The sequence below is a fragment of the Oncorhynchus mykiss genome, chromosome 4 (assembly GCF_013265735.2).
Source record: "Oncorhynchus mykiss isolate Arlee chromosome 4, USDA_OmykA_1.1, whole genome shotgun sequence".
NCBI lineage: Eukaryota > Metazoa > Chordata > Actinopteri > Salmoniformes > Salmonidae > Oncorhynchus > Oncorhynchus mykiss.
In genome coordinates this window covers 34420524-34491239 of record NC_048568.1, presented here as the reverse complement: position 1 = coordinate 34491239, position 70716 = coordinate 34420524, and the positions used below count along the sequence as shown (strand labels likewise).

Genomic DNA, 70716 nt, shown 5'->3' with positions numbered 1-70716 from the left:
GTAGATATGCATAGTGTAATTGTTGTGTATTGATGTGTTCATTTATGTCTCATCACGCTGCTTCAATAAAAGTGAAATAAATATATAATGTGATGGTGTGGAGGTCCACCTGTTCCAGGAGGAGTAGCTAGGCTCCTTAAGCAAAGCTACTACACTTGGTCAGTGTTCATGCATGTTGGGTCAGCATAAAACAATGTTCTAGGATTTGATTTGCCCATTCTTATCCAGAACTTATAAGGTTAAAAGTGATGAAGAGCACAATGGAAAGGAAGCGTTCAGTGATCACCCTGGTCACATGACCAGCCAGCGGTCACTTAGTGTTTAACCTCTGTGACCGTGACTGGGCAAGGGTTCAAGCCAAACCCTGCTCCAGAGAGTGGCCGCTGTGTTGAGCAACCTTGGCTGAACTTGCTGAACCGTTTGCGGTCGGAGTGGAATTCTCCTCTCCTGTGGTCATCACACACTACCACTGCAGAGCACCCTGGGTAATGGCAGCACCCCCCCCCTCTCTCGCTCTCTCTCACTCATTCTCTCTCTCTCTCATTCTCTCTCACTCTCTGTTTCTCTCTCTCTGTCTCTCTCTCGCACTCTCTCTCTCTCTCTCACTCCCTCTCTCTCTCTCTCTCTCTCTCTCTCACTCTCTCACTCATTCTCTCTCTCTATTTATCTATCTGTCTCTCTTTCCCTCTCAGGTCTGGGGGGAGGTAGTGGAGGGAGAGAGAGACTGAGAGACTGGGAGGTCTGGTCTCGCGGTCAGTGGCTGGACCTCTGTGCCTTGGCAGCCGTCATGTCTTTAGCAAAGCCAACATGTTTGTTTTAGGATATCATCAGGCTTCTCATTTACAGGAACCCAGCCTGTGGTCCGATAGCGTTCCCAAATCCCTACCCCCTCACTGATGCCAGACTTGAGAAATTCTATAATTGTATGCAACACTGTAGGATAGATATGTTTACTTGCATATCTATTTTGGGGTAGGGAGATAGCAGAGGTGGGCTGGATGGATAGACATACAGACTACCCCAGTGCCCTCTTAAGTAAGAAAGTAGAGGTGGGCTGGATGGATAGACATACAGACTACCCCAGTGCCCTCTTAAGTAAGAAAGCAAACAGAAAATACATCAGAGGAATACTGTTCTGACAGAAAACAAATTCTGTTTTTTTCCCAGATTCAAATTCATGTTCATACCTTAGTAAAGCTTAACATAGTCCTATATTCAGCATTGTCATGTAAAGAGACTGAGACCTACTAATACTGGAACTGGAAGCATACTTAGCATAAAATATGTAAATACCAGTCATTTTGGCCAGGAAAAGCCCTAGTTTTCCATTCAGAGACACGGTTTGTGGGTTATTCTCTCCCCTACTTAGCATAGCACAGCGTAATTACATAACCACATGTAGTTATTGCAATGGAACAACATGCCTCTCGTCCACGCGCGCGCACACACACACACACACACACACACACACACACACACACACACACACACACACACACACACACACACACACACACACACACACACACACACACACACACACACACACACACACACACACACACACACACACACACACTCAGTTGGATGACCTAGTATGGAGGAGGAGGGTGCACCAGGTTATCTTGGGTAAATAATAGTATTTAGTATTTGTTAGGATCACCATGCCAAGGCAGCAGCTACTTTTCCTGGGGTCCAAACAGTATTAAAACAATTACATCACAGCAAAACACAACAAACAGCCTACATCATCAAATGCATTATTACAAATTTGGTGCTTTCAACATGTCAATACTTCTCACAAAGACAAGTAGTGATGCAGTCAATCTGTCCTCTTCTTTGAGCCAGGAGAGATTGACATGCATGTTATTGATGTTAGCTCTCCGTGTACATTTAAGGGCCAGCCGTGCTGCCCTGTCCTGGGACAACTGGAATTTGACTGTGTTCTACTTCATGGCTCTTAACCATAATACTGGGCAGTAGTCCAGGTGTGATGAAACTAGGGCCTGTAGGACTTGTTTAGTTGATTGTGATGTCAAGATGGCAGAGTAGCGCTTTATTATGGACAGACTTCTCCCCATCTTAGCTACTGTGGTATCAGTGTGTTTTGACCATGTCAGTTTACAATCCAGGGTTACACCAAGCAGTTTAGTCATCGCAACTTGCTCAATAACACATTATTCAGTGTAAGATTTAAATGAAGTGTAGGCGTGTAGTGAATGATTTGTCCCAAATACAATACTTTTAGTTTTTTCTATACACTGAGTATATAAAACATTAGGAACACCTTACTAATATTGAGTTGCACCATCACTTCCTCCCTCAGAACAGCCTCAATGTCACGTTCTGACCTTTATTTCCGTTGTTTTGTATTTATTTAGTATGGTCAGGGCGTGAGTTGGGTGGGCAGTCTATGTTTGTTTTTCTATGTTTTGGGGCATTTCTATGTTTTCGGCCTAGTATGGTTCTCAATCAGAGGCAGGTGTCATTAGTTGTCTCTGATTGAGAATCATACTTAGGTAGCCTGGGTTGCACTGTTTGTTTGTGGGTGATTGTCTATGTTAGTGGCTTGTGTCAGCACAGGTCTCATTTTGTAGCTTCACGGTCGTATTTGGTTTATTGTTTTCGTTACTCTTTTGCATAGTGTTCAGTCTTTCTTTATTAAAGATTCACCATGGACACTTACCACGCCGCATATTGGTCCTCTGATCCTTCTCGCCTCTCCTCTTCAGACGAAGAGGAGGACGATCGTGACAGAATCACCCACCAACCAAGGACCAAGCGGCGTGGTAGAAAACAGCGACGACAGCAGCAGCAGCAGCAACAACAACAGCGGCCGGTATCACAGGACTCCTGGACATGGGAGGAGATACTGAACGGAGAGGGACCCTGGGCACAGGCTGGGGAATATCTCCGCCCCAAAGCAGAGCTGGAGGCAGCGAAAGCTGAGCGGCGGCGATATGAGGAGGCAGCACGGCAGTGCGACAGGTACGAGAGACAGCCCCAAATTTTTTTTGGGGGGGGGCACACGAGGGGTGGAGCTAAGCCAGGTAGCAGACCTGCGCTCACCCCTCGTGCTTATTATAAGCAGCGCGATACTGGGCAGGCACTGTGTTATGCGGTTAAGCGCACGGTGTCGCCAGTACGTGTCCATAGCCCGGTGCGCTATAGGACAGCCCCCCGAGAGTGTCATGCGAGTGCGGGCATCGAGCCAGGGCGTATGGTGCCTGCTCAGCGGGTCTGGTCGCCGGTACGCAGTTTTGGCCCAGGGTATCCTGCGCCGGCTCTGCGTGCTGTGTCTCCGGGGCGCTGGGAGGGTGCAGTGCGTCCTCTGCCCGCGCTCCGCTCGTACCGGGCGACTGTGGGAATGGAGCCGAAGGGAGAGGTGCGTGTAGTAAGCACTAGATCTCCAGTGCTCCCCCACAGCCCGGTCTTTCAGGTGCCTCCTCTTAACCCCAAGCCTCCTGAAGGTCTTCCCAGCCTGGTGGTTCCTGTGGCAGCCCCACGCACCAGGCTGTCTCTCTGTCTCCTCCCTGCAGGTGGTCCTGTCTGTCCGGCGCCGCTGCCGGAGTCTCCCGCCTGTCCGGCGCCGCTGCCGGAGTCTCCCGCCTGTCCGGCGCCGCTGCCGGAGTCTCCCGCCTGTCCGGCGCCGCTGCCGGAGTCTCCCGCCTGTCCGGCGCCGCTGCCGGAGTCTCCCGCCTGTCCGGCGCCGCTGCCGGAGTCTCCCGCCTGTCCGGCGCCGCTGCCGGAGTCTCCCGCCTGTCCGGCGCCGCTGCCGCAGTCTCCCGCCTGTCCGGCGCCGCTGCCGGAGTCTCCCGCCTGTCCGGCGCCTCTGCCGGAGTCTCCCGCCTGTCCGGCGCCTCTGCCGGAGTCTCCCGCCTGTCCGGCGCCTCTGCCGGAGTCTCCCGCCTGTCCGGCGCCTCTGCCGGAGCCTCCCGCCTGTCCGGCGCCTCTGCCGGAGCCTCCCGCCTGTCCGGCGCCTCCCGCCTGTCCGGCGCCTCTGCCGGAGCCTCCCGCCTGTCCGGCGCCGCTGCCGGAGCCTCCCGCCTGTCCGGCGCCGCTGCCGGAGCCTCCCGCCTGTCCGGCGCCGCTGCCGGAGCCTCCCGCCTGTCCGGCGCCGGAGCCCCCCGCCTGTCCGGCGCCGCTGCCGGAGCCTCCCGCCTGTCCGGCGCCGGAGCCCCCCGCCTGTCCGGCGCCGCTGCCGGAGCCCCCCGCCTGTCCGGCGCCGCTGCCGGAGCCCCTCTGCCCAGAGCAGCTGTCTCTCTGTCCCGAGCAGCTGTCCCTCTGTCCCGAGCTGCCCCTCTGTCCAGTGGGGTCATTGAGAGGGGTGGTCATACTGAGAGAGCCACGGAGGCGGACAATAAGGCGGACTAAGACAATGATGAGGTGGGGTCCGCGTCCCGCGCCAGAGCCGCCACCGCGGACAGACGCCCACCCAGACCCTCCCCTATAGGTCAAGGTTTTGCGGCCGGAGTCCGCACCTTTGGGGGGGGGTACTGTCACGTTCTGACCTTTATTTCCGTTGTTTTGTATTTATTTAGTATGGTCAGGGCGTGAGTTGGGTGGGCAGTCTATGTTTGTTTTTCTATGTTTTGGGGCATTTCTATGTTTTCGGCCTAGTATGGTTCTCAATCAGAGGCAGGTGTCATTAGTTGTCTCTGATTGAGAATCATACTTAGGTAGCCTGGGTTGCACTGTTTGTTTGTGGGTGATTGTCTATGTTAGTGGCTTGTGTCAGCACAGGTCTCATTTTGTAGCTTCACGGTCGTATTTGGTTTATTGTTTTCGTTACTCTTTTGCATAGTGTTCAGTCTTTCTTTATTAAAGATTCACCATGGACACTTACCACGCCGCATATTGGTCCTCTGATCCTTCTCGCCTCTCCTCTTCAGACGAAGAGGAGGACGATCGTGACACTCAATTTGCCGTGACACACACACACACACAACCTCTGAATGGCACACACACACACAACCTCTGAATGGCACACATACACACAACCTCTGAATGGCACACACACACACAACCTCTGAATGGCACACACACACACACAACCTCTGAATGGCACACACACACACACAACCTCTGAATGGCACACACACACAACCTCTGGATGGCACACACACACACAACCTCTGGATGGCACACACACACACACAACCTCTGGATGGCACACACACACACACAACCTCTGGATGGCACACACACACACACAACCTCTGAATGGCACACACACACACACAACCTCTGAATGGCGCACATACACACAACCTCTGAATGGCACACACATACACACAACCTCTGAATGGCACACACACACACACAACCTCTGAATGGCGCACATACACACAACCTCTGAATGGCACACACATACACACAACCTCTGAATGGCACACACACACACACAACCTCTGAATGGCACACACAACCTCTGAATGGCACACACACACACACAACCTCTGATTGGCACACACACACACACAACCTCTGAATGGCACACATACACAATCCATGTCTCAATTATTTCAAGGCTTAAACATCCTTCTTTAACCTGTCTACACCCCTTCATCTACAATGATTGAAGTGGATTTAATAGGTGACATCAATAAGGGATCATAGCATTCACCTGGATTCACCTGGTCAGTCTGTGTCATGGAAAGAGCATGTTTTGAACACTCAGTATATGTATGACTAGCGTATTACTAGTCAGCCATTCTAAGACTGACTGCAGCTCTTTGTCAAGGGCTGCAGTGGTTTCACTTGCTGTGGTAGCTGACGTGTATAAAGTTGAGTCATCAATGTAGAAAAAAGCTACCTTGAGGTATGCCAAACTCTACCTGGTTTACGTTAGAGAGGCTTCCATTAAAGAACACCCTCTGTGTTCTCTTAGTAACTCTCAATCTATGATATAGCAGAGGACGTGAAGCCAGAACACCTACGTTTCTTTCAGTAGTAGACTATTATCGATAATGTCTTAAACCGCACTTACATCTAACAAAACAGCTGCCACAGTCTTCTAATTATTCCTTTTATTTCAGCCAATCATCAGTCATTTGTGTAAGTGCTGTGCTTGTTGAGTGTCCTTCCCTAGAAGCATGCTGAACATCAGTTGTTAATTTGTTTACTGTGAAATAGCATTGTAGGCTAAGATTGAAGAGGTGACAAATAAGAGTGTCAATATAGTCCACTACAATCCTCAGACATTTTCCAGCCAAGTTGTCAGTACGAGGTGGTTTATCATTGTTGATAGACCCCCCCCCAAAAAAAAATCACCTCTTCCACTCACTTCATGGAATTCAACATTTCAATCCTTGTCTTTCATCATTTGGTCTGTTATGCTTGGATATGGATGTTCAGAATTTGTTGTTGCCATGTCATGCCTACATTTGCTAATCTTGCCAATGAAAAACAAATTAAAGCAGCTGGCAATATGAGATGTTTTTGTAATTACTGAGCCATCTCATTCAATGAAGGATGGAGCTGAGTTTGCGTTTTTGGCCAATTTTTATTTAAATGCTCCAATTATTTGTACTTTTTACTAAGATTTTTACTATGCAATACAGTATATGCTACTTGTTCATGTTCCCACTCAGTTGTCCCCAGTTACACTCACAGGTAATCCAACACCCCCCCATTGAAAACCTCAAACCTGGTCACATGTGTTTGTATATGCAAGCGGAAAAGAGAGAGAGAGAGACTGTTTAAGGCCACGGTGTGTGTGAAGGAGAATTTTGTATTTCTCAAACACCTGAAACAGCTTTTTCCTGCAATCTAGAGCCATAATCATTATGCTGAATTCTATGTATATTTTTGATTCTGTGTATATTTCTCTGCATATCTAAGCATACCTCTTGAGCTGTCTGTATCCTCCTGACTGATGGGTAAAAATTGAAAGCAATGTGAGTCTTATTCAGCATATTTACAGTTTTTTACAATCACTTTGGCACAAATTTCAGAACCTTGATGTCATTTTTCAGAACTCTCGACACAAAATTCACAACCGATGATCAAAATGCACATTTTTCAAAATTCTAACACTTTTTCCAATTGCTTGGATGCAACACACATAAAGCTAAGATCATTTGTTCATTGAACTAAAATCACCTGTTCAAAATGACAAAATAGCAAAACGCAATTCAGACATTGCATCTGAGATGACTGTCTATTCATTTCATTACAATGATCTAACTAGCCATTGATACAACTGATCAAAATGATAAGTAACTGTTGCATTGCTCTTAATGCATAGTTTTACGGAAACTGACAAACAATATTCCATGTTTAGATCATGAAAGTTTCAGGATAACGAGATCTATTGACACCAATTACTTTGGAACATGAACACATTGGACTACATTATCTATGAATGTAATATTTCATCATCATTCTTTATCAGACACTGATTCTATGGTCGCATGTACCACTTTTCCAGACCATGTTTTCAGATTTGACATTACTGTACACCTACTTTATTAGGTACACCTATCTAGTACTGGGTAGGACCCCCTTTTGCCTCCACAACAGCCTGAATTATTCATGGTGTTGTACGTTAAGAGAAGCCATTCTGCACACCACTGTTTTAAACAGCTGTTATTTGAGCATTTGTGGCCTTTCTGTTAGCTTCAATGAGTCTGGACATTCTCCTCTGACCTCTCTCACTTACCAAGATATTTTTGCCCACAGAACTTTCCCTCACTGAATGTGTTTTGTGTATTGCACTGTTCTCTGTAAACTCTAGAGGCTGTAGTCTGTAAAAATCCCAGGAGGGCAGCATGTGTGACACCAACAATCGTACCACGGTCAAAGTTGCTTAGATTACTCATCTTGCCTGTTCTAATGTTTGGTTGAACAACATCTTAAGCTCTCTACTCTATTTACTCTATATATTGAGTTGCAGGCAGCCACATGATTCGCTGTTTGAAGGAGCAGGCTATTAGCGTTAACACGCAGGTGTACCTAATAAAGTGGCCGGTGAGTGTATGTATGCAGGCCCTTGTAATTGCTTTTCCAATACTGCCAACTCGTTACTGATGATTGATTTCACATTGTGGTAGGAGTAAATAGTGAAATGAGTGGTATCCACCTACAACAACATAGTGATAACGTGGAGCCTGCAGGTGATCCAGGTCACAATAGAGGCCAAGCAGTGGGAGGAGGAAGACGAGGAAGACGTGGTGGTCAAAGGAATGGCAGGGGACAAACAATCCTTCTGAGAGGTGGTCGTGGGCCTCGTTTGAGAGGTGTGGGGGAATGTGGTAGAGGACATGCTTCTCCAACTGCATTGCTTGCTGTTTGGGGTTTTAGGCTGGGTTTCTGTACAGCACTTTGAGATATCAGCTGATGTAAGAAGGGATTTCTAAATACATTTGATTTGATTTGATTTGACAAGGCCACGGACCAAGACAGCGGCAGCAAGAGCAAAGAGCGGGCTGTAGTCAATTTGGTTTGGGCCAGAAATGATATTCGCCTTACAGAAATTCGGCAGCTCATCTTGGACAATAACGACATGTTCAACAATGTGGAAGCCATCAGTTTGCTGACTGTTGCACGCATGCTGAAAAGTCACCAGGTGTCTCTAAAACAGCTATACCATGTGCCTTTTGAAAGAAATGAGGACAGATTGAAACAACTGAGGACTGAGTATGTTAAAGTATGTTCAGGTATGTTTAGTTTCAAGATGCCTGTTGTGAAAAATTGCCCAAAATTCTACATCATTGTAATCAGTAATTCTCTTTCCAAAATGTATTTTTAGAGGGTGATGGAGCTGGATGCTGACGAAAACCATTGCAAATTCCTCTTTTTTGGATGAGGTAGGCTTCAACCTGGCCAAGACAAGGAGGAGAGGTCAGAATTTCATTGGCCAGCGGGCAACCATCCAAGTACCTGGACAATGTGGGGCCAACATCACCATGTGTGGCTATATCAGAAGATGGTGTGGTGGGATGCAGACCTCATATTGGATCATATAATGCAGCTCTCCTTGTAACCTTTCTTGATGAGCTTAATCAGGTCTGTAGAGCTGATGGCGTGACCTATGTCATTGTGTGGGATAATGTCATGTTCCACCCACCAGGCTCAAATGGTGCAAGCATGGTTTCAGGCCCATCCACAATTTACCACCCTGTACTTACCCCCATACTCTCCTTTCCTTAACCCGATTGAGGATTTTATTGAGGAGGTGGAAGGTATATGATAGGCGCCCTCACGAACAAGCCACCCTTCTCCAGGCCATGGATGACGCATGCAATGACATCACAGCAGACCAGTGTCAGGCCTGGATTCGCCCGAAGATTCTTCCCAAGATGTTTGGCTAATGAAAACATCCATTGTGATGTGGATGACAACCTGTGGCCAAATCCACAAGACAGGGTTGTTGGAAATATAGAAGTACAGTAATCAACCCTTTGTTCTGCTTTTTACAGTAAGACAGGTGAGGAACACTACAGTGATGTTTTACAGTAAGACAGGTGAGGAACACTACAGTGATGTTTTACAGTAAGACAGGTGAGGAACACTACAGTGATGTTTTACAGTAAGACAGGTGAGGAACACTACAGTGATGTTTTACAGTAAGACAGGTGAGGAACACTGCAGTGATGTTTTACAGTAAGACAGGTGAGGAACACTACAGTGATGTTTTACAGTAAGACAGGTGAGGAACACTACAGTGATGTTTTACAGTAAGACAGGTGAGGAACACTACAGTGATGTTTTACAGTAAGACAGGTGAGGAACACTGCAGTGATGTTTTACAGTAAGACAGGTGAGGAACACTACAGTGATGTTTTACAGTAAGACAGGTGAGGAACACTACAGTGATGTTTTACAGTAAGACAGGTGAGGAACACTACAGTGATGTTTTACAGTAAGACAGGTGAGGAACACTACAGTGATGTTTTACAGTAAGACAGGTGAGGAACACTACAGTGATGTTTTACAGTAAGACAGGTGAGGAACACTACAGTTGACCTTTTATTGTTTTCTTTTTTGTAGCTAATTATTTCTGCTTCGATTCAAAGAAACCTATGTTGTGATTTTATTGTATTTCAAAATACATTTCAGATTTTGTTCAATGATTCCACTGTGTCTGTGGTATTCTCTCTACTAGTCCTTTTACAGTGATGTATTACAATATTTAATGATTGTACAAACAACTACACAGGGAAACTATCGGTATCTTGTGTGTGTGTGACCTAAATGAATGTTCCTATGGTATTTCATGATAAATTAGTTATTTGAACCAATGATTCTGCAAGTGCAAGGTTTCCTTAAAGATATGAATGCACAATGCAATGTTTTGAACATTGGACAGCCTGTGTTACATGTCACGGCTGGCTGAAGGACTGGACCAAGGTGCAGCATGGTAAGCGTACATTTTCTTTTTATTAAAAATGACGCAGACAAAACAAAGACCAAAACCAAACCGTGAAGCTTTGGGCTATGTGCCCTGAACAAAGTTAACTTCCCACAAAACAGGTGGGGGAAAAGGGTACCTAAGTATGGTTCTCAATCAGAGACAACGATAGACAGCTGTCCCTGATTGAGAACCATACCAGGCCAAGACATAGAAATACAAAACATAGAAAAAAGGACATAGAATGCCCACCCTAGTCACACTCTGGCCTAACCAAAATAGAGAATAAAAAGCCTCTCTATGGCCAGGGCGTGACAGTTACAAGTGATGACCGCTTTGAGTTTTGTGTCTAGTTTTGAAAATGACCACAAGGTTCTGAAATTACTGCCAAAGTGAATGTAAAAAAACATAGTTATCGCTTGCTTTTCTAAAGTCCACCAACCCTGCCAGTTAAGTGGCTAGTAGTATTACGTGTGTGCGTGTGTGTGTGTCATGCATGTGTCGTACCCATTTACACCTCTCTTTCAAGGCCGAGAGAGAGAGAGACTCCTTCCCCTCTCTCTCTCCCTCCCTCCTCTCCCACTGTGGTTCTTTAATTTCTTGGAATTATGCGTCTTCTGTTTCTGGGCGAGTGAGAAAGCACTTAGAGAGAGATCTGAATGAAAGGTAGTTATTAAATGCTACCATGTTTATTGTATGTCTCATAGTCTCAGTCAGGTAGTCAACATGTCCCATTGGTTCATCACACCAACTGAGGGAAGAGGTATGAATATACTGTAACGTTTTACATCATCTTCCAACAGAGGCCTTGGACTCAATGGAACTCCCTGCCTAAATAATAAAGAATAAATACAAATAAAGAAATCCAATGACCATGACTAAGGTCAAAGAGGGTTCAATCCCTGATCCATAGTGATACTCTCACACAAAACACATTTAATATAACCCTGTAGCACTGCAAGACCATTTTGGAGGCTATATCAATATCCAATGAAGTATAACCTTTCTTATCTCAGTTATCCAAGGTATTTTTATGTTTTTACTGTTTGTTGTCTTGTGTAAACTCAAGATGAACAGCCATTAGCGTTTCTCGAAGTAGACAGTAGACCCTACTAAGACCGCCATCTAGTGGAGAGAGTCTAGAACAACAGTCAACTGCTGAGCTGAATTCTGCCCTTGGGATAAATTATTCATGCATCATAGATTTAGTCCCTAAAAACAGGCCTCAGATATATTTTAACTATCTGGACCTGTATTCATAATGTGTCTTAGAACTGATCTTAGATTAGCACTTGATACAAACGGCCCCAGATCAATTCACTTGTATGGATCTCCTACAATATCTTCTACCTTATATTCTACCTTTTCTCCTACAATATACTCTACCTTATCTTCTACAATATCTTCTACCTTAGCTCCTATAATATCTTCTACCTTATCTTCTACAATATATTCTACCTTATCTCCTACAATAACTTCTACCTTATCTTCTACAATAACTTCTACCTTATCTTCTACAATATCTTCTACCTTATCTTTTACTTTATCTTCAACAAGAAATATCACTCACAAAACAGAATAAATATCTGATAAAACTACAGTTCCTCACAATAAAATGACAGCTCTTAATAAAGACAGCTCTGTTTAAAAAGAAAGAACAGCTTTATACGATATGAAAACAAATCATTTTGAGCTGATAGGAACTCCAGGTTCAATTCATTAAGGTAAGCCTTTGAAGGCCTGAGAAGTCACTAGTTGTGGATCTCAAGGAGTTAGTCCAAAGTGTCCCAGTGTGGCTTTGTATAAATAAAAATAAATAAAATACATGATTTTCTTCCTTATTTTCCACAATATCTTTGTACAATATCTTTATTCATCAGAAGTCACGACAAGCACATCCCTGAAAGAAGAGGAGACTGGTGAGGGGATGTCGGCTCATAGTAATGGCTAGAATGGGATACGTGCAATGGTATGAAACACATGGAAATGATTTGTTTGATGTTGGATACAGTTCCATAAATTATTTCCATGTGTTTCTATTAGCCCCTGCCATCAGCCACCACTCTCGACCTGTAGACCTATACAAAAGAAGGCTACATATTAAAGTGGAATTTATCAGGCAGACTTATAACAGTAGGCCTAAACAGAAACTGAAAACAAATTAAATCCGAGGGTAAGTAATACAACCTTCAAAAATAAATGAATAGTGGGTAGTGCGCACTTCTCCACCTGAGCAGGCTGACAGTAGTCATATGCCGTGGTCAAAACAACTGGGAACACCGAAGTCGGAAGTCGAAGAATTGCGAATTCTGAGTTCCGAGCTCCCAGTTGTTTTGAACACGGCATTAGTTTATACCTATCCATGCGTTGTAAGATCTGAAATGCGTCAGCAACGCCTGGGCAGAGGAACCCGCACAGTGTGGGCTCACACTACACTCTCAGCACACGGAACCACATGGTTGCGTGTGTGGGTGGTGGGTGGTGGGTGGGACTGAAAAGAAATCCGAGTTTTTGTTGACACGAGATGAGCCGCTTTTCTTATGTCAGTTGGATGCGGACGTTGTTCTTTTGTGTGAACTGATCTGTGTAACAGTATAACATAAAAGTCACATTGATCAGGCCATGCGCTTACCGCTTAGTGGAGTAGGTTACTTCTTTTTTTATGGATTACAAAGCTAAATTAACCTGCGGTGACAGAGACAATGTCTCGTCCGGAAATCTCTATATGTCCGCGGCAATGTTCTCGGCGGGAGTTCTCGGAAATGTAATCGCCTTGGTCCTTTTGGAGATGCGGCGCCGGAGGCAAAGTCCATCCCTTTTCCAGGTGCTGGTGACCGCGCTGGTGATTACGGACCTACTGGGTACCTTCTCCGTCAGTCCTCTCGTACTAGCCTCCTATACACAAAACAGGACCTTGATGGGTATGGGTGAAAACGGAGCAGTATGCAACTATTTTGGGTTCAGCATGACTTTTTTCAGCCTCGCCACTTTGGCCATTCTGTGTGCCATGGCTTTGGAGCGCTACCTCTCCTTTGGACACCCGTATTTTTACGAACGGCACTTGAGAAAACGCTGCGGATACATCACCATTACACTCATCTACCTGATCTGCATCCTTTTCTGCCTAGCACCTTTCGTGGGCTTTGGAAAATACGTTCAATATTGCCCGGGGACTTGGTGCTTCTTTGACATGGTCCCATTAGAAACCAAACCAAAAGTACACGTCGGTGTGTATGCGTCATTGACTCTCCTCATGATTTCTACCACAGTGGTCTGTAACTTATCTGTCGTCTACCACTTAATTATGATGTATAGGAGGTGCAAAGCGCGTGTTTTAACGCGACGGATACGGTTCTACCAAAGATCCCTCTCTATGACAGAGGAAGTGGAGCATCTTCTGCTTTTGGTGTTCATAACGGTGACCTTTGTCATCTGTTCGTTTCCTTTAGTGGTAAGAGCATTCGTTTCGATGTTGCAGGTCAAAGTGTTGAAAATATTGAGACACTGTCTAATGTGCAGTGTGTGTGTGTGTGTGTGTGTGTGTGTGTGTGTCCTCCCTTCTCTCAACCCAAGCATCTCTTCTTCACATATGTTACAGTTCAAAATGGTGCTCTTTAACATAACCATGTCCCAAGCCATGTCCTGTTACATCATCATAAACAACAACAACCCAATTTAAACATTTAACATGTCAATAATGAAAGGCTTACAAGGAGCAAGACCATTGACATATTGTGATTGTTTATGTATTGTATTTCCATGTACTTATTGCAGTGTTCTTGCACCTGTTATTGCTCAAGCCTACTAGCTGCAACCAATACTTCCTAGCCTTTAATAGATCATAAGGATACTGTCTTACTTGATAACCATATTTTGTTGATATTGAAATTCCGAATAACTGACTGTGATGCATTTTCTCTTTGTGTGTGTGTCTGTCTGTGTGTGTGTCCCCCATAGCTCCGTGTGTTCATCAACTTCATGGGCAGGTCAAATGAGAGCTATGGCACTGATCTCGCTGCTCTCCGCCTGCTGTCCTTCAACTCCATCATCGACCCCTGGCTCTTCATCATCCTCAGCCCCTCGGTGCTGCGCTTCCTCTGGAGGAAGCTGACACTGTGTAAGCCCCAGAGGCCCCCTGAGGCCCCCACATTCTCACGGGAAAAGCCTTTCCCCGTTGGGCCAAAACTCTCACTGCCAAACCCACCCATGGAGCTCCAGAATGAGGAAGTGCAGAGAGTGGACAAGACATAATTTCATGCATATGGAATCAGGGGCCAATGACCCACTCTAGAAGGATTACAGTAACAGGACCATTTGATATCAGCAGGAGCCTAAGTGGACACAGGAAGTGATTTGACAGACTAGACATCCACTGGTTGAAGGGACCCCCTTACACAGTGTGTACTTGCAACTAAACATTTAGTGAGGTGCAGCATTTTCACTTACTGACCTCATGACAGGAGGTTGGAATAGATTGAGGAAGATATCAGAGATGTGGAAGGCTGTGGTGCTGACATGTTATACCCACACAATATGGATTTGGGATTTGGAACCGGACTTATTTCATTGCTTCATTATATTTATATACAAACTTTATGATCAGAAATGTATAGGACTGAAATGTTCATTTGACCGAACTCCTCCTGGACGAATGGGTCCAGTATTTACTATATTAATAAAAGTCAATAAACATGATCTAATCTTTAACCATTTTATGATTGGAAAACCAAATATAATGTCCTTGTAATATATTGAATGTTTACATTAAATGTTTCAGTATCAGAACCCAAACCCAGCTGTCGTTGGAGCCCGTATTAATATGATGTCTCACAGCAAAGAAGGAATTAGATCATAATGAATAAGATTACATAGACAAGACGGCCAGGTCACCTACATGGGACTCGAAATAAGCCGACAGACCAACTGTTAAGGCTGAAAGCTACACAGTCCCAATCCTGAGAAGGTAAACATAGCTGCCTGTTCAGCACGGTACAACATGTTTAGACATTTGGTGACCAATGTGCCGTTTTTAACATTTATTAGAATTTTTAATCTGTCCCTTTGCATTAAGCCACTCCTCAACAGATACTCAATCCTTGATTTAGCTGTGATGTGTGACGATAAGATGGGTTTCAGCTTGAGGTTCTTACTCATACCAGTAACTTTCCATTCCAAACAAAGGCGTTGGCTTGTCTTATTCATAATGCACACAGAACAGACTGGTTTTGACTTGTGTGTCCTCATCTTTGTGCTGTGTACAGTATGTCATCCTAAGTACTGCTGCGACTATACGGCCACTCAAGTGTTCCTGTATTTCTCTTTTCATTTCCTGACATGGCTTTTTTTAGAAAACGATTCATGTTATTTTCTTCAAAAGTGTTGCCTACCCTTCCGTGGTTCTATTCATTTTCAGTCAGTCTGAAGCCCTGCATCTATGTTGATCGTTAATTAAGTAAAAGGCCAGCAGGGCTTCCATTGGCAGAGATCTGGTTGAGTGACTGTTTAAGACTGAAATAGCTGTGTTGTTTATTAAACAAAAGTGTCATTGCCCTTAAGGCAGGAAGTCAGAGGGAGACAGTGTGTGCATCCTAAAATGCATCCTAATCCCTTTATAGTGCACTACTTTTGACCAGGGCCCATAGGGAAATGTGTAGTAAATTGGGTGCCATTTGGAACACGCTCACTGTATTCAGATTAGTTTGATCAGATGCACTCCATGTGTTTCCCATAAAGCACTGCTTCTGTATTTACTTTAAGCTCCGTTCCCATCATTGATGGTATGTTCCATGTCCTTCAGATAAGATCTCCACTCGCAGAAAAGTGTGTTTACTGCTGGACTTTCAGTCCCTTACGAATCTAGGAAGGAAACACTTACCTTGGATAGTTTGACTATTGCATTGAGCTGACACTTTGGCACATCTTTGCTAGGTCAGTAAATGGTAAAGCTGCTCTTTGTAAAAGTGGACATTTTTAAACTGTTTTTATTTATGTGCCACTGTGTGTGAGTTTACCGTTTCAATTTGTTAGTGTGAATTTCAGTCAACAATTGAAGTGAGGGAGAAATTGAGCTAATATACGGTGGCCTAGCTCCAATGCTCCATAAGTATTGTACTGATGAATGAAGAAATGAAGAAAAAAGTAAATAATGTCTCCAAGTGCAGCAGTATATTGTACTATATACTAACAGTACACTTACAGGGAAGGATGCACGGTCATCTCACAACCAGATGGTTTCTGGTTGGACTGATACAACATAGATAAACATAGAATTGGACACAGATCGCACTTACACTACCAAACACAGACCGCATGTACACAAAAACTTAATTTCAAAGTGACAACAAGGACATAGGATTTCGAAACACAAACAGGAACTCAGATGTTTATTTTCGAAGGGATCTGAGATTTCATTTTATGTTCAAATCAGTTAGATTGGACAGCTCACAGAATGTCACACATCTTATGAAGCAAACAAGGAACAGACAACCAATAGTATGAACAAACAACAACAGCCCAAAACATTACTGTACATGCGAAATACCACCCACTACATGATATTGTACGTCGGATCACAGTTAAGGGCCCTTATTCACAAAGAGTAACAGTGGTAAAATGAAGATAATATGGATAATACAGCTCTTTGACTGGGAGACTATAAATACGGTCCCTGAGATTTAGCCTAAAGATTTGACCTAGGGCTAATATACTGTAGGAGTGTGTTTTTAAGTTGACATGTGTATTTTTAAGTTGATCAAGTGCCATGTCCATGGCCCCACGAGATATTTCCCACAGGAAAGTTTTTTTATGTTTCCTAGTTGAGAATGTTAACAGCATCCAGAGACCAAATATCTGTAGAGAATGAACAACACATGTTTGATTTGCAGGGGGGTTGCTGAAGCTGAAGCTGCTGTGGTGCTTGCTTCACTGTCTGTCTCATTCACACTGCATTCTTTTTAAAATTGAACCCTTATTTTACCAGGTAAGTAGACTGAGAACATATTCTCATTTACAGCAACAACCTAGGGAATATTTACAGAGAGAGGAGGGGGGATGAATGAGCCAATTGGAAGCTGATGGGGATGATGAGGTGGCCATGATGGTGTGATTGGGAATTTAGCCAGGACACCGGGGTTAACACCCCTACTCTTACAATAAGTGCCATGGGATCTTCAATGACCACAGAGAGTCAGGGCACCCATTTAACATCCCATCTGAAAGACAACACTTAACACTGGGCAATATCCCCAATCACTGCCCTGGGGCACTGGGATAGTTATTTTGACCAGAGGAAAAAGTGCCTCCAACACCACATCCAGCAGCATCTGGTCTCCCATTCAGGGACCGACCAGGACCAACCCTGTTTAGCTTCAGAGGGAAGCCAGCAGTGGAATACAGGGTGGTATGCTGCTGGCTAAAATGTAATGAAAGGGTGCTGCCAGATGGATGCCGCTCATTCTCTACATTTGGAGACCAGATGACTATGGGGTACCATTACTTACAGGGGCATCATGCATCCCCAAAATCTGAGGGGGCACAAAGTAAGTGAGGATGCCAGAGGATGGGGGTGGGGGTGTGGGGGCGGAGGGGGTTAAGTTTGAGAATTTTGCCTTTTTCAAACACCTGAAACAGCTTTTTCCTGCAATCTGAAACCATAATCATTGTGCTTAATCCTATGTATAAAAAAATATGCTCTTTATTTATCTGTATCCTCTTGACAGGTGTTTTTTTTAAGAAACTAAATATTCTTCTCTGCATCTCTGCTAAAATCTGTGTAAAAGATTGAAAGGAATGTGTCTTATTCAGTACATTTAGTTATTGCTTGCTTTTCTAAAAGTATACCAAACTTTCCAGCAGACATGTGGGTTAAAATAGTTAGACTAGCAAGCTGATCTAACTTGATTGATAGCCTGAAAGGGCTTATTGGTAGCTAGATATGAGGTTAGGAGATTGGGAACTTATCTGGGACAGCTAAAGACAACTTCATAAAATTGCTAAGTGGCTAGTAGTATTACAGAGAATTTTGTTTATTTTTTTCAAAAAGATTTTAACAGGACAAATCTGAGGGGGCATGTGTCCCTGTGCCCCCTATGGGCATGACGCCTCTGATTACTCAGTATAATCTGTAAGCTTTTAAAACAAAGAAATTCCCATAAACTGCTGCTTGCTGCGTTTTCCATTGAAACCTCCCCTGCAGAGCACTAATGCAGTGTGACAGCCCAGAGGTTGTTTGCTCGGCCAAAACAACAGGTTCTCATCATAGTAAAAGGTCCCGTTTATCAGTAGGCCTATACCACATCCTAGAGTTCTGATCTATTCGACAACAGAAAGTATCACCTATATCAGATCACACTGAGCACTCTGTACCCTATAAATCTTTTTATAGTCAAGAACAAATTCTTATTTACAATGATGGCCTACCAGGGAACAGTGCCTTGTTCAGGGGGAGAACAACAGGTTTTTACCATGTCAGCTCGGGGACTCAATCCAGCAACCTTCCAACCCAACGCTCTAACCACTAGGCTACCTGCCACCCCAAGAACATCCTACACAACTCTGCTGTCCCACTGACGTCACACTGTGACTTTTCTTATACCCTTCAACAAACATCCAGTCATTTCTGTGAATACAGGAAATGCAGATGGACTTCCAGCTGTGTCCTGTCTTGTCAGGATGATGACACTGGGTGTCTTCTATTCTCAGGCTAGTTAGTGACAGGAATAAGACATAGTGCATGATGATAGCAAGGCCTGAGTGGTCTTGCGTAAGGCGTCCTTCTGAAATAATCCATTAAGTTAAGTGTTTACATGTTAGAATGATTCAAACAGGCCTGCTTTTGGCTCCCTACCCTATTACACACATGGACAAAAAAAAGAGATGCTATGAAAGTGAAACAAAGTGATGGTGAAAAAAAGATTAAAATGCTGAATGAATAGACAAAAGATATATTTTATGACCGTCTTTTGTCATTGTTTGAACTTTTCCTGTGTTTATGGGCGCAAGCGTTGGTGGTAGGGTTATATAAGATACACACAGCTGTTCTATAGCTTTGCTTACTCACTTTAGCCGCCTCCGCTGACTTCTATGCTCACAAAGAACACATGAGAAGTGCTTCAATCAAACTGATAGTCTAAACCACCAACTCACAATCAGCCTGCACCCACACCCATTCTCTTTTCAGGAAGTTCAAGGATTCATCATGCTATGAAAAACCTCTGCTTGCTCACAACAAAATTATGTGCTCTGTCAAATATGCTAAGATTATATCCAGACTAGAAGAGTGTTGTCAAATATTTGTATTATTCATCTGTGACTCTTCATGGGAAAGTCACACAAGCCAAACATTACCAGATTCATACTGAGTTAGTATAATGTGTTTTTGTGATTTGAAAGAAGGGCAAAATATTATATTTCCTAATTAAACTTATTTTGGGTTCGAGCGGCATCCTTTGGAGCAGTGGTTTGCAACCTTTTGGGTTACTGTACCATCAACTGAATTTTGCTCTGCCCGGTGTCCCCCTGATGCACCCCTCATGTGCACTTCACCAGTAAGCCTATTGTCTCATGAGTCTTCTCATGTACCCCCTGTGGATAGGCCAAGTACCCCTGGTTGGTAAACACTGCTTTCGAGCATCCTTTGGTCCTCATAATAATGAGAAGAATGAGGAGACACAGCACCATGTGGCAAAGTTGACAAATTGCACAATGGCACAGAAACTAAACACATCCTCTCTGAAGTTTACAATTCCCGAGAAAGGGCTTGTGAGTCTTAATGACGGCAGGGGAACCAGGATTGACCCAGTAACTGGAAATGAATCTGCTCTGGATCTCAAATTCAATGGAAGGCAGATGTAGTTGGGAGGTTTTGGAGGAATCTACAGGAAGAACAAAAACCCACAAATTCTGACAAACTCCAAGCATTGATTATGCAAGAATGGGCTGCCATCAGTCAGGATGTGGCCCAGAAGTTAATTGACAGCATGCCAGGGCAGATTGCAAAGGTCTTGAAAAAGAAGGGTCAACACTAAAAATATTGACTCTTTGCATCAACTTCATGTAATTGTCAATGAAAGCCTTTGACACTTATGAAATGCTTGTAATTATACTTCAGTATTCCATAGTAACATCTGACAAAAATATCTAGACACTGAAGCAGCAAACTTTGTGGAAATTAATATTTGTGTCATTCTCAAAACTTTTGGCCACGACTGTACTGTACAGTAGGTAGTGATCACTATCATCCTATCATGAGGGAGGAAGAATCAGTAAGAAATTGATATTTGGAAAAGTGGAGTGGTGTCAGTTTCAAGAGTTGGGTGAACAGGAGCTGTCTCAGGTAGATCTTAATTCAGATACTGCACCAGTCAATGACGGAATAAGAGGAGCAATAGTAGGGGCCTCAAAACAGGTGATTACTGTGGGTAGATGGGGGTGTCACGGATCGCTAGGCGTGGTGGGTGTGGAATCAGGCACAGAGAGCAGGGCTTCCAATGAATACGTTTGATTCAGCTGAGTCCAGCCAACTACCAGGCAAAATGACCAATAAACCGATAAGTCCCCCAACCAGGGAAAATAACGGACAGCAAACACGTAAGAGCAAAACAATAATACACCACTGACATAAAGGATAAACGCGCACAAAAGCAGGAGGGACCTGGGAGTTTAAATAGCCCCTAATTACTTAACAATGGGGCAGCAGGGTAGCCTAGTGGTTAGAGCGTTGGACTAGTAGTCGGAAGGTTGCAAGTTCCAACCTTGAGCTGACAAGGTACAAATCTGTCATTCTGCCCCTGAACAGGCAGTTAACCAACTGTTCCTAGGCCATCATTGAAAATAAGAATTTGTTCTTAACTGACTTGCCTGGTTAAATAAAGGTAAAAAAAAATAAAGAATAAAATACAGGTGAAAACAATCAAGACAAAACCAACAGAAAAGGAATCGGTGGCAGCTAGTAGACTGGTGACACAGACCGCCGAGCACTACCCGAACAGGGAGTGGAGCCCCCTTCAGTGGAAGTCTTGATAGGGGGAGAAAGAGTAATGCAGTGGAGTGAAGGGTGTAGAGAAGCAGTGAAGACTAGAAACAGCGCTTTCAGAATGTTGATAAGGTCCCATAATTACCAGCACCTGATTCAGTATAAACAAGCACAAGCAGTAGTAAGGAGGATCATTAGGACAGCTAGGAGGAGTATTGGCACTGGTTCTGTGGAAACATAGGCAGGACCACTCCTGTGGGAGAGGTATGGGGGATGAGTGGGGTAAGAAGAGATTGGGATCTCCCTGTGCTGAAAAGTAGGGGGATTGTTGCAGTGAGAGATGTGGAGAATGCAGAGATGTCAGCCCAGGTATTTGTGAAGGTGCACAGCTCTAATAATCTGACAGAAGAGGGGCAGCATGGGGGAGAGATAGGGTCAGAGGAGAACATCCAGGGTTGCTGGATCAGAAAGAGATGGTGGGGGAGAGAGAGGGTCAGAGGAGAACATCTGGGGTTCCTGGATCAGAAAGAGATGGTTGAATTGGCCCTTTTACATTGGCTGAGATGAAGAGTGCATTAGCTAAAGCTGGGGTAACATCTCTTGGGAAGGATGAGATGTGTTACATTATGATTGTTCATCTCAGTGACACAGCAATGGGGAAAATATTGGGCCTTTATAATAAGGTGAGGTTGAAAGGGAAACTGCCTGGAAGTTGAAGCAGGCGGTAGTTGTGCCAATACAGAAACCAGGGAAAGACCCTACTAGTCCTTCAAGCTGACATCTCACATATGTAAACTTATGGAAATAATGATAATGGAAAGGCTGACTTACTTTCTGGAGAGTAGAGGACTAATGTCACCAGATTAAAGTGGGTTTAGGAAAGATGGTTCCTGTATTGTGCCTTGAGTCAGTCAAACGGATGGCACAGGCAGATGAGGAGATGGTGGTAGCCGTTTTCTTTGATGTAGAGATGGCTTATGATATGATGTGGAACGAAGGCCTACTTATCCAGCTGGATAACATGGGGGTTGGAGGAAGGGTTTTTAACTGGATAAAGGATTTTATTTTTGGGCCATCAATACAAGTGAGGGTGGGGAGCTCTATGTTAGAAAGCTATGAGGTGGGCCTCCCGGGTGGCGCAGTGGGCGCTGTACTGCAGCGCCAGCTGTGCCATCAGAGTCCCTGGGTTCGCGCTCAGGCTCTGTCGTAACCGGCCGCGACCGGGAGGTCCGTGGGGCGACGCACAATTGGCCGAGCGTCATCCGGGTTAGGGAGGGATTGGTCGGTAGGGATCTCCTTGCCTCATCGCACACCAGCGACTCCTGTGGCGGGCCGGGCGCAGTGCGCGCTAGCCAAGGTTGCCAGGTGCATCACATTGGTGCGGCTGGCTTCCGGGTTGGAGGCGCACTGTGTTAAGAAGCAGTACGGCTGGGTTGTGTATCGGAGGACGCATGACATTCGTCTCTCCTCAGCCTTCATCTCTCCCGAGCCCGTACGGGAGCAATGAGACAAGATAGTAGCTACTACAACAATTGGATACCACGAAATTGGGGAGAAAAAGGGGTAAAATTCAAAAAAAAAGAAAAAAAAAAAGAAAGCTATGAGGGAAGTGTCATTAGTGTCATCCTTTGCTGTTCTCCATTATGATTGACGATGTATTCTCTCAGGTGAGACCTGATATTGGGAGGTCATTGTTTGCGGATTATAGAGTGCTGTGGAAGAGAGGGAGAAATATTGCCTATACAGCCAGAAGAGTTCAAGAAGCGATTAGGGAAGTAGAGCAGTGGGGCTTCCAGTTTGCGTTGAGAAAACACAGACTGTATTTTTTTCTAGAAGGAAGGTTGGGGAGGAAATATACCTGAAGCGGTATGGAAGGAATCTGGAGAGGGTGGGAGGGGTTTAGGTTCCTGGGGGTCTGGTTTGACATGCTTTGCTTGTCAGGAATGGAGAGGTGTTAAAAATGTCATATATAGCGCTGTTAATGTCATCAATGGATTATGGAAGTATAGCATATGGATCATAAAGCTAGATGTTATCCAGTCCCAAGCCCTAAGAATATGTTGTGGAGCACTCAGGACCTCCCGGTGGCAGCGATGCAGGTAGTGTTGGGAGAGATGCCGGTTAAGTTAAGAAGACAACAGCTAGCCATGACATATTGGGTAAATCTTAAAAGACATAAGGTCACACATCCGAAAAAAAGGTGCTCCTAGAGTGTTGGGAACATGGACAAAATCTGAATACAAGCTTTGGGTGGATAGGCAATTGCATGGCGAGAGAGATGGGGATGTTTGGGAGGGAGTTTAGTCCCTCTGTGCTTCTTCCTGCTGTAACCTTGATTTTTCCCTCAACCACTGATAGATATATGGTTGCTTGAGAGGGTAAAGGATGTTGAGGAAGGAGTAGATTCAGTTGTAAGTGAACATTTAAGAACACAATACTATGCTTTTTTAAAAATATACTCACAGACGGGTCTAAGGATCTATATCTCTCTCGTCATTACTCAATGCCTAGGTTTACCTCCAATGAACTCACATCCTAACATATCTCTGTCTGTACATTATGCCTCGAATCTATTCTATCTCGCCCAGAAACCTGCTCCTTTTACTCTCTGCTCTGAACGCACTAGACGACCAGTCCTGATAGCCGTTAGCAGTGCCCTTATCCTACTCCTCCTCTGTTCCTCTGGTGATGTAGAGGTTAATCCAGGCCCTGCAGTGCCTAGCTCCACTCCTAGTCCCCAGGTGCTCTCATTTATTGACTTCTGTAACCGTAAAAGCCTTGGTTTCATGCATGTTAACATTAGAAGCATCCTCCCTAAGTATGTTTTATTCACTGCTTTAGCACACTCTGCCAACCCTGATGTCCTAGCCGTGTCTGAATCCTGGCTTAGAAAGACCTCAAAAAACCCTGAAATTTCCATCCATAACTAAAACATTTTCCGACAAGATAGAACTGCCAAAGGGGGCGATGTTGCAATCTACTGCAGAGATAGCCTGCAGAGTTCTGTCTTACTATCCAGGTCTGTACCCAAACAATTAGAGCTTCTACTTTTAAAAATCCACCTTTCCAGAAACAAGTCTCTCACTGTTGCCGCTTGCTATAGACTGCCCCCAGCTGTGCCCTGGACACCATATGTGAATTGATTGCCCCCCATCTATCTTCAGAGATCGTGCTGCTAGGTAACCTAAACTGTGACATGCTTAACACCACGGCCATCCTACAATCTAAGCTTGATACCCTCAATCTCACACAAATTATCAATGAACCCACCAGGTACAACCCCAAATCCGTAAACACGGACACCCTCATAGATATCATCCTAACCAACTTGCCCTCCAAATACACCTCCTCTGTTTTCAACCAAGATCTCAGCGGTCACTGCCTCATTGCCTGCATCCGTAATGGGTCTGCAGTCAAACGACCACCCCTCATCACTGTCAAATGCTCCCTAAAGCACTTCAGCAAGCAGGCCTTTCTAATCGACCTGGCCCGGGTATCCTGGAAGGATAGTGACCTCATCCCGTCAGTAGAGGATGCCTGGTTATTCTTTAAAAGTGCCTTCCTCACCATCTTAAATAAGCATGCCTTGTTCAAAAAATGTAGAACCAGGATCAGATATTGCCCTTGGTTCTCTCCAGACCCGACTGTCCTTGAACAGCACAAAAACATCCTGTGGCGTTCTGCATTAGCATCGAACAGCCCCTGTGATATGCAACTTTTCAGGGAAGTTAGAAACCAATATACTCAGGCAGTTAGGAAAGCTAAGGCTAGCTTTTTCAAGCAGAAATTTGCATCCTCTAGCACAAACTCAAAAACGTTCTGGGACACTGTAAAGTCCATGGAGAATAAGAGCACCTCCTCCCAGCTTCCCACTCCACTGAGGCTAGGAAAGACTGTCACCACCGATAAATCGACGTCTGGCCATGCTTTCCACCTGGCTACCCCTACCCCGATCAACAGCCCTCCACCCCCCACAGCAACTCGCCCAAGCCTCCCCAAATCCAGATACCTGATGTTCTGAAAGAGCTGCAAAATCTGGACCCCTACAAATCAGCCGGGCTAGACAATCTGGACCCTCTCTTTCTAAAATGATCTGCCGAAATTGTTGCAACTTTTATTACTAGCCTGTTCAACCTCTCTTTCGTATCGCATGAGATTCCCAAAGATTGGAAAGCTGCCGCAGTCATCCCCCTCTTCAAAGGGGGAGACACTCTAGACCCAAACTGCTGCAGACCTATATCTATTCTACCCTGCCTTTCTAAGTTCTTTGAAAGCCAAGTTAACAAATTACCGACCATTTCAAATCCCACCGTACCTTCTCTGCTATGCAATCTGGTTTCAGAGCTGGTCATGGGTGCACCTCAGCCACGCTCAAGATACTAAACAATATCATAACCGCCATCTATAAGAGACATTACTGTGCAGCTGTATTCATCGACGTGGCTAAGGCTTTCGACTCTGTCAATCACAACATTCTTATTGGCAGACTCAAAAGCCTTGTTTTCTCAAATGATTGCCTCGCCTGGTTCACCAACTACTTCTCTGATAGAGTTCAGTGTGTCAAATCGGAGGGCCTGTTGTCCGGACCTCTGGCAGCCTCTATGGGAGTGCCACAGGGTTCAATTCTCGGGCCGACCCTCTTCTCCGTATACATCAATGATGTCGCTCTTGTTGCTGGTGATTCTTTGATCCACCTCTACGCAGACGACACCATTCTGTATACCTCTGGCCCTTCTTTGGACACTGTGTTAACTAACCTCTAGACGAGCTTCAATGTCATACAACTCTCAATCCACTAAATGCATGCTCTTCAACCGATCGCTGCCCGCACCTGCCCTTCCACCCAGCATCACAACTCTGAACGGTTCTGACTTAGAATATGTGGACAACTACAAATACCTAGGTGTCTGGTTAGACAGTAAACTCTCCGTCCAGACTCACATTAAACATCTCCAATCCAAAATTAAATCTAGAATCTGCTTCCTATTTCACAACAAAGCATCCTTCACTCATGCTGGAAAACATACCCTCGTAAAACTGACAATCCTACTGATCCTCGATTTCGGCGATGTAATTTACAAAATAGTCTCCAACACTCTACTCAACAAATGTTGTCACCAAATCCCCATATACTACCCACCACTGCGACCTGTATGCTGTTGTTGGCTGGCCCTCGCTTCATATTCGACGCCAAACCCACTGGCTCCAGGTCATCTACAAGTCTCTGCTAGGTAAAGCCCCGCCTTATCTCAGCTCACTAGTCACCATAGCAGCACCCACCCATAGCACGCGCTCCAGCAGGTATATCTCACTGGTCACCCCCAAAGCCAATTCTTCCTTTGGCCGCCTTTCCTTCCAGTTCTCTGCTGCCGATGACTGGAACGTTCTGCAAAAATCACTAAAGCTGGAGACTCTTACCTCCCTCACTTGCACCAGCTGTCAGAGTAGCTCACATATCACTGCACCTGTACATAGCCCATCTGTAAATAGCCCATCCAATCTACCTCATCCCCATACTGTATTTATTTATTTATCTTGCCCCTTTGCACCCCAGTATCTCTACTTGCACATTCATCTTCTGCACATTCTACCATTCCAGTGTCTAATTGCTATATTGTAATTACTTCACCATCATGGCCTATTTATTGCCTTTACCTCCCTTATCCTACCTCATTTGCACATGCTGTGAATAGACTTTTCTACTGTATTATTGATTGTATGTTTGTTTATTCCATGTGTAACTCTGTGATGTTGTATATGTCAATCTGCTTTACTTTATCTTGGCCAGGTCGCAGTTGCAAATGAGAACTTGTTCTCAACTAACCTAGCTGGTTAAATAAATGTGAAATAAATAAATAAAAATAATAATGAAAAGGACCCCTAAATAGAGAGGACATGAGCAGCTTTTAGTGTTCCTGAGTTTAAGGTGGCAGTGACAAAAAGAGCAACGTATCATTTATCTGTTTACACAATGGAGTTGTTGGCCATACTATTGGCTGCAGTGTGTGTGGAGGAGGTGAGGCCAGACAGGGTAGTCATCTGCTCTGACTTATGTGCTGCACTGATTCATTTGTACAGCTTACATTCATTTGTGTCACAGAGCAGACAGGATCTATTGTATGAGGTTTTGCAGTGCTTGTACAGGGTGAAACAGATGGGGATATTTGTGATGTTCCTCTGGGTACCAGCTCATGTGGGAGTAGAGGGGAATGAGGAAGTGGATATTATTGCCAAGCAGGCTCTTAAACATCCTAATGTTGAGACTGAATTGTCCATCAGTAAAACAGAAGCCAAGGAATTAATAATAACAGTGGTTAAAAATAAGTGGCAAGAGTTGTGGAACAGGGAGAGTAAGGGAAGAAAACTGTATAAAATCCAGGAAAAGGTGGGGGCAGGGAGGTCCTCAGGTTGAGAGAGAAGGCCAAGAAAGTGTCATCACAAGGCTGAGACTGGGACACAGAAGGCCAGTCTCTGGTTCACACTCCAGTCCAGTTGGAGGCGGTAATGCACCATAAAGTTGGTTGCCAACCGCCATAGAAAATCCACAGAAGTAGAAGAAGAAGAAGAAGTAGAAGAAGAAGAAGAAGAAGAAGAAGTAGTTAACAATTCCCATAATTCATAGAGGCAAAATGGCTGACACCAGAGAAAAGGGACTTCAAGATTACAGAAAAAGATTACTTGAACATAAAGAGATTGATGGACGTTTAAAAGAGTGTAAGTGATATATTTGCTTGCCTTTGTCAATATTTCAGAGTAATACTCATGAAAGGGGTTATCGAACTAAAATAACCAACATGACCAGTTAGCTAATCGGTTGTTGGCTAACTCGCATTGTCATGCAGTAGAGTCGGTCATAGAAATGAATGGTCTTGACAACCGGCTAACGCGTTAGCAAAATGCTAGCTACCAAAACAGCTGCAGTTAACTGTGCTTAGCAAGCTATTTAACCAGCTATTTGCCAAGACCGCTAGAAAACAATAGTAGTTAGAATTTATCTTGAACATTAAAACAATAACAAAGGATCAGCTAACGTTAACTAACTAGTTAGCACAGCCCTACCTTCTAGCTAAAGTTAACTAGCTTGCTAACGTTACATAGCTTGATTTCATACTTGTATCCTGTGTTTTCAGTGAGGGAACAGCTCAAGGAACAAACAAAACAATATGAAAAATCTGAAAATGACCTGAAGGCCTTACAAAGTGTTGGTCAGGTAAAATTGTGAATTCACACACCATGATTTATTGATGGGCAATAGTGTACTAAAATTGTCTCCGTATCATAAAGAACGGATTTTAACTGCAACTTCTTGTCATACTTATGCAGATTGTCGGTGAAGTGCTCAAACAGCTGACAGAGGAGAAATGTAAGTTGTAACATTGCAATCGTCCCACGACTCATTATATACCTAGGTCATATACGTCTGACCCTTCGGCATTACATATTATGTCATGTTCATCCTCTTCCTGTCTTCAGTCATTGTCAAGGCAACCAATGGCCCTCGCTATGTTGTTGGCTGCCGCAGACAAGTAAGTCTTGAGCCATGACGTACCCTTGTATCATCAGCATTTATTTACTTTCAGTGAGTGTCAGTATCACCTCTCCATGATTGTAATGGAGCTCATCTATCTGTCATTTTCACACAGCTGGATAAATCGCAGCTCAAACCAGGCACAAGAGTGGCCCTGGACATGACCACCCTCACCATTATGAGGTAGGCACTGTACACGCACGCATGCTCAAAACCACAACACACACACAGCGTGTGAGCAACTGTCAATTCAGTCTACTGAAACAAAATGTTCCAAGTAAAAGGTATGTCAGCCTTAAATGTTGCTGGTGATGGCAGTTAACATGTCCCTTCCCCACCTCAGATATCTGCCCAGAGAGGTGGACCCCTTGGTGTACAACATGTCCCATGAAGACCCAGGCAGCATCTCTTACTCAGAGATCGGGGGCTTGGCCGAGCAGATCCGTGAACTGAGAGAGGTACTTCTACTACATCCTACAGTATACTTATGATATTCTTAGAAAATGGGGGTATGTGTTTTTCCTGAGCCAGTCAGGTTTTCTATATGACCTTCCCCCTGTGTTCCAGGTGATTGAGCTGCCCCTGACCAACCCTGAGCTATTCCTGAGGGTGGGGATTATCCCTCCAAAGGGCTGCCTGCTCTACGGACCTCCAGGTAAGTCGCTATCTAGCAGGATTTCACTCTAGACCGAGGCTGAATCTCAAGTGTTTCCTTGATTTCTCATGTCTTTGATTCCTTCACCTACCTCTCAAAACACATTGGATGAGAAGATCTAAGGTCCCGAGGTCAAGGAATAAAGGGTGCGGTGAATCACGGAAAGACTTCACCCTGAATAATGCAAATAAGTTACGTCACTGAGGTCCTGAGGGTTTATTCATAGATTTTCTTTGTGCACTTTTGATTAGGCACCGGAAAGACTCTTCTGGCCAGAGCGGTGGCCAGTCAGATGGACTGTAACTTCCTCAAGGTGACTTGTAGGCTACACTTTAACTCCACTGGCCTTTCAGACTCTTCACCATTCTTTGAAAAATTTGGCTGACACTGTGTCCCCCTGTGGCAGGTTGTGTCCAGCTCCATTGTGGATAAGTACATTGGAGAGAGCGCCAGGCTCATCAGGGAGATGTTCAACTATGCCAGGGACCACCAGCCCTGCATCATCTTTATGGATGAGATAGACGCCATCGGTGAGCATCCTGAGCTATAGCCTGGCCCCAGATCAGTTTGCACTGTATAGCCAACTGCTATGGTCATTGTCAACCAAGTTGGCTATACAGCACAAACAATTCTGGGACCAGGCTAAGCATTCTGAACCCTGATGCCATATCTATTCCTTCTCTCTTTGCTCAGCATTGTGTGCAGTGTCTGGGAACTGGGAATGTGTTGTAAGTTAAATACTTGTTTTTCTCTCCAAGGTGGCCGAAGGTTCTCAGAGGGCACGTCAGCTGACAGAGAGATCCAGAGGACTCTAATGGAGGTAAAATGAGCGACCATAACACTTAGATATGTTACATAGAATTGATATTGTTCAACAAACGTTGCTTTCTATGAGAATGATGGTTCAATAAAACATTTATTTGGTGAAAGACCTGGTTCTGTGGCTTGGTCCGTACAGTATATATTGTGGGGATGTTGAAGATAAGACAACTCGATGACGTGTAGCTTGCAGTAAGCTTGACTGGCATTTCAATAAGCGAAGGGTATTACTGTAAGGTGTTTAACATTATTAGGATCCATGGCAGATAATCCTCGCTGAATTGGATTTTCACCGTCTTATCTCTGTGTGCACTCAGCTGCTGAACCAAATGGACGGCTTTGACACCCTGCACAGAGTCAAGATGATCATGGCCACCAACCGGCCTGACACCTTGGACCCCGCGCTGCTGCGTCCCGGCAGACTGGACCGAAAGATTCGTAGGTTCTTCCTCATCTCTCTGTCCATCATTACCCAGTGTGCTTCATACTTACTCATCATATTATAATATATGCCGTTAAGTAGACTTAGTCATGCTTCATAAATTTTTCACATGGCTGCCGCTGGGACGCGAACCCACAATCCTGACGTTGCATGGGTCATGCTGAACCAACTGAGCCATACAGTACCTTATCCCCTTTGGGACATAGGGTCACAATGATCTCCCTCCACTTCCTTCTTTTTACAACCAGGTAGGAACACATGTAAATCTCTATGGTATGAAAAGTGATGTGGTTATTTCTACTGTTCCAACAGATGTTGAGCTGCCCAATGAACAGGCCCGTTTGGACATCCTGAAGATCCACTCTGGCCCCATCACCAAACACGGAGAGATAGGTGTGTTGATTTGAACACAGCTGGGACATATTAGGTTTAAGTCATGTTTTAGACTTCTGGTACGGTTTCCTTTTAACAAATGTTGGCTTTTTTTCTTCTCAGATTACGAAGCGATCGTGAAGCTTTCGGATGGCTTCAACGGAGCCGATTTGAGAAATGTCTGCACTGAAGCAGGTAGCTGTCATGACTAACTCGTACATTATCAGTTTAGCTTGACAAAAACAGTGATTTTTCTTGAATCCAACTGCATTTTGATCTGCCTAAGTCGGGTCTCTTTTGGTCTACCAGGTATGTTTGCGATCCGTACCGATCACGAGTACGTCACTCAAGAGGATTTCATGAAGGCGGTTCGCAAGGTGGCCGATTCGAAGAAGCTTGAATCCAAGCTGGACTACAAGCCCATATAAATTCCTATATCTTTATTTCTATATGTGAACGTGGGGAGGTTTGCTGTTGGGGTGTTCTCACCAGTAAAACCATTTTTTTTGCCAAGTTGTATGATGCAGAAAAGTTTCTTGGGGGGGAAAAGTGGATTAGGGATCTGTTATCAGATAACCATTTCTATAGAGTTGCCAAGAAGTGACCTCAGAACAGCTACAGATATGGGACCAGCATACATTGTCTCTACCCTCTCGTAGTGTTACATTTCTGCCCAGTATTTAGGATTATATTAACGAGCCAATAAATACTGTTGCCATTGAAGCGGCTGTATCTGTAAAAGCATACAAAAGGAGTATGCCATATTAAAAACTTTATCATACTGATCACTGTTATGCTGTTTTTTACCTCGATAAAGCTGTGATGTGTCGGGTTTGGCTTCTTTGCCAATTTCCAAAAAATGTCCGATCAATGCTCAGGAGAAGAAGAAAAACAACTTAATGTATGGTATATTGATAATAAATAAAATACATCTATACATTACACATAAAAACATAGTAGGTTCTCCATATCTACTTACATTGTTTACAAACCGATTAAGGAATAGTTTACAACACAACTATCAACGTGATAAAATGTATATGCTCACAGCCCTACAACAGTTTGAAATGTCCAATAGATGACTTTGGCGTAAAACCATATCACATCCATTCTATGATAGACACTGATTCCCATGAAACGGTACTATTATATCTGTATTGGACCAGTACCTATAGTGATAATGATCATGCACATCCTGGCCACCATACAGCTACTCTAATGACATTGACCTGCTGCATCACAGTTCATTCTTCCTCATCTTCCTCCCCCATAGGGGAATTGTGGAACAGGGCAAACGACTCCAATACGAAAGCTCTGCATATGGGGCAGTGTTGGAAGTGATGGACACAGCCGTCACACACACAGGCGTGCCTGCAGGGTAGCAGAACACGGTTAACAGGTGCATTCTGACACACAACACAGTCTTTGGCTTTTCCCTCCTGTGACCACTCCTCTTCATCTTCCATTCCTGGTGTCTTCTCTTCCTCCTTTCCATGTTCTCTTTCCTGTCGTTCTGGTGGTATCTCTGTGCTAGGGGCGGGGTCAGTCGCCCCTGACAACCCCATGCTCTCAGCTGACATAAAGAGTGACTGGAGGAGGAAACAGACAACAGTTACCATGGCATTTATGAGAACGTCAACTGCCAGCATCAGACTTGCTCTTAACAGCCAACAATTTATTTCAATATCTACAATAGCATACCACTAAGAAGAAAGCAATGTATTGGCCTACATTCTAACTGGAAAGCTAGTATGGATAATGGAACACAATGAAATATCAGAAGAAGGTAATGACAGGCTACTGTATTCTCACTGAGCCCTTGCCCACTTCATAGAAACATATATTCCTGTTTCAATGGGACTGGATGAATAAATGATGAATAAAGAAACAAAGCTATACCTTTAACTCATACATGTTCCCTTGTGCCGTGAGGAGGTATTGAAACAGGATCCGTGCCGACAGGCTGTATTTGTCATCTGGAACATGGACTACGGTGACACTGGCGGCCTGAACCAGAGAGAGGGATAATGAGAGTCACATCTAGGACAACACCCACGCAGAGAAGATACCGTTAAACTTACTGAGCACACCTTCTACCGGGGTGTTTATTGTATTCATATTTCCTTCATTATGTTCCCCTAACCCTACCACCCCTCTCCGAATTGGAGTAAACTAATGGACAACAACATTTAGGCTTCTACTTCCAGCTTACCCATGTTCAAGTGTTACCATGACAGTCATACTCACAATGTTGTATGTGTCCCTGGCTTCAGGCTCAGCCAGGGTGAGGAGAGCCACCAGGGGATAACGTTCCCGTGGCAAATGACCAAAATCAGTGATCCTCAGTTCAGCTGGCATCTCGCTGTAGTGCTCCTCTCTGTTCTCTCCACTGATACTGAGGCTTTGGTTAAGGGGTGAAATACGTGATGAAACTGAACTGAAAGACATGAATTTGCCTTGCATGTATTCCATCCATCCTCAATCTTAGTGTAACATCTAAATATCACAATGATTAAATATCATGATATATCATAATACATCAATGAAACTTGCGATATATCATAAAGGATAAACATAACATGAGAAAATAATATCTTCTAGAACCTGAATATCAAATCGGACCATCACATGTAGAAAACGTACTAATAATACTAAACTAAGGAAGCAACAATGACACAGATTATCACATTATAGCCCCTGGGAAGGATACTGGAAACTTTGGCAGTGGTGGTACTGGAAGTGCAGGGCTTCCTGGAACTGTTGTGGTGTGCTGAGCCTGCTGGGGCCATGTTGGTGGGTCTGTAGCGCCCCCTGGAGGGCATGGACACCACAACCCCAGTAACAGCTCAGAACACAGGGCTCCAGGCAGCATGGACGCAGGGACACACCCTCTGAAAGGAGGAAAATAATGAATGATTCATTGTTGATTGAATGATTAAGTCCCGATGGGATGTGGTATATGGCCAATATACCACGGCTAAGGGATGTTCTTAAGACTGACGCAACACTGAGTGTCTGGATACAGCCCGTAGCCATGGTATATTGGTCATATACCACAAACCCCGAGGTGCCTTATTGCTATTATAAACTGGTTACCAACAAAATTAGATCAGTAAAAGTATATGTTTTGTCATACCTGTGATATACGGACTGTTATACCACAACTGTCAGCCAATCAGCATTCAGGGTTCAAACCACCCAGTTTATAATTTAGCAATAAGGCCTGAGGGGGTGTGGTAAGGGATGTTCTTAAGTGCGATGCAATGCCATTATAAATTAGGTGGTTCGAGCCCTGAATGCTGATTGGCTGACAGACGTGGTCTATCAGACCGTATACCAAAGTATTACAAAACATTTATTTTTTCTTCTCTAATTACGTTGGTAACCAGTTTATAATAGCAATAAGGCTCCTCTGGGGTTTGTGGTATATGACCAATATACCAAGGCTAAGGGCTGTGTCCTAGCACTCCCTGTTGCGTTGTGCCTAAGAACAGCCCTTAGCCGTGGTATATTGACCATATATCACAAAACCCTGAGGTGCCTTATTGCTATTATGAACTTGTTACAACCAGAAATAGTACAGTACACAAGTATTTTTGTTTCATCCAATCAGCATCCAGGACCCAAACTACCCAGTTTAAAATATGCAATAAAATCTATATTTATATATAATTGATGGTGGCACACCTATAGCATAGTATGGGGCATGGACCTAATATAACACTATACTATATGGGCCCGATTCCCCCGAATGTACATTGAAATAGCTTTTTGGACCTGGAGGGTTCATCTGGGTCCAGGAATCTGGCCCGATGTGTTGTGTGTTGCATTATAACTGTCCTTGTATGCTCTCTTACCAGTCACAGAGGCCACCCCAGAGGTCCCCATCTCCAGGGCAAAGGGGTTGGTCACCTGAACCATCCTCTTCTCTGGGACAGGCAAGACTGACTCAGTCTCATCAGAGCTACGAAGAATCACTGGGACATCGAAACCAAACCTATGGGGGGACGAGGTGGAACAGCACAGAAGATTTGAATGGAGATATTCCATTATGTTGTGTGTATAAGAGATCAGACGAGATTTTCGAAGTAGCCTACATAACAACTTGACAAATTGATATTGCACGCACACCATTTTTTTAAATAAAAGTTTATATCATCTCATTTCTGGGGATGATATATAATAATAAAAAAACGCTCTCTAATAGCCAACCTCATGAAAAGTATGACAATTTGTGTAGAACATTATAAATTTATTTTAAAATTCTGCCAACCACTTTAATGTTGTAATAAATAAAGTTGACATCAGTGCAGAAAAGTGAACATTACAGTTCACTTCAGAGGCAATGTCACCATGTTCCAGTTTCCGGAGTCCCATGTTTATCCAACGCCACAATGTTTCATTTTCTCGCGTGCCGAACATTGCGTCACTGTATTTTTGTCACGTGAGATGTCAATGTAGCAATAATGGTGTGCTGTCAAACGATCAACGCCTTTTGCCATCTTTATTACAGCGAAAGAGAGGAGGAATTTGACTTTACTGAACAGAATATAAACATGACTGACTTATAAATGTCGGCACAGATACGACAGATAGCTAGCAACGTTATATGTAGGCTAAAATAAGCCCTTCATTTAATAACTATATCCTAATGTTGTTGTCAAGGCAATTTGATAAACCTACCAGCCGAGGACCATGGCGGCGGTAACAACGAAACATAAGGATATGACACTAATGTAAAATAAAGGAGAATATTCATACAACATAACTAGAAACACTGCTGCCATTTTTAATCTGGCTAACGATAAATAAACCGATTTATGATCAAACCCGTGGATAAAAAATACATTCGTATCCTCCATAGCAGGCACTTCCGTCACTACGGTGTCCTGTGCACATACCCTCATGCGCATTATTTCGCGCATTTGGGAGGAGCACTTAGCCTACCATCTGTAGTAAGCAAACCGCAGATAGGAGGGCGAATACAATAGGTGAACGGATAGCCTCCCCAGAGTCCCACTTTGTTCCTGCCAGTAGATCTATCTTTCAATCATTTCAAAAAGTCTCAATTTCGGTAGCCCATTTCTGGGAGAGTGGATGAACCGGCGCACAGATGGTGGCATTTGTGGTAATAAGCAAGGAGAAGGTTTTGAAACCGTTAGTCCTGGACCTATCTATGACAAACCATTAGGTAAGCAAAAGGCACAGAAATAAGGTTGAGGACGTAGGCTAGACTATATTGTTTATTTGGACAATAGGCTGTTTTTTTGTCAAGTCATGAGCAATTTTAAGGACATAAAGTCGACCTCCTGTCAACTGAGCTCGGATAATAATTCCGTGAGCAACAATGACTGGGATATGGCCAATGATGTGTTTGTGACCTGCTACGAGGACCCGATGGGAGAGAATATACATGGGGAGATGGACTCGGTCCAGTCCGGCTTGGAAATACACCTGCCTCCGCTGCTGCTAGGCGATCACCGTTTATCTCAGGACAGCATGCTATTGGGCCTAGTGGAGGAAGCTTACTCGGGCTATCATCCTCTCCCCGACTCGGGGACAGACTATTTGGATATCACAAACGACCTGAACTACACCGAAAGTGATGGGAATGTGACTACAAAGAAACGTAACCGCTCCACCAGTTCCAGGCACCGCGGGGAGGTCGTCACCGAGCTGGGACCAGAGGAAGTGCGATGGTTCTACAAAGAGGACAAGAGAACATGGAAGCCATTTGTTGGACACGACTCTTTGAAAATTGAAGTAATTTACCGCAAATTATGTGAACTAAATCCCTGCAAGGTCAAATGTCGGAGTCCCACCACCGAACAAGAGGAAGCCAGTGATTCGGCCACGGGTTCCGAACCCCAACTGGAAGATGTGGCACACGGGGGAGCTGTTCAAGCAGAGACGGCGACAGGGGACGCAGAGGTTGGAGGGGACAGAGAATGGGAGAAAGATGAACTCGACCTGGATTCCATAAGTGTAAACGTTGAGGCTGTTTGCGTCAGAGGTGGTCTCTACGAAGTGGACGTCAAAGACAAAGAATGTTACCCCGTCTACTGGAACCGTGAGTAGCCCATTCTTATCACTATAGACGATACTTCTCTCCCTCACTGTTTGTCATGTTAATCCTGATTATATCACAAGGCTGCCATTACAGTCCCAAACCTGTCAGAGCACAGATTGAGCAACTGATACTGCCCATTCAATAGAGTTGCACTGACATCACCATAACCACAGTGTAATCCCTCTGTATGTCCACAGAGCAGGACCGTATTGCCGTGATGAGGGGTCAGTGGTTCGTCGACGGCACGTGGCTTCCCCTTGAGGAAGACGAGAGTGACCTCATCGAGCTGGAGCACCTTGCTCGTTTCAGGGGGCACCAGACGAGGGAGACCTACGAGGCCACCATTGAAGTGGTGACCACCACAGTGGACAACAAGGATGGTAAAGTGGATGGACTCAATGGCAAGTGGGACATGGGCATGCCGCCGTGTGGGGCGTCGGTTGTGACCGTGTCGATGAAGGGTGTATGTGAAGGATATGAATGAACACACACCCCACTGGTTCTGCACCCAAAAACAAACACTTTGAATAAAGAAAGAACAAAACATAGCTAGAACATTGCACATGGCTACGCAAAATATATTCTGCTCCCAAGTGCTTTCATTGTCCCTGTACCTGACGACAGACAACACTGGCTACTGTTCAGCACTACAGTAAGTGAGTCACTCTACTGTGTGTAGGCTGTCTTTCTGTACTGTCAAACCATTTAGGCCAGCGTCACAAAGAAAGCTCTGGTCAGCTGACCTCGTTTTAGCCCAGCTCCGTCGAAACCAGGTGGACATTCAGAGGTTCACCTGAACGTGAATACAAACTGTCATAGTAAAAATGGAAGGAAAAATGGCAGATTAACGACGTTCATTAGGATACGCCGTAGGAACATGGCAGATTGACGACGTTCATTAGGATACGCCGTAGGAACATGGCAGATTGACGACGTTCATTAGGATACGCCGTAGGACATGGCAGATTGACGACGTTCATTAGGATACGCCGTAGGAACATGGCAGATTGACGACGTTCATTAGGATACGCCGTAGGAACATGGCAGATTGACGACGTTCATTAGGATACGCCGTAGGAACATGGCAGATTGACGACGTTCATTAGGATACGCCGTAGGAACATGGCAGATTGACGACGTTCATTAGGATACGCCGTAGGAACATGGCAGATTGACGACGTTCATTAGGATACGCCGTAGGAACATGGCAGATTGACGACGTTCATTAGGATACGCCGTAGGAACATGGCAGATTGACAACGTTCATTAGGATACGCCGTAGGAACATGGCAGATTGACGACGTTCATTAGGATACGCCGTAGGAACATGGCAGATTGACGACGTTCATTAGGATACGCCGTAGGAACATGGCAGATTGACGACGTTCATTAGGATACGCCGTAGGAACATGGCAGATTGACAACGTTCATTAGGATACGCCGTAGGAACATGGCAGATTGACAACGTTCATTAGGATACGCCGTAGGAACATGGCAGATTGACGACGTTCATTAGGATACGCCGTAGGAACATGGCAGATTGACGACGTTCATTAGGATACGCCGTAGGAACATGGCAGATTGACGACGTTCATTAGGATACGCCGTAGGAACATGGCAGATTGACGACGTTCATTAGGATACGCCGTAGGAACATGGCAGATTGACGACGTTCATTAGGATACGCCGTAGGAACATGGCAGATTGACGACGTTCATTAGGATACGCCGTAGGAACATGGCAGATTGACAACGTTCATTAGGATACGCCGTAGGAACATGGCAGATTGACGACGTTCATTAGGATACGCCGTAGGAACATGGCAGATTGACGACGTTCATTAGGATACGCCGTAGGAACATGGCAGATTGACGACGTTCATTAGGATACGCCGTAGGAACATGTTTTAAAGCAGAAAAGAAAATCAAGCAATTCTTATTGGACAAGTTCATATCTGTTTGGGACCATTTTCTTCCATGTAGTAACTACTGAACACGACTACTGTTTAAGTGCGTGCAAGTGGGACTTCTCCAAACGTCACCGGAGACTTAATTCACATGAACGGAATGAAGTCAATAGGTCTGTGTTAATTACTGTTCCTCGTCTTCCTCCAGCAATCCACAGTTTGAAACTGAGCCGAAGCCATGTGGACTGGCACAGTGTGGACGAGGTGTATCTCTACAGTGATGCCACCACCTCCAAGATCGCACGCACTGTCACCCAGAGACTGGGCTTCTCCAAAGGTTTGTATCCCCACTTACATGAATTAGGAATCCTCTGTGTTTCACTGCCTACAATATGGTGTGTAACACCTTACTTAAAAGCTGCAGGTACGATGCATCCTATTATGGTTCTAATGTATTGTAAGACTTTTCATAAGCATGTATGAACCCCTTGTAATGTCTCATCATCTCATAATGATCCCGACTAAGAACTAGCAGTCTTTTGTGGGATTTGCTCAAATACTTTGTTTTGGTACTCTACATAACTGTACAGTTACAGTAGGCTAATCAAGCTCAAGTTTTTATTTATACTAATATGGCGTTCAATACAAAGTGACATCCATGCGCAACAACAACAACAACATCTGAAATAGATAGGATGACAACAACAAAACGTGTAAAAACATCCAGCAATTTATTGAATGACTCATTAATGAGCAGAGAATGGGTGATCTTTTGTACCATTCAGTTGTCAACTCTGGTATAATGTTGTCAGTTAGTTTTCTCCAGCGGGTCTTCCTGCCCTTCCCTGTTTCCCTGTACTCTTGTACAGTGCCTTGCGAAAGTATTCGGTCCCCTTGAACTTTGCGACCTTTTGACACATTTCAGGCTTCAAACATAAAGATATAAAACTGTATTTTTTTGTGAAGAATCAACAACAAGTGGGACACAATCATGAAGTGGAACGACATTTATTGGATATTTCAAACTTTTTTAACAAATCAAAAACTGAAAAATTGGGCGTGCAAAATTATTCAGCCCCCTTAAGTTAATACTTTGTAGCGCCACCTTTTGCTGCGATTACAGCTGTAAGTCGCTTGGGGTATGTCTCTATCAGTTTTGCACATCGAGAGACTGACATTTTTTCCCATTCCTCCTTGCAAAACAGCTCGAGCTCAGTGAGGTTGGATGGAGAGCATTTGTGAACAGCAGTTTTCAGTTCTTTCCACAGATTCTCGATTGGATTCAGGTCTGGACTTTGACTTGGCCATTCTAACACCTGGATATGTTTATTTTTGAACCATTCCATTGTAGATTTTGCTTTATGTTTTGGAACATTGTCTTGTTGGAAGACAAATCTCCGTCCCAGTCTCAGGTCTTTTGCAGACTCCATCAGGTTTTCTTCCAGAACGGTCCTGTATTTGGCTCCATCCATCTTCCCATCAATTTTAACCATCTTCCCTGTCCCTGCTGAAGAAAAGCAGGCCCAAACCATGATGCTGCCACCACCATGTTTGACAGTAGGGATGGTGTGTTCAGGGTGATGAGCTGTGTTGCTTTTACGCCAAACATAACGTTTTGCATTGTTGCCAAAAAGTTCAATTTTGGTTTAATCTGACCAGAGCACCTTCTTCCACATGTTTGGTGTGTCTCCCAGGTGGCTTGTGGCAAACTTTAAACAACACTTTTTATGGATATCTTTAAGAAATGGCTTTCTTCTTGCCACTCTTCCATAAAGGCCAGATTTGTGCAATATACGACTGATTGTTGTCCTATGGACAGAGTCTCCCACCTCAGCTGTAGATCTCTGCAGTTCATCCAGAGTGATCATGGGCCTCTTGGCTGCATCTCTGATCAGTCTTCTCCTTGTATGAGCTGAAAGTTTAGAGGGACGGCCAGGTCTTGGTAGATTTGCAGTGGTCTGATACTCCTTCCATTTCAATATTATCGCTTGCACAGTGCTCCTTGGGATGTTCAAAGCTTGGGAAATCTTTTTGTATCCAAATCCGGCTTTAAACTTCTTCACAACAGTATCTCGGACCTGCCTGGTGTGTTCCTTGTTCTTCATGATGCTCTCTGCGCTTTTAACGGACCTCTGAGACTATCACAGTGCAGGTGCATTTATACGGAGACTTGATTACACACAGGTGGATTGTATTTATCATCATTAGTCATTTAGGTCAACATTGGATCATTCAGAGATCCTCACTGAACTTCTGGAGAGAGTTTGCTGCACTGAAAGTAAAGGGGCTGAATAATTTTGCACGCCCAATTTTTCAGTTTTTGATTTGTTAAAAAAGTTTGAAATATCCAATAAATGTTGTTCCACTTGTTGTTGATTCTTCACAAAAAAATACAGTTTATATCTTTATGTTTGAAGCCTGAAATGTGGCAAAAGGTCGCAAAGTTCAAGGGGGCCGAATACTTTCGCAAGGCACTGTATATGGTAAAAGAGCTGGTTTAATTCCTCCTCAGCTGGCAGTAGTGGGACGCGTCTCCATCGGGGCTATGTGGAAGAGGCAGCGCCCGAGGACACCCCGCCCGAAACAACACACATCGTCTTTGTGGTGCACGGGATTGGCCAGAAGATGGACCAGGGCCGCATCATCAGGAACACAAGCATGTGAGTTACAGGAACAAGGAACTCAGTGACGATATGGTATAAAACTCTCTCAGACCCTGTCAACGGGTGTTATACAATCTAATATGTTTATAATATAGTCATATTATGGGGAAAGTGAGCAGAGTATGAGAAAGTATACCAAACATTGGAGGACTAAATCTAAGGTTCTCACAGAACCATTGTTAATGAGCAACTATTATCACCTACAGCACCAGTCAAACATTTGGACACACCTACTCATTCAAGGCTTTTCTTAATTTTGACTATTTTCTACATTGTAGAATAATAGTGAAGACATCAAAACTGTGAAATAACACATATGGAATCATGTAGTAACCGAAAAAGTGTTCAACAAATCAAAATATATTTTATATTTGAGATTCTTCAAAGTAGCCATCCTTTTCCTTGATGACAGCTTTGCACACTCTTGGCATTCTGTCAACCTGCTTCATGTGGTAGTCACAAACTGTATGTTTAGCATTTTGATGCATTAGTAATGCATGTATAATGCTTCACAAAGTGGGTATTCATAGGAAATATTACCAAATATTCTTGGAGATGTATGTTTTCTTAATGTGGATCTGTGTCTGTGCCATTACTCTTCTATAGGATGAGGGAGGCTGCTAGAAAGATGGAGGAGAAGCATTTCTCAGATCGTTCCACAGGACACGTGGAGTTCCTTCCTGTGGAGTGGAGGTCCAAACTGTGCCTGGATGGAGGTATGTGTGGCCACACCCACTTTGTGACCTATTGAACTTCTATGTGGTCAAAACGTTGTCTGTGGTAGCATAGATTGAACTCCTATGTGGTCAAAACGTTGTCTGTGGTAGCATAGATTGAACACCTAAGTGGTGGAAACGTTGTCTGTGGTAGCATAGATTGAACACCTAAGTGGTGGAAATGTTGTCTGTGGTAGCATAGATTGAACACCTAAGTGGTGGAAATGTTGTCTGTGGTAGCATAGATTGAACTCCTAAGTGGTGGAAACGTTGTTTGTGGTAGCATAGATTGAACACCTACGTTTCGGAAACATTGTCTGTGGTAGCATAGATTGAACACCTACGTTTTGGAAACGTTGTCTGTGGTAGCATAGATTGAACACCTACGTTTCGGAAACGTTGTCTGTGGTAGCATAGATTGAACACCTACGTTTTGGAAACGTTGTCTGTGGTAGCATAGATTGAACACCTACGTTTTGGAAACGTTGTCTGTGGTAGCATAGATTGAACACCTACGTTTTGGAAACGTTGTCTGTGGTAGCATAGATTGAACACCTACGTTTTGGAAACGTTGTCTGTGGTAGCATAGATTGAACACCTACGTTTTGGAAACGTTGTCTGTGGTAGCATAGATTGAACACCTACGTTTTGGAAACGTTGTCTGTGGTAGCATAGATTGAACACCTACGTTTTGGAAACGTTGTCTGTGGTAGCATAGATTGAACACCTACGTTTTGGAAACGTTGTCTGTGGTAGCATAGATTGAACACCTACGTTTTGGAAACGTTGTCTGTGGTAGCATAGATTGAACACCTACGTTTTGGAAACGTTGTCTGTGGTAGCATAGATTGAACACCTACGTTTTGGAAACGTTGTCTGTGGTAGCATAGATTGAACACCTACGTTTTGGAAACGTTGTCTGTGGTAGCATAGATTGAACACCTACGTTTTGGAAACGTTGTCTGTGGTAGCATAGATTGAACACCTACGTTTTGGAAACGTTGTCTGTGGTAGCATAGATTGAACACCTACGTTTTGGAAACGTTGTCTGTGGTAGCATAGATTAAACACCTACGTTTTGGAAACGTTGTCTGTGGTAGCATAGATTTTTTTTTTCTTTTTTTTTTTTCTACTGTGTTATTGACTTGTTTGTTGTTTACTCCATGTGTAACTCTGTGTTGTCTGTTCACACTGCTATGCTTTATCTTGGCCAGGTCGCAGTTGCAAATGAGAACATGTTCTCAACTAGCTTACCTGGTTAAATAAAGGTGAAATGAAAAAAAAAATGAACACCTAAGTGGTGGAAATGTTGTCTGTGGTAGCATAGATTGAACACCTAAGTGGTGGAAACGTTGTCTGTGGTAGCATAGATTGAACACCTAAGTGGTGGAAACGTTGTCTGTGGTAGCATAGATTGAACACCTAAGTGGTGGAAACGTTGTCTGTGGTAGCATAGATTGAACACCTAAGTGGTGGAAACGTTGTCTGTGGTAGCATAGATTGCAGGGTGTGGTGTCTGTTTTTATCATGTGAGTAACATTGTATGTGCTTGTGTAATATTTTTCCACATCTACTTTAGACCTCACTTGCAATTTGTTCTAAGAGGTAAATGCAGTAACAGCTGTTGTTGTGTAATGAAGACAAACAACTTAACCTGTGAACCCACTGGTCTGTTTGTGCTTTAGCCTTATGACAACAATAAAACAGTTGTTTACTGTACATGCTGTATTGGACTGGGCTTTTCACCAGACGGGTTGAAATGTGTTCTTTGTTGATGACTTTGTGTGTGTGTGTGTGTGTGTGTGTGTGTGTGATGGTTGTAGACACAGTGGACTCCATCACTCCAGACAAGGTTCGTGGACTCAGGGATATGCTCAACAGCAGTGCCATGGACATCATGTACTACACCAGCCCTCTGTACAGAGACGAGGTGAGATCCTCACACACACATATACACACAAACACACACACTTATCATGTGTTGCATTGAACAGTCCCACACAGAAAGCACTCTCAGCCACACACAAAATGTAATTGGTCCCACTGTTTGTCTCTGTAGATCACTAAGGGTTTAACTCAGGAGCTGAATCGTCTCTACAGCCTCTTCTGCATGCGGAACCCTGAGTTTGGGGAGAGTGGCAAGGTGTCCATCGTGTCCCACTCCCTGGGTTGTGTCATAACCTTCGACATCATGACAGGCTGGGATCCGGTACGCTTCCATCATGAAGAACTATGGGCCGACCCCGAGGAGATGCAAGAGCGCTGGCCAAGCTGTCAGGGGCGTCAACTACAAGAGGAGATGAGACTCACACGACTCAGGTCGGTAGACACTCACTAGCCAGGGTCATATTCATTAGGCACCAAATGGATGAACACGACACCGTGGTCACCCAGTCGACCACTGTAAGTTGTCCCCAGTGTTAAATGTTTATGTTAATTTATAGTTGTGTGATAATGTTGTGTTGCATTCATGTCTAAAAGGTTACGAGATTTGGAAAATCAGTTTGCTGGGTTGCAATCCCCGTCATCTGAAGGTTCTTCTTCAGCCTTGAAATTTAAGGTGACATATTCTTTATTCCATTCCTTCTCATTGTCGTGACAGACCTCCTGAGCTGGGAAGGAACCCTTTGTCATCCTCTGATGTTCTCTGCGCCGTTTATTTGCCTCTAGGTGGAGAACTTTTTCTGCATGGGTTCTCCCCTTGCCGTGTTCTTGGCGTTACGAGGGATCCGACCGGGGAACAACGTGACTCAGGATCACATCTTACCCAAATCCATCTGCCAACGTCTCTTCAACGTCTTTCATCCTACCGACCCTGTGGTGAGCCAACCAACTGAACCAGACAGTAGAGTCATTCAGTCATGCAGTCAGTCACTGATGGGGTACTGTAATATACTGTACCTATAAAGGATTGGAAGGTGAAAGGGGAAGAGCTTGGTAGAGGCTCAGCTGCCATTTCCGCCTCCAGAATCACATCAAGCGGCTAGCTAGCTAGCGCAGCAAGATTTGGTTCTGGGTTCCAGTATCGAGATTGCTGACGGCATGATGGATGTGCTTAATGATGCCTATGGCTGTATTTTCAGGCTTACCGATTGGAGCCGCTGATCTTAAAGAACTACAGTAACATTTCACCTGTCCAAATACACTGGTGAGTAGTGGATTTAATATGTTATTTTGAATATACTAGTTCACAGTCAGCACACACACACACACACAGATTGGGAACAGCAAATAATCGGCGGCAGAGCAGCACCCCTGGAGCAGTGTTGTATGAATCAGGAATTTCCATGTTTGTGAATGACATGTATATATTGTGACCGGGTTGTACAGGTATAACACATGTAGTCCGACACCGTACGACCAGATCCGTCCCACGCTGCTCAACCCTGCACTGAAGGAGAGAGCATCCATCTCGGACACGGAGAGCCTCCCCAGCCCCTGTACCTCCCCCCCTCAGACCCGAAGACACTACGGAGAGTCCATCACAAATCTGGGGAAAGCCAGCATTATGGGTGAGAGAGGGGGCTGGAGAGAGAGGGGGGAGGAAGGGAGAGACATGAGGACTTTCTGTGACAGGTTCTTTATTTTTATCTCCTTGCTATTTAGACTTTACTGTTTGTTTACCTCGTTGTTGTTTTTTATTTTGGACTCCTGAAATCGCCTTCTTTTGTTAGGTCATAGTGGAGAGAGTGGGCTGTTAGGTGATAGTGGAGAGAGTGGGCTGTTAGGTGATAGTGGAGAGAGTGGGCTGTTAGGTGATAGTGGAGAGAGTGGGCTGTTAGGTCGTAGTGGAGAGAGTGGGCTGTTAGGTCGTAGTGGAGAGAGTGGGCTGTTAGGTCGTAGTGGAGAGAGTGGGCTGTTAGGTTGTAGTGGAGAGAGTGGGCTGTTAGGTTGTAGTGGAGAGAGTGGGCTGTTAGGTTGTAGTGGAGAGAGTGGGCTGTTGTGTAGTGGAGAGAGTAGGCTGTTTGGGTTCAGTCAAGGACAGACCCACCCACATACACAAAAGTATGTGAACACACCTTCAAATTAATGGATTCGGCTATTTCAGCCACACCCGTTGTTGACAGGTGTATTATATCGCGCACACATCCATGCAATCTCCATAGACAAACACTGGCAGTAGAATGGCCTTACTGAAGAGCTCAGTGACTTTCATCGTGGCACCGTCATAGGATGCCACCTTTCCAACAAGTCAGTTCGTCAAATTTCTGCCCTGCTAGAGCTGCCCCAGTCAACTGTAAATGCTGTCATTGTGAAGTGGAAATGTCTAGGAGCAACAAAGGCTCCGCCTCGGGCCCACTGAGTGTTGAAGAGCGTAGTGCGTAAAAATTGTCTGTCCTCGGGTGCAAAGCCTGCCACCATTGAACTCTGGAGCAGTGGAAACGCGTTCTCTGGAGTGATGAATCACGCTTTACCATCTGGCAGTCCGACGGACTAATCTAGGTTTGGCGGATGCCAGACCATTTCTGTGCTTCCAACTTTGTGGCAACAGTTTGGGTAAGGCCTTTTCCTTTTCAGCATGACAAAGCCCCTGTGCACAAAGCGAGGTCCTTACAGAAATGGTTTGTCCATCGGTGTGGAACAACTAGACTGGCCTGCACAGAGCCCTCACCTCAACCCCATTGAACACCTTTGGGATGAATTGGAATGCCGACTGCAAACCAGGCCTATTCGCCCAACATCAGTGCCCGACCTCACTAATGCTCTTGTGGCTGAATGGAAGCAAGTCCTCACAGAAATGTTCCAACATCTAGTGGAAAGCCTCCCCAGAAGAGTCAAGGCTTTTATAGCAGTCAAGCGGGGGACAGACTCCATATTAATGCCCAGGAGTTCAGAATGAGATGTTCGACGAGCAGGTGTATATATGTCATTTTGTGGAAAGATGTAATTTGATCTCGCTGAAACAGAAGTAGCTTGCATAGCTGAATCACTGTCCAGAAAACACAGCCTCAACAAGTCAAGGGAGAGCAATTAAGTCTTATCACAGGGATTGACACTAGAAGACCTCTGATTCCTTATATTTCCTTTATTCAGTATTAGATCATATTTTTTTAAAGAACACTTTGCAGTGTAGGACCAAATCTAAGGTAATTATTTGTAAATGCGTGGGTGTGCTATGTACAATTTAAATGTTGTGTTTTCCTGCCTATATCTGTGAGGACACATTAGTTGATTGATATGTGCTGTCCTGTGCTGTGCTGCTCAATGTGATTGTGTGTGCGTGTTCGTGTGTTTGTATGTGTGTGTGTCTGTCTGTCTTTGAGTTTCGCTGTGTTCTCCATGTCGGCAGGTGCGGCCAGTCTCGGGAAAGGCATTGGCGGGATCTTCTTCTCCCGCTTCTCACGCTCAAGTGGTCAGGTGGGCAACGTGGAGGAGGAGCCTTCCGATTCAGAGGGCGGGGTCTTGGAGGTGGATAATGCCATATCAGGAGAGGAGGGTGTGGCTACGGAGTTAGAGAAGTTACCTGTAGTAGAGGAGACAAGGGAAATAGAGTCCTCCATATCTCGGTCCACCTCGGCTATCCTGGACAACACCACATGTACGTATCAGGGATGGAAATCAAGCTAGCCCGTGGCTAGTACTTTTCAGAGCAGGCTAGTAGAAAATGTGTCCAACTAGCCCAACGGTTAATGAAATGTTGTCTTTTCAATTATCGCATGGCACAGATTTTGGACCTGGGCTGGTAAAAATTGCAGTCTATTAGCCTGGCTGGTCAGTGCCCAAGGTCCTTAAAGACACACTTTGGCAACTACTAAGTATTTTTTAAACGTCCTGCTTTGGGCTGGATGTGTCAATGTGTAGTTCATACTGTACATGCATCATCTATGAGCAGAATTACTGTCTTACCTCAATTAGCCACAAAGTGCTTTAACAGTAACCCGGCAATACAACCAAGAAGCCAGAGCACAGTGGCCCGGAAAACCTCCTTGGAATGAAGACATCTAGAAACTCTGCCCTGTAACATAACCAAACCTGTATCATAATGAGGAAATGTAGAAACTCTGCCCTGTAACATAACCAAACCTGTATCATCATGAGGAAATGTAGAAACTCTGCCCTGTAACATAACCAAACCTGTATCATCATGAGGAAATGTAGAAACTCTGCCCTGTAACATAACCAAACCTGTATCATAATGAGGAAATGTAGAAACTCTGCCCTGTAACATAACCAAACCTGTATCATCATGAGGAAATGTAGAAACTCTGCCCTGTAACATAACCAAACCTGTATCATAATGAGGAAATGTAGAAACTCTGCCCTGTAACATAACCAAACCTGTATCATCATGAGGAAATGTAGAAACTCTGCCCTGTAACATAACCAAACCTGTATCATCATGAGGAAATGTAGAAACTCTGCCCTGTAACATAACCAAACCTGTATCATCATGAGGAAATGTAGAAACTCTGCCCTGTAACATAACCAAACCTGTATCATCATGAGGAAATGTAGAAACTCTGCCCTGTAACATAACCAAACCTGTATCATCATGAGGAAATGTAGAAACTCTGCCCTGTAACATAACCAAACCTGTATCATAATGAGGAAATGTAGAAACTCTGCCCTGTAACATAACCAAACCTGTATCATCATGAGGAAATGTAGAAACTCTGCCCTGTAACATAACCAAACCTGTATCATCATGAGGAAATGTAGAAACTCTGCCCTGTAACATAACCAAACCTGTATCATCATGAGGAAATGTAGAAACTCTGCCCTGTAACATAACCAAACCTGTATCATCATGAGGAAATGTAGAAACTCTGCCCTGTAACACAACCAAAAGTACAAACTCAAGCTAAATCAAGTGTTAGTATATAAAGTGTTTGAAAAACCCAGGTATGCTCTGTCATATTGTTATGGGAAACCAGCAGTGAACTTTACTATGATCTATGTCCTTTTCCTATTCTCTTTTCTAATTCTGTTTGGTTACAGTATCTATGGCTAGTATTACAAGTGTGTGTTTTAACTCTGTCTTTCTTTGTGTTACAGTGGAGTTGGAGAGGCGCATTGACTTTGAGCTGCGAGAAGGCATGGTGGAGAGCCGCTATTGGTCGGCGGTGACCTCGCACACAGCCTATTGGTGTTCACACGACGTGGCACTGTTTCTTCTCACCTTCATGTATAGACAGGGGTATCCCACTCAGCTCTCTGAGGATAACCCAGAGTTATCCTAACCCACAGCCAAAACACACACACACACACACAGAGAGAGAGAGAGACACACACACACACACACACACACAGAGACATAGACACACACACACACACACACAGAGAGAGAGAGACACACACACACACACACAGAGACACGCACACACACAGAGGGAGACACACACACTATTTTTCCCTTTCCCTCAACACATGTAATAGTATCCCAGTGTACACACAAAGATTTGCGACCAGACCGATTAGACATAACTGTGTATCAGAGACCACTTCACAGCCTGTGGCCAGCCTGTGGTCATCCCGTCAATGACCGTACCCTTTACCCTATGGTCCTAATAGTGACTGTTCCTCATATACCCACCCTGTGGGTTTATTGAAGACTTTACCCCCCAGGCACGCACCAACCTCAGCGAAGACTGTTCCTCTTTCCTGTGACTAAATGATGCCTCTAGGACCAAGCATCTGTCAGTGTTCATTATCTTGGACTTGGCATTGACTGTGTTGGTGTCGGACACAGCTTTGAGTGGGTTTGTGTGACTCCTGAAACTGTAGCCATGCCTCTAGCCCAACCTCTCCTCTCACAACTCCCAGCATCAACACTCATTTAGATGTTTAGCCTGTTGAGAGCGTTACATCCAAATCCATCCCTCAGAACATTGAAACCCATTTGGTTTCATTTGATTTCAACCCGTTAGGTGGATCAAAGTGGATTGTTGCAGAAGGTTTGAAGTAGCCTGGTTAAACATAGTTTTTTCCGTTCAGTCTGGTTTGACCAGGCTAGGGTTAATGCTGCTTGGATGAGGTCATTGGACCCGAGCATGTGGTAGAGTAAATAGAATGTAGCTCTATAGACTACCTGTACTGCTAGGATGATGATATGTTGAGGTACCATGTTTACACTAACTAACTAACTGAACATTTCTATAAGGGATGATGGAAAGATGTTTATGTTGAGTAGACAACTTGAGCAAAGTTGCCAAATACAGTTATTTGCTTATGTCTCATAACCTAATGGCAGGTTCGGTCGCTTGGCTGATCCATCCATCAGAAGACCACAGAATTGTTTTAGTTCTGCTGTGAATTGTCTTGATCCAACAGAGCACTACTATATCCGTTTGTACTACTAACGCTGACATGTTGCACATAACGCAGTAACTTTCTAGTCAGGCAACAAACAGACAACATATCAGTAAAACAAGAGGAACACAGGCATGAAGGACCCATGCAACATGTTTTATTTACATCCAAGTAACTAAAGAGAGTTGCATTGGAGAGGACAGGACAATAAACTGTACTAATACAATATACTTTATTAGAATCAATAATGATGTGGGTCAAAATGAAAACATAGCATGCGGTATGTACATAGACAGGGAGGAATATGCTTTGCTTGGGCTCCAGAGTGGAGCAGCGGTCTAAGGCACTGCATCTCAAGACCTGACACTACAGTCCCTGGTTTGAATCCAGGCTGAATCACATCCGGCCGTGATTGGGAGTCCCCATAGGGTGCCGCACAATTGGCCCAGCGTTGTCCGGGTTTGGCCGTCATTGTAAATAAGAATTTGTTATTAACTGACTTGCCTAGTTAAATAAAGGTTTAAAACATGTCTTGCTGTTAGTGAGGGATTACAGCACGCAGGCTCATTTGTTAAAAGCTTTTAGCAAAGTAATTACACTAACATCGAATGACATCACTTACATCAGATCTCTGCCAGAATAAAGCTTGCCATCAGGAGTTTTTTTTTTTATATGATTTGTGTAAACACAGCAGAGTTTTTTTTTTTAAACACAGTATCTGTTAGGATGACTTTTTACTGTCTTGTGAATGTTAGCTATTTCATTTCTCCTCAGATGTGTTTGAACGCCTCCCTTGTTAGATCAGACTGTTAGATTCCTTGGTATTCTACTCTGTCACCCCCATGCCTTTGCTCTAACACCTGGTTCCCACTATAGGGCCGATCCAAATCAAACTGTGCTGGCACAGATATTTTATTTTCACATTGTCCTTTCTAGCATGGTTCTAACAGCTATGGCGGATGCATAACCAGACCAGGCCAGTACAACACAGCATAGTTTAGTTCTGTAGTATGAAAGGGTATTGAGAAACCTCTTAGTGAGTCTTACCCATGGTTCTCTCCTTGGTTCGGCATATCCTTGTTTACATGTTGTCCCACTGGGCACAGACGTCAATTCAACGTCTATTCCACGTTGGTTCAACGTAATTTCATTGAAATGCCGTGGTAACAACATTGATTCAACCAGTGTGTGCCCAGTGGGATGTTGTCACTGTTACACTTATAGAGATGATAGGTTCATCGTCCTTAGGATACAATTCACCCATTCATGTGCCATAACGTGTAAGTGACATCGATGTCTTCTCTTAATTTCGCATAGAGTTGTAATTGAAGACAAAATGAAGTACTGTACCCTAGGGAACAGTGGCGGCTGCTGAGGGGACGGCTTATAACGGATGGAACGGAGCAAATGGAATGGCTTAATCACATGGAAACCATTTGATACCATTCCACCAATTCCGCTACAGCCATTACCACGGGCCTGTCCCCCTTCATCCATTACCACGAGCCCGTCCCCCTTCATCCATTACCACGAGCCCGTCCCCCTTCACCCATTACCACGAGCCCGTCCCCCTTCATCCATTCAAATTTATTTCAATCAAATTTATTTTATATAGCCCTTCGTACATCAGCTGATATCTCAAAGTGCTGTACAGAAACCCAGCCTAAAACCCCAAACAGCAAGCAATGCAGGTGAAGAAGCACGGTGGCTAGGAAAAACTCCCTAGAAAGGCCAAAACCTAGGAAGAAACCTAGAGAGGAACCAGGCTATGTGGGGTGGCCAGTCCTCTTCTGGCTGTGCCGGGTGGAGATTATAACAAAACATGGTCAAGATGTTCAAATGTTCATAAATGACCAGCATGGTCGAATAATAATAAGGCAGAATAGTTGAAACTGGAGCAGCAGCACAGTCAGGTGGACTGGGGACAGCAAGGAGTCATCATGTCAGGTATTCCTGGGGCATGGTCCTAGGGCTCAGGTCCTCCGAGAGAGAGAAAGAAAGAGAGAATTAGAGAGAGCATATGTGGGATGGCCAGTCCTCTTCTGGCTGTGCCGGGTGGAGATTATAACAGAACATGGCCAAGATGTTCAAATGTTCATAAATGATCAGCATGGTCGAATAATAATAAGGCAGAACAGTTGAAACTGGAGCAGCAGCACAGCCAGGTGGACTGGGGACAGCAAGGAGTCATCATGTCAGGTAGTCCTGGGGCATGGTCCTAGGGCTCAGGTCCTCCGAGAGAGAGAAAGAGAGAGAGAAGGAGAATCCATTACCACGAGCCCGTCCCCCTTCATCCATTACCACGAGCCCGTCCCCCTTCACCCATTACCACGAGCCCGTCCCCCTTCACCCATTACCACGAGCCCGTCCCCCTTCATCCATTACCACGAGCCCGTCCCCCTTCATCCATTACCACGAGCCCGTCCCCCTTCACCCATTACCACGAGCCCGTCCCCCTTCACCCATTACCACGGGCCCGTCCCCCTTCATCCATTACCACGAGCCTGTCCGCCTTCATCCATTACCACGAGCCTGTCCGCCTTCATCCATTACCACAAGCCCGTCCCCCTTCACCCATTACCACGAGCCAGTCCCCCTTCACCCATTACCACGGGCCTGTCCCCCTTCATCCATTACCACGAGCCTGTCCGCCTTCATCCATTACCACGAGCCTGTCCGCCTTCATCCATTACCACAAGCCCGTCCCCCTTCACCCATTACCACGAGCCAGTCCCCCTTCACCCATTACCACGGGCCTGTCCCCCTTCATCCATTACCACGAGCCTGTCCGCCTTCATCCATTACCACGAGCCTGTCCGCCTTCATCCATTACCACAAGCCCGTCCCCCTTCACCCATTACCACGAGCCAGTCCCCCTTCACCCATTACCACGAGCCCGTCCCCCTTCATCCATTACCACGAGCCCGTCCCCCTTCATCCATTACCACGGGCCCGTCCCCCTTCATCCATTACCACGGGCCCGTCCCCCTTCATCCATTACCACGAGCCCGTCCCTCTTCATCCATTACCACGAGCCCGTCCCTCTTCATCCATTACCACGAGCCCGTCCCCCTTCACCCATTACCACGGGCCCGTCCCCCTTCACCCATTACCACGGGCCCGTCCCCCTTCACCCATTACCACGAGCCCGTCCCCCTTCACCCACTACCACGAGCCCGTCCTCCTTCACCCATTACCACGAGCCCGTCCTCCCCAATTAAGGTGCCACCAACCTCCTGTGCAGGAGGAAATGTAATTGTGATTGTGTTGTGGGTCGTCCACCCTTCAGCCATATTCCCTTTTGCCTTCCACCAGAGGACACTATTTTTCTGTCATGTCTCCTCTCCACTCACTGTCTGATCCACTCATGCTCACTCTTTTTTAACGGTCGCCACTTGTTACCACAGCCACAAAGTAAAAAAACGAATTTTTCTAAAAATGTATCTTCTTAAAATGTGATTCAAAACCTAACCCGAACCACCCTGCTAAACTTATGCCCAAACCTAACCTTAAATTAAGCACATTTTTGTTTTCATACATTTTTACGATAGCCAATTTCGACTTTGGGGCTGTGGTAACTAGTGGAAACCATTTTTTTTCGTTCCCTCTTCAAATGAATGACGTGGTGCTTAACCTTGGTAAACCATTTGTTTTACATTAAACTATATCTCTACAGCTGTCTGTCTGTGGTCTCCGTGCATTCAACATTAGGCCTACTTTTGAGTAAATAAAGACGAGCCATATCAGTGAGCTTTGGAAATAGTGTCGTGGCAAATTCAACTTTTTAAAGAGGCAATCAGCGGTAACTACATCCTTTTTTAGACTTTTAAATGAATGATATGTACCCACGGATTCTTGAAGAATATAACTTATACAAGTCTCATGAGCTTAGTTCAACTGTCACACTAAAATATAAGCTTGTGTTACTCCAATGTTTGGAAACAAAAAATGGAAACAAACACTATATAGCCTCAAAACATGGTTAAAACAACACTTTTGATGGATCCTTACATGCATAGCTGTCTATGGATTGGAGAGTGAATTAATTTATCCAGCACAATCCCTCATATTTTTACCAAAACAGGAGTGAGGGTGCCGTTGCTATTGTTTTTGCTGCTGATTTCCTGTTTAATGTATTCCTGAGAGAGCAACCTGCAAAGAGTAAGCCTATGAAGAATGATGGTAAACCAAGATTAAAATAATTATTGTATGAGATTCAACCCAATAAATCATTTTCCCCACGTGACTTCTAACTTGTTCAAATGGGATGGTCTCCAGACAGAGTCACCTTCTCCGCAATGCTCTAGAGTAGAAATTTAACTCGGATTGTAAACCTTGTGGCGGTTGATTAGAGGTGGTAGCCTGACAGTTATACAAGCCAGTCGAGTCGTTTGGTAATCAGCCTAGCTGTTTCTGCATCTTGGTGGAGTAAAACAACAAAAAAGGTATTGTATACCATACAACTTTCTTCTCTCTTAGTTGTATGTCGAGGGTTACTAAAGAATAATCGATAAAGCATTTGGGGATTTTGATGATGATAAATGTAATCAAATTTGAACGAATAAAAAGGACCCATGACACATTCATTTTAATCAGTTTAATGCGTCTCCCACTCTAACAGGTGTGAAGTTTACCTTTAACTAGCTACAATACAGATTGTTGCACCAGATATAATGTGGTTTAACCGAAGAGTTTTGGTATCCATTACTGGGGGATACAGGATCGGTATTGTTTGGTGTAACACTTTGGCGACACTGTCTTTGTCCTTGATTTATGGAAACACGGGTCTCGTAAGTGGCCCATTGCAGGTGTCGGTTTTGAATGTAGAAAATGTTATTTTAATAAATTCTTGTTTTGCTCCATGAAGAAATCTCTGCGCTACACTAAACACTACCTACCCTGTAACTCCCAGTAATTGAATACAAACAAATCTTTGGTTAAATAACATTATCTGGTGTAACAATCTGTAGCTAACCTTTCACATACGATGTTATTCATTTGGAAGACAATACACTAAGCATGTGACTCACAAGAGTAACATACTCAATATTTTCGTTCATGAATCTGTTTTGTCTATTGGCTATCCTACTCCCAGATCACTATGAATATCCAGTCAGTTATCAACAGGGAAGTGTTTGCCCCCCGGGATGAGAGGATACTAGTGGCTGTGGAGGTTAAGAGGAGAAAAAGGAAAAAGGTTCCCTTTCTGCCCACTGGAGGCAAGGGAGAATATATGACATACATCTGTCTGTCAGGTAGGCTCCTGTAACATATTTCTCTATGACGTACATCTGTCTGTCAGGTAGGCTCCTGTAACATATTTCTCTCAGCTGGGACCATTGTGACTTGAATTTTAAATCCAGGACTTGTTGATCTGCTGTGTGTATATACAACTCTCTTGTTCAGGATTAAAAGGCTACATTGTTTAACCATCTCATGGTGGAATTATCTGACTGGAAGGATGCAGAGGTATTCATTGTGTTGCAGTCAGGACATTGTGATGCTGGCTATCTAATACCACTGAGTCTGACGTTGTCAGAGGACATGGATCCTATAATTGAGCAGGAAGGATCACTTGCATATTATTTAGATGTTCAGTGTCACTCACTCTCCATCCATAGTAGCTATTGTTACTGTGATGAAGTCACCCAGAGTCATGGGCATTCACTGCCCCAGTGTCCCTCGAGGGACTCTTCACCCCGTCCCAATTACACCACAGACGGAAGAGTGACTAGTGTCCTCAGCTGGCACTGCCAGTCTCCCCCATTACAACCCCTCATATCGTTTGAACAAGAGAATCCACTGAAGAAGAATGGGCATTGGCGGTCTGTTTGTTGATCTGTGATGGTGACTGGTCCGGTGTGTGTCCAATGTTTGTAAAAAATAAAATAAACACACGTTTAGTTGTGGAAAGTGAATCCTAAATCTCTTCTTTATATCCTGTCTTCATTGTAGTACTGTGTAGATTTACTTTGCTATTTTTACATTATATGACTGTGCTTTGGTTTCATATTTCTAACCGATGACCCCTCCTAATCCCCCAGTGACCAATAAGAGACCAGCCCAGCTCCTCATCACCAAGGTCAAGCAGTTTGGAGGCTCTGCCCCCTTCACCAGGAGGTCACAGTGGAGCGTGGAGCAGCTCCGCCAGGTCGATGGCATCGACCCCAACAAGGTGACGTCATCATAGAGATGGTATAGATGTGATATTCTGTGTGGTACTGTACTGCCTAGATTCTCTGGAAGCCCTGTATCCATTCATCATCCATTTCCTTCCTCTCTCCTTAGCCCCCTCTGCCATGTTCAGTTTCCCAAAGCAGAATGGATGAGAATCAGTGCGGTTTGGGGGCTAATTAGACTAGTAGAGCCAATCAGGTCTTGATGGATAAAGGGTTGAATTGGGATTGGAGCACCAGGATTCTGACCCATGTGTTTCTGGGCGATTGGTTTGGTCCACTATTCTCCTCTACTGTCTTGTGACCTCTCTATCGTATCCCTCATCTGTATACCCTTCTGTAATCTCCCACAGGACTGCCCAGAGTTTGACCTGGTATTTGACAACGCATTTGACCAATGGGTGGCCAGCTCAGCGGCAGAGAAGTGCATCTTCATCCAGATCATGTACCACGCCTGTCAGACTTACTGGGAGGGCAAGGAGCGGGTCCCTGGTGGCCTGGGTAGCCCAGCTGGAGACCAGCAGAAGGACCAGAGAGCTAGTCCAGGGGCACCGGTTAGCCCAGGATTCCAAGGGGGCCAAAGAGGAGGTCCAGGGGCCCAGGCTAGACGGAAGAGCACAGTGGGTCCCAGGCCCCGCCAGACTGAATTTGTCAACTGTCAGTCCAAACTCACAGGAGGTAAAGGGGTGTGAAAGGAGAAGCGTAGTCTGTCAACAGTCAGTCCCAATTCACTCCCTTCCCCTTGGTCCTAACACTTCCATGTTTGCAGATCGACGTGCATTGACCTAGGGGAAGTGTTAGGGCGCAATATTGACCAGCTATCAGTTTGCATTATTCTGAGACCGTAGGAGTGGTTTATCCTCATGATATGGCATGGACTCCAATTTCCTGTTTGATTCTGTACTGTCTATTTGCCCTATTGATCATGATTATGATACAGCTTTTATCAGTCTCATTGGGTGTCATTCTAACAGATGCCTGCACTGTGAATCTGGTCATCTACCGTTGCAAGGTCTTCTTCAACCGCGTGAAGAAGGTGATGGCTTCAAAACAAAGCAGTCCTCAGGCTGGAGGTAAGGGGACAAAACAACCTTCAATAATATAAGGACAACCCTTAGTGGCAGGCCTATGGTTGTATCCTTTACATTCTCCTTTATAATCCTCTCTCAGGCGATTGTCAATTGTCCTCTGTAACACCTCTCTCCGCTACAGTAGAGAATGGCTCTTCTATGAGGTTGCGGCTAGCTGACTGGCGACTTTGTGTCCAAACCTCCTGCTAAAATAACAAAGGCTAGCCTTGAGTCTGCGGGGTAGGGAGACTGAGAAGAAACGCGGCTCCTCATGGAACCAACTGACGTGTGTGTGTGTGTGTGTGTGTGTGTGTGGTGTGTGTGGCACAGGGAGAGGTGCCAGGCAGTAGCAGGGCATAGAGATGCAGACCAACAGAAAATGTAGGGCAGTCTCTCTCCTAAGTTGACCAGTCCAGGTGGCATGATCTAGCCCCCCCTACAGATTGTTACCTCTCTCTCGACAAACATTAGTTTAGAGTAAAAGAAAGCAAAGATGGCTAGATTGACATTTTGATTCTGGCTCTTGGATGTTGTAACATAATGTTATACCTGTTTGTTATCCTATCTTTGGTGTGTGTGGTCATGACCAGTTTTTGTCTCTCTGTCTGTCTGTCTCTCTCTCTGTTTCTGTGTGTGTTGTGCAGCAGGTCACAGAGCAAGTCCCAGTGGACAGCGCCCCCCAGGGGGCAGTATGGCTAGTGTAGTCAAGAGGGCAAGCCAGGCCCTGCAGGAGCGTGGGGAGAGACTGGGCCGTGCCGAGGACAAGACAGTAGACCTGATGCACAAAGCCCAGCAGTTTGCAGACACTGCCCACAAGGTGAGACGTTGCGCTGTTAAATATCAACACCACAGATGCACGCTAACACACCACACAGTTGGGCGAAAGTTTGATTTCAGCCTCTGCGTTTGGTCCAGCCATGCTCGTGACGTATGAGCAACTTAACATGTATTATGAAGTGTGTATCATTCCACACTATGCTGTGTAGTTGACCTTGTCTAGAACACCTACCCAATGAGAGAGCCAGAGGGCTACCAACACCCCCATACCGTTAGGTTTTACAGTAATTGTGAGCCAATCAATCCTCATAATAAACTCTTCATTTGGAGAGGAGGCATTATAAGTATACCAGCGTAACACTCTCATTGATGAGAACATACACAGGTAATTAACTCATTAAATGTTTATGTAATTGGATGACATTGGTCATCTAAAACTATTAGGCCCTAGAATGCTTTAAAGTGGCCCATCAAAGAAAAAATACCTTTTTATTTCAGGGAAAATGAGCTAGAATATGAAAATGATGAGACTTTCTTTCTCCTCTAGCTGGCTCTGAAGTATTCAAACTAGAGGCATCTCTTCCTGTGGGTCTGCTCCTGGAGTCCGTGGCCCTATTTCACCTGTTGATTCTATGGATTGTAACTTCTATACTAATGTTGTGCTGAAGCATAGTTTAGTTGAAACCCAGTGGACGCTGCAATTCCTCTGTGAAGAATCCTATGTTCTGAGAGGAGTGGAGGGTTGTGGTACTTGCTCTTAGGACATTGACTATGTCAAAAGGACATGGAAACCTTTACAGACGGGCAGTGGGGAGGACGTTATGGAGTTAGTTATGGACCTCAGAGTTTAAGAATGACCTTTAACCTCCAGAATGGGACCTGTGGATCACATGACGGTGTCGTTTCATGGCATAGCTAGCTGGTTTACTGGATGGCCACGTTGTCACAATGCTCCCACTGCATGAGTGTACTTGTCTTCCCTGCTTCAGTAGCCTGTGCTCTGATGACGAGGACTTTACATTTTGGGGGTTTCACATGTTTTTAGATATTTTAATATTGGCATATGAATTCTCCGTAAAAAGCTTTTCAGGATTAACGTGTCTTCTCCGCTATGGAAGTATATTTCAATGGTGGTTTTGCTCGTTACATAAATAATTGATCATTTATGACCGTAAACAGGCACAGGCATATAGAGCAGCTGGTGAATGTTTGACTTAGATTGATACTGGAGAATCCATTTTACCCATGGGAGGGGTTACCAATTACATAGTCATTTAATGTTTGAATGGTGTTGTATGTATGTATGTATGTATGTAAGTGGCTGTTTCAGGTTTTTGCCTTAGTTTTGTGTTAGCTGGTGCAGGGGTATGAGGAACACCTGGTGAAATGTTTTTTTGTTTTCTTTGCATGGTGATGCTTTAGTAAGTATAGTCTTGATTTCTTGGCACTTTCTAAATATGACTATTGTATGGATTCCTATATTGCACAATAATTGGTTTTGCTTTAATTTTTTTCTATTTTTCACTGCTAAATTCCTCCACTACCCTCTCCCTGCTTGCATCATCCATTGATTAGTCACTAATCATTATTCAAACCATTGATTAGTCACTAATCACTATTCCAAATTCAAGTTGATAATCTATCTGATCCTTGTCTATTGTCTTTGTCTAATCATGTGTGAGTCATTGATCCCCGGTCTTGTCACGTATGTGTCGTGTGTTTTTGTCTGTTGCACCATGTGTATCGTAATTACATGTCTCATGACCTTTTAATCTTTAATTGCTGGTTCCGTGTCGGAGACTTGAGTGCAGCTGGTATAATGGTGGGTTTGTGTATGTAGACCAGGGCTCTTCTAGGTGAGGTTGTAAGCAAGATATGGAATGTTGACTGAAGGATTGCGTGTGTGAGCATAATCTCGTCCACACAGCCGGCTCTCTATGTGGTAGCAATTGAGCCTGGGGACGAGGTTCATGTGATGACGGTTCAGAAGGCCACTGCCGAGAAGAGACTTCTGAGTTGGTGAGTGATGAGGGTCACAAAGGCTTGTTGTAAGGTTGAGTGCTCTTGCGTAGGCCTGTGGTTGTTGAATTTCTTTCGATACCTAATAGTGTTTTTATTGTACACAACACTAATAAATAAATAAAGCATATCAATTTATCAGCTGGGACAACATGTCCCACTTCATGCTTAACCTGTCATGGAATGAGAGGGAAGCCTAATCTGTCTTTCAACTACTCGTATCTGAATGATACTTAATTGTGGCAGTTAACTAAGGAGACAAATCCTAAAATGGCACTGCATGCTTTCTGTTGCTATATTACTGTTGGTGATCTGATGAACGATTGGCTAGAATCTAGATGAGTTGATAAGTGCCTAAACTACCTTTTTTTTATATTCTGATCATGGAGTTGAAACCATGAACTGATGTTATTCCTAGAAATGCTGACTATTTAACATAGTCTTAGAACAGTTCTTGAAGCTCTGTTTAGTGTCAATGTTCACATGAGATTTGTACTGTTTTTAATGAGAACTTCAATGACCTTAACACCTCTTTTTGACCCAATAAATGAAATGGGACCTGTCTGACGTTCTGTGTTTTCATTTTATCAGGGCCTACTGCAGGGCTCTCTAACACTCTTCCTGGAGAGCTACCATCCTGTAGGTCACATATGTCAGAGTCAAGGCCCGCGGGCCACATCCGGCCCGCAAGAAGGTTTTTTACGGCCCCTGGGATGATCTTGATTTATTATTAGAACCGGCCCGCAGCAAGCCGGCAGCCCGCAGATCTTTTACACGCACCAATACTACATTTCCCACAATGCAAAGGTGACGCACCGAGCAGTAGGCTGCTTCATTTCAATATTTATTGGCACAGCAGTCGTCAGCATCACAGTAAAATTAACTTTCAGATACCCATCAAAAATGGCAAAACGGAAGGTGGATACTGAGAACCGGGGGTTTCAAACAAGGTGGGAGTCGGAGTATATGTTCACGAAGGTAGCTGGAAAACCTGTGTGTCTTCTGTGTGGAGAAAGTGTGGCGGTACTGAAAGAGTATAATCTGAGACGACATTATGAAACGAAACACGCGGACAAAAACAAGAATATGGACATGGAACAAAGGCTACAAAAGGCAGAGGAATTAAAACGAGGCCTCAAATCTCGACAGGCTCTGTTCAAAAAAGCCAAATCACAAGGCCAGGCTGCTGTCAAGGCCAGTTTTATTTTGGCAGAAGAGATCGCTAAATCAGCCCGGCCATTTACGGAGGGGGATTTCATCAAAAACTGCATGATTAAAGTTTGTGACGAAGTTTGCCCAGAAAAAAGGCAACTCTTTTTAAATGTGAGTCTGAGCAGAAACACCATTGCCGAGAGAGTAGACCAGTTGTCCATCAATCTAAAAGAGCAGCTTGTGAAAAAGGGAAAAGATTTTATTGCATATTCCTTGGCTGTGGATGAGAGCACCGACATTTCTGACATTGCCCAGTTGTCAATTTTCATCCGCGGAGTGGACTCCAACCTAAGCGTGACAGAGGAGTTTTTGGCTTTACGTCCTATGCATGGCACAACTACGGGGCATGATTTGTATGAAGAGGTGTCAAGATGTGTAAATGAGATGGAGCTGCCTTGGGAAAAACTCGTGGGTTTGACAACCGACGGAGCACCTGCGATGTGTGGACACAGGAGCGGACTGGTGGCGAAGATACGGGAAAAGATGCAAGAGGAAAACGCGACAGGTGAGCTGACAGCTTATCATTGTATCATACACCAGGAAGCGTTGTGCGGTAAAGCCTTGAAAATGGAGCATGTAATGAGCATCATCACGCGCACAGTTAACTTTATCAGAGCCAAAGGTTTGAATCACCGCCAGTTCAAGGCATTTCTGACGGAGTTAGAAACGGAGCATGGTGATTTGCCTTATCACACAGAGGTGCGATGGCTAAGCCAGGGAAAGGTGCTTCAAAGATGTTTCGAGCTTCGTGAGGAGATTTGTCTGTTCTTGGACAGCAAAGGGAAAGACACAACACAACTCCGAGACGAAATGTTTCTGTGTGAAATGGCTTTTCTGTGTGACATTACGAGTCATCTGAATGCAATAAACTTGCAGCTGCAGGGTCGGGATCGTGTCATCTCTGATATGTACAGTACAGTGAAGGCATTTAAAACCAAACTGACTCTGTGGGAGACGCAGATGCGGAAAGAAAATTTGAGCCACTTTCCCAGCTGCCAGACCATGAAAGAGAAGCTCTCTACCAGTGCGTTCCCGAGCACACAGTTGGCTGATAAAATAGGTATGCTTGCCGCTGACTTTCGACGCCGATTTGCTGACTTTGAAGCACAAAAAAGCAGGTTGGAACTGCTCGGTAACCCATTTGCTGTTGACGTGGAAAGCTCACCACCAAACCTCCAAATGGAGTTGATTGACCTCCAATGCAATGATGCACTGAGGGCAAAATATGCGGCAGTGGGTGCTGCGGAGTTCGCCCGTTTCCTCCCCGGCACAATGCCCCAGCTGCGCATCCAGGCTGCTCAAACGTTGTCTATGTTTGGCAGCACATACCTGTGTGAACAACTGTTTTCTTTGATGAACCTGAACAAAACATCACACAGAAGTCGACTTACTGCTGAACACCTCCACTCAATTCTGAGGATTTCTTCAGCTCAGAGCCTTACCCCGAACATTGATGAACTTGTGGAAAAGATGGGACACCACCAAGTATCACCCTCAACCTCAAACAAGTGAACATTACTGTGCAATCACATATTTAGAGTTTTTACTCAGTTCAAGTTTAAAAGTTAAAATTTAATATTTGTTTTCACTGCATGTTACTTCTCCTTAAACAAAGTGTTGTTTTTGATTAATAGATTTTTGCACTTTATTTTTTTGTATTTCAATCCAATTATATTTTAAAAATATTTCAGTTGAGTGGATGATAGAAAATTGCTATTATTGTTTTTTCTTTGAAGTAAATTTAGCCCACTTTTGCTAAAATAGAAAATATAGTCTACTGATGGTGCCTTGAATACCGGTTTCTTTCATTTAATGTTCATGTTATGGGGATATTTATATAAAGGAAATTTGTCTTTTGTGTCTGTTGAAAATTAAAGATTACTGACAGAGCCATAAGAAAATATTGCTTTATTTATCTGATCATATTGTAATATATTTGTTAGGTTTTCAGTAGGTTCAATTAGGTTCACTAGACTATATGCGTCATTTAAAAATTTTTCAATGAACATTCGAACAGTCCGGCCCTCGTCTTGTAGCTGATTTTTTTATTTGGCCCTCCGTCCATTTGACTTTGACACCCCTGCTGTAGGTTTTCACTCTGAATCTAATCTAGCACACCCGATTCTAATAATTACATGGTTGATAGGTGGAATCAGGTTAGATACAACAGGGGTTGGATTGAGTAGCCTGGATAGAGAGACGTACAGTACCTTCATTTTGTTTGCCTTATTTCTGAACACTAGAGGGTGCTCAAACAGCAGTTAAATCTGACCCACTGGCCATCACAAGTGACATTATTACTTAAGGTCATTTGTGATGATGGGTTATTATTAAAAATGTCGTTAGGGTGCATATAATACAACACATCTGTGTGTTCTTATAGATCATGTAGATTGCTTGTGGTCAGAATGGTTTGTTGTGAATGTTCACCAATGACTGTTGAATAAAAGGAAATGTTTGCTTGGAATATTTTGAGATCCTGATCGTTACTGCCCATTTCTCAATCCCGTCATAATTCTGTGTCAAACCACTGTCCAAACCATTAACAGGCAGGTAGCCTGGTGGTTATGAGCATTGGGGCAGTATTTGAGAGGTCGCTGGTTTGAATTCCTGAGCAGACTAGGTGAAAAATCTGTCGAGGTGCACTTGAGCAAGGCACTTAACCCTAATTGCTCCTGTAAGTTGCTCTGGATAAGAGTGTCTGCTAAGTGACTGAAATGGGGAAACTATTCCGTAATCAATTGGAAAATATTGAATTCATGCACCTGTCTATATTTTACTGTATTGTATATCCAGGTAGCTTGGTCAGCATCTATAGATCAGATGAAAACAGCTCTGGTCTCTGGAGAATACAGTACTTACAGTATTGATGCAGCTATACTGTAGTGACCTTAAGCCAACACCAAGAGACCTCGAGGTTCAGACCTCTTGGTGTATCAGTTGTTGTTGAGTTGACAGTCGCTGGACCTGGTTTGAGTCCCAGTCGGGGCTACCCCTCAAATTCGCTATGATATAATGTATGAGGACACGTTTATTTGTCTTATAAATGCCAACGCCTGTGCTCACACAGGGCAGAACAGACACTCCGTCAGAGACGACTGAGATATAGATTGTGGATCATATCATTCATTGTATGTGGTGTGATAGGAGTTTGTTTGTGGTACTATATTTACAGGCCCTGCGATAGACTAGTGTCCTGTCCAGGACCAAACAGATTGCCTTCGGACCCAAGAGTGCTTCTGGCTCGTATAAGCCAAGGCTCCTGACTTCCTCTATTTACAAAATGTAAATAAACTACATAGCTGCTCCTTTAGTACCATAATTTAATTGATGATTTACTCATCAGTATCACATTGTGGCTCATCAATGTGTATTTAACCTTCGTGGTCACACCAGGAAGTGTCAGTATTGTCGTATCGACGAAGGAGATTTCCTGATGCCTAAAGTAGACATCAGCAAGAAGGTCCGGTCGTGACTTGGTGGCCATGGAGACACAGTGACTTTGCATGGGTCTTATATGGACCATGCCTATTCCTCCTTGGATGTTAACATCTCAGGGACCCTTGGTTTAAGTCTGGCTTAACTCTGACTCAGACCGCTGGGTCACGAGTCATGACTAGTGGCCAGGGACACAGGGGTTGTATTCATTTGGACACAATGTGGCAAATTGTTTTTCATCAGAAAACAAAAATAAGCGGTTCTTTCCTGTTTAACGCCATTTTATTTATTTTGGTGCCTAATGAACAACCAGGGAGAGCATTTAAGCTTTTGGTGATATTGTCATCACTGACTGCTACGGTGATATTGTCATCACTGACTGCTACGGTGATATTGTCATCACTGACTGCTACGGTGATATTGTCATCACTGACTGCTACAGTGATACAACGAGGTGAAAAATCTATGTGCCCATGAGCAAGGCACTTAACCCTAATTGCTCTGGATAAGAGTGCCTACTAAATGACAATTGTAAATGTACTGTATTAAATGAATCACGATATCTTGTTAGTTAGAAAAAGTGTGTGTAATTCTCCAGTGTACCACTGTGGGGCGCAGCTGTGCAGTGGTGACTGTAGTTAAGGGATGGTAATAGAGTGAGACTCGCCCTAGACTTGCCCCCATCCAAACAGTGGAATGTAAACAGAATTGTCTCTTGAAGCCCTATTTATTTTGTTTTTATTTCAAACCTGGACGACACTGGGCCAATTGAGCGCCGCCCTATGGGACTCCCAATCATGGTGGTTGTGATACAGCCTGGATTCGAACCAGGTTGTCTGTAGTGACGCCTCTAGCGCTGAGACAATTTTAATAGCGGAGCAATGCTTTTGAATCAGCAGAAATGAAAAGACAGACATTTTCCTTATTTGAGACTTCTTATTATCTTCCTGCTTTCTATGAAGGCCATCTGGCTACAGACTAAAGGATGTCTCACACACATGCCCTCAATCCAAAACACAGGGCTCCAAGCAGTCTTTTCCAGTGATAGTATACAGGTGAAAATGGCTAGACAGATTGCTGTGTAGGCAGAATGCTCAAATACATATTCAATCTCTGTGTCAAAAAATCCAATCGTTTAATAGTTCAAAATTTTTTTTGGGGGGGGCGGGGGATTTACTCCAAACATTTCTTATCTTATCCTCTGTGACATCAGAACAGAGAAACTTAACCTAGAAAGAGCTATTAGAGGAGCAGACGGTTATCTGAGGCCCCTCTTACACGGTCCAGATTAACTTTGTGAAGAGGGGAACAAAAAAAAGAGGAATTTGTTTGAGCGAGAGAGATTTTATGTGTGTGTGTTTTATCTATCTGTGTCTAGGGTTCTCTAACCCGTCTCGGCAGTACAGTTCCTGTGTCCACATCTTACAACGGTATCGAGGACCGACAGAGACACACCACCACAATATATGAACTGTAATATAACGTCACAAACAAGCCACTTCACAGAGGTCAAAGATGGTGGGTCACATTGAGGACAGGTGATATAGTGATGACATGGAGGGTTCATGTCCACGTTAGGGATTAGCCGGTTGTTGATGTCTTGATTTAAACAGGTGACCCGTGCTCTGAAGGTTTACGTTGTCTGACAATCATAGGGTTTGTGAGAGAGGGATTTTATTGGTGCTCACACTTTGTTACAGAATTGTCCTTGACAACGCGTTCATTTGAAACTCTATTGAGAATAAGCAAGGGCTGTCCCCAAATCACTTTACCCTTCATGTACATGTCTACCTCATACCCCTGCACATTGATCTGGTACTCCCTGTATATAGCTATTACCCCTGCACATTGATCTGGTACTCTCTGTTTATAGCTATTACCCCTGCACATTGATCTGGTACTCTCTGTTTATAGCTATTACCCTTGCACATTGATCTGGTACTCTCTGTTTATAGCTATTACCCCTGCACATTGATCTGGTACTCTCTGTTTATAGCTATTACCCTTGCACATTGATCTGGTACTCTCTGTATATAGCTATTACCCCTGCACATTGATCTGGTACTGGTACTCCCTGTATATAGCTATTACCCCTTCACATTGATCTGGTACTCCCTATATATAGCTATTACCCCTGCACATTGATCTGGTACTCTCTGTATATAGCTATTACCCCTGCACATTGATCTGGTACTCTCTGTATATAGCTACATAACCGTCAGAAGACTCATAGTGAGTCAGAGTACAGTAAGATAACCGTCACAGAGGACTCGTAGTGAGTCAGAGTACAGTAAGATAAAACCTTACAGCTGGCTCACCTCATGTATTGGCGGTGTGGCTGTTAGAGAATGCAGTACTGCGTTTGTTTGTGTTTTCTCTTATGGCAGAAGTAGCCCTGGCTGCTACTGTCCTCTCATAGTCAGGGTGGCAGGGTAGCCTAGTGGTTAGAGCATCGGACTAGTAACCGGAAGGTTGCAAGTTCCAACCCCCGAGCTGACAAGGTACAAATCTGTCGTTCTGCCCCTGAACAGGCAGTTAACCCACTGTTCCTAGGCCATCATAAGAATTTGTTCTTAGCTGACTTGCCTAGTTAAATAAAGGTAAAATAAAATAATGGGGCCATAGGGCCTTCTCCATTTCCCAGCCACCAACCCAGCCAGGCAGACAGATGTCACCTTCAGCCTCCTCCCCCGGTCCTCCCTCTGAGCTCTGGCAGCCTGCACCCCCAGACAGGTAACTGTCTGGGTTACTCATCTCATCTTCCTGGTCTCCTGATACCTCTCTCGACCTTTGTTCCTCAATCTTTCTCCACTATATCTCGCTCTCTTTCTGTTTCTTGCTCTCTCTCACAGTTTGTTCTAGTAAATCTGGCCTTCTTCCTCTCTCTAGGTGAAAACATCCCAGCCTCTGTCCTCCATATCCAGCTGTTAGGCACCAGGACAGTTCAGGTGAATAACATCCCAGCCTCTGTCCTCCATATCCAGCTGTTAGGCACCAGGACAGTTCAGGTGAATAACATCCCAGCCTCTGTCCTCCATATCCAGCTGTTAGGCACCAGGACAGGTGAATAACATCCAGTGCTAAGCCGCTTTAAAGAGAACATCCTTAATCTACCAGACCTTGATTTGTGAAGTGCGCGCTTGTGCACGACCTTGTCTGTGTGCTTGTGCTTGTGGTTGCATGTGTCCATGCACATATCTATCTATCCCTCTGTGTGTGCACGTAAGGGTCATGGGCAGGACACGGTGCAGGAATTGACAGGCTCAGACATGGTCTTGAGGTCATCCACTGTCTCATTGCCAAGGTAACCAGGCGTCTAGTCAGGAATGTCCCTCATTTGTTGTGTTAGTGACAACACATTTTACATGTTAATATTGACAAGTATTTCCTAATGAAACGATACCGGTAGTACTTTGTTTTGTGGTGTGGTATTGTGATGTCTGGCCATGAAACATGGTCGCTGTGACAATATGGACTGTTGTAATAACTCCCAAAACACTCTAATGCCTTTCGATTGAATGAAAGCCCCTCAATGGCAGATTTGTTTTGCATTTTTCAAACACATTAAACAGCATTTTCCTGCAATCTAGAGCCATAATCATTATGATGAATTTGATGTAAAAATATATATTTAAAAAATGTTAAATTAAATACCTCTTGAGTACAATTCAGTAATTACTTTTCTAAAGTCTAGCAATGCTGCCAGTTGGTATGCCAGCTAAGATAGAGTAGCTAACTTGATTGATAGCCTGAAATTGCTTCTTGGTAGCTAGTTATTAGTTTGGGAGATAGGTTCCCAATCTGGGCCAGCTAAAACCAACTTCATAATATTCCTAGGTGGCTAGTAGTAGTACTACAGAGAACCCCCAAAAATGTAACCATGGCACCTCTGTTCCTGGCTCTGTAAGAGAAGGGAATGACAGGGAAACTACAAACCAAAAACAGCCTGGTTCTTGCTCCATCCCCCAAGCGGAGTCATATTCATTAGGCATCAAATTGGGGGAAAAAACTGACTGAAACCAGGAGGGACTACCTAAACTGGTCCAATAGGAAACGCTAGTTTTCGCTTTCCATGGGGGGGGGGGGGGGAATTCTACAGTGTGCCGCAATGAACACTATCCAACTCTCATCTCCCCTAATGCTGGGCGGCCAGGAGTAAGGCTTGGCCAGGAGTAAGGCTTGGCCAGGAGTAAGGCTTGGCCAGGAGTAAGGCTTGGCCAGGAGTAAGGCTTGGCCAGGAGTAAGGCTTGGCCAGGAGTAAGGCTTGGCGCTCTGCTTTGAGCAGATGTTTGGTAACATCACAGAATTAAGCTGGTGTTTTCATGCTCGTCTTTTCCCCGCTCCATTGCTGCACCAAAAAATCCCCTGAGCCTCTGCACTGGCTCCAAACAGAGCTGCGTTTTTTATTTGAGAGAGCGAGGGGGGGGGGGGGGCAGGGCAATATGATTAAAGATACAGAGGGAAAGGATGGGGGTGGAGAGCTTGAAAGTGCCAGCATCAAGGCTCACCGCACGCTCATTGATGTCGTATATCACGCTCTGAAATGACAAACCCCTCAACACCCCTTTGCCTCGTATCTATCACCACTATATGGCCTCTCTGCCCTGCCCCCACTGCCCCTGTGTGTGTGACCCCCCCCCCCCCCCCAACCATGGGCAGAATAAAGGGGGCTTCATGGTCCATGCAGACACCATCAGAACTCACCACACTCAACCCTCCCTGCTCTGACTGGCCTGCCTGGACTGTAGCTGCTGTGTGAGCTTTAAACTGTAATCTGATTGGCTGATTCATGATTAATCCACACATTGGACAGTACTGTGTACTTTTAACATGCCAATACAGGTTCTTAGATTTTGATACATGCACTGTGCATGTATAAACATAAAATGCAGTACTGTATCTGTCAGAGTGGGACCAATCTCTGTCTCTCTCTGCGATCCCATCGGTCTTTCCTATTGTTCAGCGTTATTGGTTATTTTAGTCATTTCCTGGTTACGTGCCCTGTGATTGGATCACTTTTATTTATTTAACTGACTTGCCTAGTTAAATAAAGGTTAAGAATTTTTTTTAATTTACAATGACTCCCTACCAAATGGCAAAAGGGCTTCTTGCGTGGACGGGGTCTGGGATTATTAAAAAAAAATATATATATTATAAATTTAGGACAAAAGTCACGACAAGAGAGACAACACTACATAAAGAGAGACCTAAGACGACAACATACCAAGGCAGCAACACATGACAACACAGCATGGTAGCAACACAACATGGTAGCAG

The 70716-nt window shown here is 44.4% G+C and overlaps 5 protein-coding genes across 8 annotated transcripts; 4 read left to right on the top strand and 1 right to left on the bottom strand.

Annotated features, from left to right (window-relative positions):
* The first annotated feature begins 12793 nt into the window (after positions 1-12793).
* Positions 12794-16526, top strand: LOC110522542 (prostaglandin E2 receptor EP2 subtype). Its single transcript, XM_021600993.2, has 2 exons — positions 12794-13805; positions 14312-16526. The coding sequence occupies exons 1-2, from the start codon at positions 13017-13019 to the stop codon at positions 14603-14605; spliced, it is 1083 nt and encodes a 360-aa protein (XP_021456668.1). The 5' UTR covers positions 12794-13016; the 3' UTR covers positions 14606-16526.
* An 11355-nt stretch (positions 16527-27881) lies between these two features.
* On the top strand, positions 27882-31927 carry LOC110522539 (26S proteasome regulatory subunit 10B). The gene is made up of 14 exons (XM_021600991.2): positions 27882-28040; positions 28457-28536; positions 28650-28689; positions 28800-28852; positions 28970-29037; positions 29198-29312; positions 29422-29509; positions 29761-29822; positions 29916-30039; positions 30268-30329; positions 30646-30766; positions 31083-31163; positions 31266-31337; positions 31452-31927. The coding sequence occupies exons 1-14, from the start codon at positions 27956-27958 to the stop codon at positions 31568-31570; spliced, it is 1170 nt and encodes a 389-aa protein (XP_021456666.1). The 5' UTR covers positions 27882-27955; the 3' UTR covers positions 31571-31927.
* A 105-nt stretch (positions 31928-32032) lies between these two features.
* Positions 32033-36048, bottom strand: LOC110522540 (cell growth regulator with RING finger domain protein 1). Its single transcript, XM_021600992.2, has 6 exons — positions 35826-36048; positions 35000-35139; positions 33853-34033; positions 33390-33537; positions 33042-33149; positions 32033-32731 (listed from the first exon to the last, which is right to left on the bottom strand). The coding sequence occupies exons 1-6, from the start codon at positions 36002-36004 to the stop codon at positions 32387-32389; spliced, it is 1101 nt and encodes a 366-aa protein (XP_021456667.2). The 5' UTR covers positions 36005-36048; the 3' UTR covers positions 32033-32386.
* LOC110521086 (phospholipase DDHD1) lies at positions 36047-50339 on the top strand. Of its 3 annotated transcripts, none has more exons than XR_005051523.1 (13): positions 36047-37212; positions 37410-37613; positions 39327-39455; positions 41631-41778; positions 42388-42497; positions 44321-44427; positions 44557-44816; positions 44979-45057; positions 45168-45317; positions 45581-45645; positions 45828-46073; positions 47788-48036; positions 49494-50339. XR_005051523.1 is itself a non-coding variant. In XM_036976145.1 (13 exons), exons 1-13 carry the CDS (start codon positions 36420-36422, stop codon positions 49676-49678), a joined length of 2640 nt encoding a protein of 879 aa, XP_036832040.1. In that variant the 5' UTR covers positions 36047-36419; the 3' UTR covers positions 49679-50339. The 3 variants fall into 3 exon arrangements, 2 of the variants coding, with proteins under 2 accessions (XP_036832040.1, XP_036832039.1); XM_036976145.1 differs by having other exon boundaries at positions 37410-37592; positions 45828-46009; XM_036976144.1 differs by having other exon boundaries at positions 45828-46009.
* Positions 50340-54989: 4650 nt separating this feature from the next.
* On the top strand, positions 54990-61356 carry LOC110522538 (syntaxin-binding protein 6). 2 transcript variants are annotated; one of them, XM_021600990.2, is made up of 7 exons: positions 54990-55192; positions 55843-56002; positions 56792-56922; positions 57277-57601; positions 57898-57996; positions 58641-58810; positions 59318-61356. In XM_021600990.2, the coding sequence occupies exons 2-7, from the start codon at positions 55849-55851 to the stop codon at positions 59339-59341; spliced, it is 903 nt and encodes a 300-aa protein (XP_021456665.2). In that variant the 5' UTR covers positions 54990-55192; positions 55843-55848; the 3' UTR covers positions 59342-61356. The 2 variants fall into 2 exon arrangements, with proteins under 2 accessions (XP_021456665.2, XP_021456663.2); XM_021600988.2 differs by having other exon boundaries at positions 54996-55192; positions 58638-58810.
* The last annotated feature ends 9360 nt before the right edge of the window (positions 61357-70716 follow it).

Bases quoted from the DNA above. Each gene is read 5' to 3' on its own strand.
- LOC110522540 (XM_021600992.2), bottom strand. From the start codon at position 36,004: ATGGAGGATACGAATGTATTTTTTATCCACGGGTTTGATCATAAATCG. The intron at 33,538-33,852 runs GTATCCTTCCCA...CCAAAGCCTCAG, and splicing joins CACCACTGCCAAAGTTTCCA to TATCAGTGGAGAGAACAGAG. The intron at 32,732-33,041 runs GTATAGCTTTGT...TTCCTCCTCCAG, and splicing joins GGAACATGTATGAGTTAAAG to TCACTCTTTATGTCAGCTGA.
- LOC110522542 (XM_021600993.2), top strand. From the start codon at position 13,017: ATGGATTACAAAGCTAAATTAACCTGCGGTGACAGAGACAATGTCTCG. The intron at 13,806-14,311 runs GTAAGAGCATTC...TGTCCCCCATAG, and splicing joins TCTGTTCGTTTCCTTTAGTG to CTCCGTGTGTTCATCAACTT.
- LOC110522539 (XM_021600991.2), top strand. From the start codon at position 27,956: ATGGCTGACACCAGAGAAAAGGGACTTCAAGATTACAGAAAAAGATTA. The intron at 29,313-29,421 runs GTACTTCTACTA...CCTGTGTTCCAG, and splicing joins AGATCCGTGAACTGAGAGAG to GTGATTGAGCTGCCCCTGAC. The intron at 30,330-30,645 runs GTAAAATGAGCG...GTGTGCACTCAG, and splicing joins TCCAGAGGACTCTAATGGAG to CTGCTGAACCAAATGGACGG.
- LOC110521086 (XM_036976144.1), top strand. From the start codon at position 36,420: ATGAGCAATTTTAAGGACATAAAGTCGACCTCCTGTCAACTGAGCTCG. The intron at 44,428-44,556 runs GTGAGATCCTCA...TTGTCTCTGTAG, and splicing joins GCCCTCTGTACAGAGACGAG to ATCACTAAGGGTTTAACTCA. The intron at 44,817-44,978 runs GTCGGTAGACAC...CATGTCTAAAAG, and splicing joins ATGAGACTCACACGACTCAG to GTTACGAGATTTGGAAAATC.
- LOC110522538 (XM_021600988.2), top strand. From the start codon at position 55,849: ATGAATATCCAGTCAGTTATCAACAGGGAAGTGTTTGCCCCCCGGGAT. The intron at 56,003-56,791 runs GTAGGCTCCTGT...CTAATCCCCCAG, and splicing joins GACATACATCTGTCTGTCAG to TGACCAATAAGAGACCAGCC. The intron at 58,811-59,317 runs GTGAGACGTTGC...TTTCTCCTCTAG, and splicing joins TTGCAGACACTGCCCACAAG to CTGGCTCTGAAGTATTCAAA.